The sequence below is a fragment of the Phyllostomus hastatus genome, unplaced genomic scaffold (genome assembly GCF_019186645.2).
Source record: "Phyllostomus hastatus isolate PE091 unplaced genomic scaffold, TTU_PhHast_1.1 phas_scaffold_12, whole genome shotgun sequence".
NCBI lineage: Eukaryota > Metazoa > Chordata > Mammalia > Chiroptera > Phyllostomidae > Phyllostomus > Phyllostomus hastatus.
This window is the reverse complement of record NW_025334007.1, coordinates 21330948-21401846: the sequence shown is the minus strand read 5'-3', so window position 1 is coordinate 21401846 and position 70899 is coordinate 21330948. Positions and strand designations below refer to the sequence as shown.

The window sequence follows — 70899 nt, the reverse complement described above, 5'->3', positions numbered from 1 at the left end:
AGCCCCCATGGTCACCGCAGCAGTATTCACAGTCGCCAAGGTATGGAAGCACCCCGAGTGTCCATCAGTGGACGAGTGGATGCAACAAGCATGGGACGTTGACACGGTGGAATACTACTCGGCCATAAACGGAAAAAACAAGTCACCCTTTGCAATACGGCATGGATAGACATGGAGATCATTATGCTAAGAGAAATGAACCAGTCAGAGAAAAACAAATACCCTGTGATTTCACTCACATGGGAAATCTAATGAACAAACTGAGCTAAGAAGCAAAACAGAGACAGACTCGTAGATGGAGACCAGGTGGCAGCTCGTGGGCCGGGCGGGGGGGGGGGGGCTGGGGGCGGAGGGATTGATCCAAAACCAAAAAGAACTCATGGGCCTGGGCAACACTGTGGTGACTGCTGGAGGGAGGGAGGTACAAGGGGGCGAAACGGTCACGGGAAAAAGACAATAAAGATTAAATTTTTAAACAACTGCCATGAGGGACATACGGGGAGGTTTGAAGGGTGAAGGATGGAGTGAGAACTCAGACACCCGAAGGCTGGCGTAGTTGGGTACGCTTAGTGCGTGTCGGCAATAGTGGCTGCGCTTTCTTTCAATTAACTCCAGAAGAAGAAGAAGAAAGAAGAAGAAAGAAGAAGAAAGAAGAAGAAGAAGAAGAAGAAGAAGAAGAAGAAGAAGAAGAAGAAGAAGAAGAAGAAGAAGAAGAAGAAGAAGAAGAAGAAGAAGAAGAAGAAGGAGAAAACAGGTCTATCCAGAAACAAGTCTCCTGGAAAAAGAGAAAATGGCTGTTTCTGAAAACACATCCATTGCAAAAGCACGGGAAGTATTTTCAAACCGGGACGGAGAGTGTAGACGTGCAAACCCCAGCAGAGGCCAGAGTAAAAGTTCTCAGAAGGCGGCAAAGGTTCAGAGCACGCCCTGCCATATCTCAGATTCACGACGCGGAAGACACACTCGGGGAAGAGGAAACTCGGAGGGAAACAGTTTGCTGCCATCAAAACGGTGGCGGTAAATGGTTCTTTCCTTTGAATATGGGGAAGAGTTCCTCCGGCGAACCCACACAGAAACTCCCCCAACCCCATTCACCCGAAAGAAATCACGGAAGACGTAGCAGAAGAAAAGAACTCTGAGCTGATAGAAGAGCCAAGCCCAGAGACGCAAGAAACCCACGGACCGTAAGGAAACAACAAGTAAAGAATGCAGTCATTCGGGCCCTCAATTCAAATGCCCAAAAGGCCGGTGATGGCAAGTCAACCGACAGAACACACCAAGAGACCATAGAATAGTACGCTGGGCTTCATACGCGGCGTCTGCCCTCCCAAATGTGGGCCGTGCATGGGCGTCACGGAGAGCCGGCACATTCCCTGCGGATGGTTCAAATGCCATCCGGGACACGGTGTGAGGCACCCACGACTACTCCCCTCACGGGGCACCCGCCTCACACCACCTTGCTGTCCCCTCCACCGGCCATGGTCGAGAGGGAGGATTCTGTCCCTGTTTCCAGGGCGCAGGGGACAAGGTCTGGAGGTGTTTGGGGTTGTCACAACCGGCGGTGCTGCCCCCATTCATGAGGGGTGTTGCTCAAGACCCTGAGGTGCACAGGGAGGTCTCCCACGAAACCCAATGATCCCCTCTGAGACGGTGGTGGTGGCGGCAAGGTGAAGGAACCCCGGCCGATGTGCAGTGTGCTGTCTCAACCTCCTACCTGGGCTCTGTTCTGTCTTTCTTCCTCATCCCCAGGGGTTGGCCTGCCCAAATTGTGGGGTCTCGTACATTTTTTTAAGATTTTATTTATTTATTTTTAGAGAGGGAAGGGAGGGAGAAAGAGCGAGAGAGAGAGAGACATCCATGTGCGGTTGCTGGGGGCAATGGCCTGCAACCCAGGAATGTGCCCTGACTGGGAATCGAACCTGCGACGCTTTGGTTCGCAGCCCGAGCTCCATCCACGGAGCTACACCAGCCGGGGCAAAGGGTCTGATACGTTTTTGTTGTTGAGGTCCTTCCCTGCACCTCGGCACCAAGAACGGAGTCGATGGTCCTTCAGCATCGGACTCACGCTCTCCGTCGACCGCGGCAAGGCCTTGCCTTGTGGGTCCTCTTTCCCTGGCAATCCACACCCCGCCCCCCCTCAATCTGTGTGACACGTGTCCTTGATAATGCCTGCGGGCTATAAACTATGCTGTGTTGCCTTGTGCCTCTGTGTTTCTCATCTGTAGAAACAGCGTCGCGCCATAAATCTCGTTCTATTTCTGAACGGGCTGCACTCAACAAGATGCTTGGGAGACCGAATCATGCTGCTCATAGCCAGCCCTCCTGCTTCAGGGCTGGACGCGGTGTGAACCCACCGCGGTGTGGGCGCTTTACGCGGTGCTGGTTACCGACACCGGCCTCGACTTCCCAACGCCGAGGGAAGTGTCCGAGATGTGTCACCTTGCACTCTTCTGTAAGACTTTGGGGTGGGGGTCACACCTACCATGGATATTGCCGTGACATCAGATTAGAAAAATTCTACATCTTACGGAGCAAGAATCTAAAGCGTGGCTTCCTTTGGTCGTGAAAGAGCATACCTGGAAGGTAACCAAAAGGAGAATTTATGCTGTTATTACTGCTTCAAGCTTCCCTCTGTTCATGGCAACTACGTCTGTGTGCCGGCACCGCGAAACCCAGAGGTCTCCATGGTACGGGAGGCGCGTCCGAGAGGAAAGGAAACCAGGTGACCGACTCCCCATTTCGCTGCCACGAGGGACCACGAAGTGACAGAACTTTGAGAAGAGCAGGAAGGGGCCCCTGGTCCCAGGGGAGTGATCCTGACGGCAGGAAGGGAAGTCATCTCAGCGGCCCACACCCTCCCTGCCGGCAAAGGCGTCAGGCACTTCCTGTCCTGCATCCCAGGAATCCTGGGTGTGCTTGGGGCGATCGCCATCGTTCCAGCAGATTCCTGGGCACCTCCCAGACGTCTTCCTCCCCTTTCCATTTTTGCTCTTTTATGAAGAACCGCAGAAATGAAGATAAAGTGCTTCCCAGAAAAGGTCAAGTTGAAGGAGTTCATCATCACCCAACCCTTATTTTATGAAATGTTAAAGGGACTTATCTAAGAAAAAGAAGATAAAAAACATGTACAGTAAAATGACAGCAAACTCACAGTTATTAACAACCACGCCTAAAACAAACACAAACTACAACGACAAACAACTAGAACAGGAACAGAACCACAGAAATGGAGATGACATGGAGGGTTAGCAACAGGGGAGTGGGAGGAGGAGAGAGAGGGAAAGGTACAGAGAATAAGTAGCATAGATGGTAGGTAGGAAATAGACAGGGGGAGGGCAAGAATAGTGTGGGGAATGTAGAAGCTAAAGAATTTATGACGCATGGACATGAGCGAAAGCGGGGAATGTGGGTGGGAGGGGGTGTGCAGGGTGGAGGGGAGTGAAGGGGGAGAAATGGGACCACTGTAATAGCATAATCAATAAACTATATTAAAAAACAAAAAAATAAAAAAAGATTCATTTTGTAGTCACAATATACATACACCATCATATTCATTTTATGGATACACATAGTGGTTAGACATTCACATACTTACAAGATTTCTAGCACCCACCTGGCCCCGTACATATTATTGACTATTCCTTCTGCTAGACTTTACATCCTGTGACTGTTTGTATAGCTGGCAATTTGTACTTCTTTTCTTTTTCTTTTTAAAAATGTTTTATTTATTTATTTGTAGAGAAAGGAAGGGAGGGTGAAAGAGAGGGAAGAGAAACATGAATGTGTGGTTGCCTCCCGTGCGCCCCCTACTGAGGACCTGACCCGCAACCCAGGCCTGTGCCCTGACTGGGAATCGAACCGGCGACCCTTTGGCTCTCAGGCCAGCACTCAATTCACTAAGCCACACCAGCCAAGGCTATTTTTATTTTATTTTTAAATTTTATTTTTAAATTTGCCAAGTACAGTCGCTATTCAGTATCATTTTATATGACTTTGAGGTATAGAGCATGGTGGTGAGACATTTATAGAATCTGTGGTCACGGAGACACAAAGCCCAGCGTGGGGGCTGCAGTCAATCACAGGGTAATAACTGCTCAGCATCAGGTCGGCATAAGCCTCGCTGAGGATCACTGTGTATTTCTCAATGCTTCCTGCTCTTCCAGCCCTCCCCCACCCCACACTCCTGCCATCTGGAGACCACCAGTTTGCTCTCTGTACCAGTGAGTTTCTTCCTGCTTCGTTTGTTCGTTTATTTTGTTAGAGACCACAAATAAGTAACTCCATTTAAGGAAAAAAAAAAAAAAAGAAGGAGGTCAGGTACCACTCCATAAAAAGACATAGCGGTAATCATCTCGTGTCTTTTCTAAAATCTCAATAAAACCCCACTTTTCTTCAAGTCCTCTGGATGCAAACTTTTTTGTTCATTGCAAGTGTTTTCCCTGAGAAGGTATTTCACGTCCACGGGCTGCACATGCTCCCGTGTTTCCAGCTGGTGTGCGGAGAAAACCACGTTTCTTCTCGGCTCCTCTGTCTTTCTGCTGCTGCGGGCCGGACTCGCATGGACCTCAGGCTTTGGCGTCCTGGGCCATTGTCCTACCAAAATAAAATCCCACGCCCTCCCCCCAAAGAAGAGGAAACCCATTAGATTTATTCATCCAAAATGCTTTCTTTTGACCGGAGAAATAAACCCCACCTGTGTAAATATTCGATGCTCAGGAAAAGACTTTCCCACTTGTTATTCTAGAGCCTACAAGACAGTAGGAAGCGGATCCGGTGTTTATTTTCCGACACGACATCCCATGTGAACCCGCGGCAACAGCAGGACGAGACGTGAGAGTCTGAAGGAGGAGAAACAGGATGGAGCTTTCCCTCACGGGACCGGAGCACCGGCCGGCAGGTACCGATTTCAGACGATGCTGGAATCCCTGGGGGCAGCTCAGGTGTGGCGTCGTAGGTGTGCTGAGAAAAGGCTCAGAGGATAGCCAGCCCCGAGCCAAATGCAAGCCCAAGGTATTTTTTTCCCTCTCCGACCTGACCAGAGTTGCTGATTTTGGGGTAAAACCCAGCCCCGACGAGAGTATTCCGTCGTCAGCAAAGAACCATCGGGACATCCTGCGTGAATGTCCTTCCGGCGCCATTTTTTTTCACACGGTTCCAAAGCACAATTTCTCTTGTCTGCCAATCCCCTCTGCCTTAGTGAATGACACCCTTGTTCTCTTCCCCGTTCAGATTTGTTTCCTTTCCCTCGATCCCGTTTACACGTCCCTTTGAGTGAAAGCACATGGAGGTGGCTAGAGACTGTTCACGGGTCAGACACAAGTTGCAGCAGCATCCTGTGTATCGCTGCGTGGGACGTACTGACACGCGCCAGCAGTCTCACCAACCGTGACCCCCATTTCCATGGGATACAATTATCCCTTTCAAAACCACTCGTGATTTACCCCGAATTCAACCCGAGCAGCCTGTGTCGTACCTGGCAACCGGCCCTTCGTGCGCTCAAACGACAGCTTAGCTGTGTTTGTTTTCTGGTGCACTGCCGTGGGTGCCACAACACATCCGGAATTGTCGTCCTCCGGGAGACACTCTTGTTGACGGTGAGACAATCTGGGGGTCTTACCTGTCTCTTCGCCCTGCGACGCGGATGACGTGCAGAGGGGCGCTCTGCCACCTTGAACCTCCGCACCGATGGTGTGCGAGCTAATCGCGCGGGCGAGGACTATCACTGAGAGATAAGTCCCTGTGGGGCTCAGAGCAAAGCGTACAGAGGGGAGCCGTGGGTCCCAAGCTCGCTGTTCGAAGTGGGGCCACTTGCTTCCCAGTCTCTGTGTCTGGAGGAAGGGAAGTGGCCTGGGTGCCAGCACCTTCCTGAGATTCAGCACGTTGACTGAGAATGTCTGAGAAGCAAGCAAGGCCTCACCAAGGAGATGCTCTGACCGCCGGGCTCCGAACAGGTGTGGAAGGCTCACACCTTTTAGGGAGCAGGGGCCGGTGGAGGGGGACGGTGCCGAGAAGCAAGCAAAGGCTAGCTGGGAGTCTGGGCCGTGGGAGGAATTCCGGTATCAAGCTAACTGGGTCGACCTGAGCTAGACACGGACACTGACGTGGAAACTGGGCCTGCTAGCAGCTCCTGCCTCAGCGGTCCCTGGGGGCAGGGGGGCAGGGGATGATGGGAGAGTCAAGAATTTAGAATCCAGCCCTGGCTGGCGTAGCTCTGTGGACTGAGCGCGGGCTGTGAACCAAAGCGTCGCAGGTTCGATTCCCAGTCAGGGCACGTGCCTGGGTTGCAGGCCATGACCCCCAGCAACCGCACATTGATGTCTCTCTCTCTCTCTCTCTCTCCTTCTCCCTCCCTTCCCTCTCTAAAAATAAATAAATAAAATTTAAAAATACATAAATAAATAAACAGGACTGATAAAGAATTTTGTGATCCTGTCTTTCCATTGCTGGTCGCAGTGGAAGCATTTACACCGCAGCAATGGGCAACAGCTCAACAGCCAGGGCTTTATGTCACTGGGGACAACTGGTTGACCCACACTGTCCAGACTGAGACCTCCTAAACGTATGTATTCCTTCTGCAGCGGTCTGTACTCTCCCAGACGCTCAAGGGGCTGGCAGGAATATGACGGGTGAGGGACGCTCTACACTCCGCAAGCCACAGGACGGTTTTCTCGGCGTGACCTCGACGCCGGTCGCAGACAGAAAAATAAATAACAGGGAGAAAACCTAGAACACCTCTAGGAAACGTTGTGAGCTACCCAGAGGTCGTGAACGGGAAGAGAGGACCCAGGAGGCTGCCTGTAAACTGAGGAGGGAAATGCCTTCTGCCCTCAGCCTTCACGCAAACACCAAGCACAATGGTGGAAACCCAGCTCGCGGCAGTGACCCCAGTGTTCGGAAGAATTGGCAAGAGGAACAATACCGGCCTTCTCTGCCTCTGCTGATTTACTTTCAAATGTCGCAGGAAGCGCTCCAATCCTGTGGCATACTGGTGGATATTCCTTCCAGCGCCCCGCACCAACTAGACCCTGGAAGACAAAGGCAACGCTTGTGACAAACGACATGAATCAATGTTGTATTTGGCCCCGATAAGCTGAACTAATAATGACACTCTGCACGATGCGGTCAGTGGCCAGGTTCGGAGGTTGAAGGGTTGGTGAAAGGGGGAGTTACAGCGATTTCTTTCAACCCTCATGTTGAAAAGCGGAGGTGAGCAGATACAAGGGCAAGCTCTATTGTAATATATTCTTTTTTAAAGATTTTATTTATTTATTTTTAGAGAGGGAAGGGAGGGAGAAAGAGAGAGAGAGAGAAACATCCATGTGCGGTTGCTGGGGGCTGTGGCCTGCAACCCAGGCATGTGCCCTGACTGGGAATTGAACTTACGATGCTTTGGTTTGCAGCCCGCGCTCCATCCACTGAGCGACGCCAGCCAGGGACATATTTTTATTGTTTTAAATATACCATTGACAATGTTAAAGAGCACAAGTGAAATGTTATAAGACTTAAAACTGGTTTAAGGAATTAAGTTATTTGAAATATTTAACGTTACCAGCTGAAGGGCTTCCTTATGCTTCTGCAAGGAAAAGGGCATTTTTCAGTGGATGATTCACATGAATTTTGCCTGGAAACAGGAATCTACCACTGTATAGGGAGCCTGGAGTGACAATTATCTGTCATTACTTAAAAAAATATATTTTCAGCTCTGGCTGGTGTGGCTCTGTGGCCTGAACGCCGGCCTGTGAGGCAAAGGGTCACCGGTTCGATTCCCAGTCAGGGCACATGCCTGGGTTGTGGGCCACGTCCCCAGTAGGAGGCGCTGGAGAGGCAACCAGACATGGATGTTTCTCTCCCTCTCTTGCTCCCTCCCTTCCCCTGTGTCTAAAAATAAATAATTTTTTTAAAAAAGAAAGAAATGTTTAAAAGTATATTTTTTTAATGTGCAGAAAACAAAGCAAATTCTCAGTGAAGACCCACGGACCCAAAATACCAGCCAACAGCCCAATTCAGTCCGTGAAGGGAAGGAAGAGACCCGGGTGGAGGGTTACAACGTGAGGGTCTTGCGGACCGACCAGGACGAGCAGAAGCCACAACAGCCACACCTCTGACCTGAAACAGTTAAACGCCCGAGAGGTGGGATTCCTCCTCCAGCCCCTGGTCCCCCTGTGGAAGGAGATCACTCAGCCAGCTACCCCCGGGGGGCTTGCGCGCGTCACCCGGAGCTGCCTGGGCGAGAACCGGGAAGGTTCTGAGCTACGGGGCCGCCTGTCTCTCGGCCACCCAGCGATCGCCCGCCCCTCTCAGCGCAGATCGGAAAAAACTCCAATAGCGACCGGCACTGGCAAACAGAATTTTGACCCAACACTTGCAAAAGAAAAAAAAAAAGATTTTTAAAAAATAGCTGGACTCACTCTTTTTTCCTTGCTCCAAGTACACATTTATAGAGACGCAGAAAAAAAGTGGAAAAAGGGCAAATGTGACCTCTGACACGTCATTTCATCAAGGCGCCCTAGCGCACCCTAGCGGCCGGAAGGCGCGCGCGCGCCAGGGCGAACTAACCATGAAAACGCGAATAAACAGACTCACCGTCGGCACTCGTGGGCGGGGAGACCTGCGGGTTTCCTCTGGACCCTCGCGGGCCTGAAATTTCGCGTTAGATCAGCAGCCACGTGGAAAGGGAGACATTCAGAGCAGGCACACTTTTCTTAGAAAAGCATTTTTTTTTTAGTTAAATAGTAAGCAAAACCCATGCATTCCATTTTGGGGGTCCTCACTACGATTCAAACAAAATTTGGAATAAAAAGCACTGGGGCCCTGGCTGGCGTAGCTCAGTGGATTGAGCGGGGGCTGCGAACCAAAGTGTCGCAGGTTCGATTCCCAGTCAGGGCACATGCCTGGGTTGCAGGCCATGACCCCCAGCAACCGCACATTGATGTTTCTCTCTCTCTCTCTCTTCCTCTCTCTCTCCCCCCTCCCTTCCCTCTCTAAAAATAAATAAATAATTTTTTTTAAAGCACTGGGCTCTTTTCTTTGTAATCCTCACTCCCGGAAGAATGTTTATTTATTTTTAGGGGCAGAGAGGGGGTGGGGGGAGGGGATGGAGAGAGAGAGAGAGAGATATTGGGAGAGATATCCCTGATTGGGGATGGAACCTGAAACCCACGTATGTGCTGTGACTGGGAATCAAACCCACAACCTTTTGGTACACAGGATGATGCTCCAACCAACCAAACCACGCAGCCAGAGCACCAGTGCTCAATGTCAGGTTAATAAAGGCGTATTTGAGAACACGATTTCTACGCTATTAATTTCGCCAAGTTAGGATTGGGGTTTTCACGTTTAGTTTTAGAGATGCGCGCTTGTGAGTTCCGGAGGCTGTCTCCCAAGTATGCCAAATATGTTTCTCGCTCTGGCCACAGGAAACCTTTGCAAAACAAAGCGTGGCTTACAGGGTCTTTGATTCAGCCCCAGTTAAGTTGAAGATTATGTACTAAAACAGGCATCAACATCCCATATTAGACCACCAGGGCTTTTTTTTTCCTCAGTAGAAAGGGTGGTCAAGGGTTGTGTTGGAAAGAGATAGGAAACGAAGAGACAGAAAAGATATTCAGGCCCTGGCTGGTGTAGCTCAGCGGATTGAGCACGGGCTGCGAACCAAAGGGTCGCCGGTTCGATTCCCAGTCAGGGCACATGCCTGGGTTGTGGCCAGGTCCCCAGTAGGGGGCGCATATGAGAGGCAACCACACATGGATACTTCTCTTTCTCCTTCACTTTCCCTCTCTCTAAAAATAGATAAATAAAACCTTTAAAAAATATATATATATAAGAAAAGATGTCTGAACATCTGTCCACAATAAAACGGACAGTTCTAGGGCCTTCGATGTATGTTTCACAATATGAATTCTGCCCCCGCTCCCCCCAGTCTTTGAGGCCTTGTGGGCATTACTCGTCAGTTCCAGAAAAAAAAAAAAAAAGAAGAAGCACGGTGGAAAATAATTGTAAAACCTCAGACCTCTGTTCACTCCCCACTGTGACATCACGTCTTAAACTTTGCCCTTTCTGGATCTACATCTCGTTGTTTTTTTTTCCCCCCTTTTTTTCCAAGGCGCCGGTTGGCAACAGCCGCACACACGTTCTGATTCATTACGTGTGTTTCGGCCAGCGGGCCTCGGAGACACGGCCCCCCGGGGGCCGGTAACGCGGAGTCTGAGGCAGGCTGCGTGCCAGGCGTCTAGAAGGAGACCAGAAACCTGGGGTCTGTTCTCCGTGACGTCCTCCAACTGCAAAGGTTTCCCGTGACATGCAAGACCCCTCACTTTTCCAATGTGGGACAAAACCGGGGGCGGGGGGCGGGGGGCCGGCAGGGAGGGAACTGAGGTGCCCCTCTTGCATGGGGGACGACGTTTTGATGACGCAGACGGAGTCACTTCGAGAGACCTGCTGGCCCATGTGGTGCTCACGGCAGACAATACTCTCTTGTGCACTCCCGTGTGGTCACGGTGCGTGGGTTTTATTTTATTTTATGTTTTAACCGGCATAAAAAAAAAAGAAAAGGGTCCGAGTGTGTAGCCTCACGGGTTTACGGAACGGTCGGCTGGACGTGGTTCTGGAGGGCCGTGCGCCCGTGAAAATAAAACCTGACTCTCGGAGAGGCGGCCTGACCAGGGTGAGCGTGTCCTCAGGGTCTGCCTCAGCGTGAGCCGTCTGATTCCAGCCCCCCTTTTCAGTGCGCGCACCGTCGCTCTGTGGCCTTGGCCCGTTTGGCCAGTGCGCTCATCGGGACCCCGGCCATCTGGTCCTTAGTGTCTCCGCCGAGTGTCTCCCTGGTTTTTAAATGGCACCGTCACGGGCTCGTTGGAAGGAGCGGGAGCAGCTGGAGTTTGCATCTCGGCCCCGAGATTTATGAAGTGTGAGGGCTTGCGTAAGGGAGTGAGTCTGTCTCGGCCCCCACGCTGCTCCCTTTCAAGGGGGCGGATATCCTATTTCACGGTATTTTTCAGTGTAAGCACTGCATGTGGTGCCACCAGTGCAATTGCTGGGTCATCGGGTAGTTCTATCTTTAATGTTTTCTTTTGTTTTGTTTTCCCCGAGAAGGTTCATCCTGCCTTCTACGGTGGCTTTAGGAACTGGAAATCCCACCCGTGGTGCACGAGGGGTCCCTTTCCTCTGCAGGCCCACCAACATTTGTTACTTCCTGTCGTCCTGATTGTGTCCATTCTCACAGGTGTCCGGTGGTGCCTCAGCGTGGTTTTGACTGAGTACGTCAGGGGCATACCACACCCCAACGTTGACAATCTATCAAAGAAACCCAAGTGCCCGTCGACAACTGAGTGGATAAAGAAACGGTGGCCCGTATAGACAATGGGATATTACTCAGCCGTGAAAAAGGGAGCTCTCGCCATTTGCAACAATGGGGATGCAACTGGGAGGGCCTTCTGCTTCGTGAAAGAAGTAAAAAAAAAAAAAGACAAGTACTGTGTGATCTAACATACATGTACCATCTAAAAAAAAAAAAAACCCTCATAAAAATAAAGAATAAAATGGCAATTGCCAGGATCTAGGATGTGAGGAGTAGAAGTACTGTTTTAAGGGTCCACAGTGACAACTGGGACACGAGTAGGTCCTGGAAATGGAATGGAGGGTGTGGCAAACATGGGCAGCCATACTCTGTTAGCACCATCAAACTGGCCGAGAGACGGGAACGCAGGAACTGCCACCCCCCACACACAAAATGACGAGTATGGGACCCGACGGAGGTGCTAGTGACTGCTACAGGGTGCATTGTATTGTGGCGTAGAAACGGCCCGAATCAACATGGGGTGTCCGTGACACCTACCCAAGGTCATATGGCAAATGCATAGTGTCCCCCTTAATCTCCAGTGCGGCTTTCTGTGGTCTCAACGACGCAACATCACTCATCCGGCCCTTTACAGAAATAAGGATACAAATAACACCGTACTCTACAGGGGGCTACTGGCAAGTTGCTAAGAGGGTAGGTGTTCAAAGTCCTACCCACGAAAAAATGGACAACTCTTTGTGGTGATGGGCGTGAACTGGACGGACCACAGCCATGATTTTGCAATATATACGCATGTCCAATCATTCTATCGTGCACCCGAAAGTAATGGAACGTTATATAGGTCAGTCATATCTCAATAAAAAAATTTTTGACTTGATTTACAAGGTGAAAACTAGTGGGACCCCTGGAGTAGGTCACAGCAGAGAAGCGCCAGCCTCTCTGGCAACGCCGAACGCAGAACCACGCTCCGCATTCGTAAAAGATACAAAGTCTTTATTAAACAAACTTGGAATCAACAGGACAAGTCCATAAATTAGACAGCAGTAGAATCTTCCAAAGGTAAATATATATATATACAGATCACAGTGATTTTCATTGTGCAAGGAACTGAACGGATTACAAACGGTTTGCTTTCCACCTCCCCCCCCACCCACGAGAGAAGCTGGGACACCGCGGCAGGGGTCCGGGGGGCGGGGTGCCGGGCCGTGCCGCGGGGAACAAAGGCACTGCGTCTCCGGCAGCCCCCCGGCCCCAGGAGAAAGAGGGCAACCTGGCCAAAGAGGGCACCCTGGCCAGGACGCCCACGGCACAGCGTGAGGAGAAGCCGCCAAGCCACAGAGAGCGCAAGCCAAGACCGCACCAGGGTCGGAGGGCTTCCCACCCCGTCCGACGGAATAGGCGTGGGACGGCTTTTGCTTCAATAACAGGAGTGCACAGCGTGGAAGAGCGAGGGAGAGAGAGAGCGAAATCAAACATCTTGAGAGGCCACCGTTTATGGGAAATTGTCACAGAGCATGTGGGGGGGGGGCCTGTTCCGTCGGACGCAAGCCCGCGGGTGTGCAAAACCAACGCGTTGTGACGAGGGTGTGCTGGGTCGAAACAGTGCCGCCCACGCCACTGCCGCCACCTCCACACAACACACACACACACACACACACACGCCAAACGCACCATCCAAATCCTTCCTTCACACCACTGTTGTTCGTGGGCTTTGCTCTTTGATTTTGGTTAGGCGGGCATCCCCCCTTTGCGTGGGAACTCGTTGGTCAGAGACGGCAAGGCAGAGAGGGCTGAGCGGCGGCTCGCCACTCGGAGCATCGGCTGCATCCTAACGGCGAACGTGGTCCGACACGGAGAGGCGACGTAGGTGGGTGGAGAAGCGGGAAACGCAGGTCACGTCACACGCGTGTTGAGCGTGAGGAGGAGTCTGCCACGGGGGACTCGTGGGTCTGCAAGGGTTAGACGTGTGGAATGAAACAAGACGTTCTAGACTCTTCATGAAGCGGATCCTTGGGTGTGGATGGTGTGAAGCGAGCACACAGAATCTTGTTGCTGGATTTTCTCTCTTTTCTTTCTTTCTTTTTTTTTGCATAATCGGTCCTATGGACAGCAGCAACCAACAGGGGGCCATCCCGGGCAAGAATATTTGTATGCGGAGCACGATTCTGACTTCTGTTGGGAAGGGGTCACACGTCAGCCAGTACACGTGTATGTGGTCGTGGGCGATCAATGGTGATTTGATTTCGTTTTCGGCTCTGTTGGTGTTAGTGAAAGGCAGGAGTGATAGCTCTAGCCAGAAAGCAAGACCCACCCAAATGTAACTCTTGTTGGCTTGGGTGCAAATCCCAGAGATGTGTAAAGGGACTTTTACACAGGCGAGTATCGCCACCACATGAACGGGCAGGAAACCAATCTGCCGCTTTTCCTGAGCCGGATTTTGTGATGATTGCCGTGAACTGGCTTCCACGTGTGACCCACGCACACTGATTGTATGTGCTCACAGACACATACAGCTCAGCATGAGCCCACTGCATGGTTTATCAAACGGACACGGCGTGTCTCACATGCTGGGAACTGGTTTTGGTTCCATCAGCTTTTTCATGGCCACGCAATGTCACTGACCCCTCGCTGCGGGCGCTTAACACACCAAGTGTGCGACCTGGAAAGTGGGAAGGGCCGTCCAAGGTGAGTGTTAACAGCATCAGGGATGGTTAGGATTTTTTTTCCTTGTTCATTTGTGTTGCATGGCGGGCGGCTGAGGGCCATGCTTTCCAAGGGCAACATTACCCACGCACTCAAACATCTGTTGTTCTTGCAAAATTCGTTCAAAATTTGTTCAAAATGAAGGCAATCCACGCCATGCTCCCCTGATGCTATTTCCATTCCATTTAGTCAATCCTGGACCGTGAGAACTAAAGCCTAAAAATATGCAGAATGGTAAATGCGTTGCTTGTATTCAAGAATAATCTTTCATTCATTTTTTTTTAAATTTTAAGCAGAAGATTCCAAAATGATTCTCATAACAATAATAATAATAATAATTTATGTTGTAGTAAGAAAATGTGACATGTGCTTTTCTTTGTAGGTGGATAACTCAGGGCAGAAAATCGCCTCGCCAATCTCATCTAACGTTTCACGATGGAAGTTCAGAAACCGCTGGACTTTTAGGCAAGGCTGGCCCTCCACGAAATCCACACGGGACGGTGACCCAGAACCTGTCCAGAGCGAAAGGACAGTCCTGTGATGGACACGTGCACAGAACCCATTTGGCAATCATGTCTCCTGGAGGTGCGTGTTGCAGAGAGTTTGTTTTACTCAATCCCGTAGTCAGGCTCACCTCCTGAGTTGCTTCTGTGTGGAGACGAGGTCCTGTCTCAGAGGTCTTGTGTGAGAAGGGGGAGCCTGTAGCATCTTCCCTTTGTCTCATGTTACCGTTTGAGAGGTGCAGGTTGTCTTGATGTCACCTCCAAATACACTCGGGGCCTTCTGATTCGTGGGCGGAACCTGCCCGAATCCGACAGGTCAACGCATTGCCTTTGACATGTTTGCGACGGAAAAAAAACGATGCACGGCTCTGTGAAAAGGTGGTTCGTCGTGTCGCTCGACACGCGTGTGTGGAAGGCAGAGGTAGCAAGAGGTGTGGGAAGTCACGCCTTTTGGGGGCCACAGGAGAGAAGACAGCATTGACAGCAAAGAACTGCCAGGTGCCTCAAGAACACACCCGAGGTGCACAAACCTAGGAAGGCACACGACACTCCATCTTCCTGCCCAGGTTTTCACGGTCCTAACCCCCGGGCACACTCTCCCTACGGCAGCGGTCCGAGGAGCTGAGCCCGTCTGGACAAGACCTGAGAGAAAAAGGAGGAGGGACAGAGGTGGTCTTAGAGCGTCACCAAAGGCTCCAGAAGCTACTCCTTACATACACAGATGCCACATCTCCACGGGGGAGGGCAGAGTGGAGCCCCCAGACCAGGTACGCAGCGATTGGGCTAACACTGTTTCCCCAGGTGCCTTGGTCGGCGCTGCATGGGCAGCTGGCAGCTTAGGTGTGCAGAGCGAAGTCTAGAAATCAGGAGGCAGAAGAGGAGGGGAAGACAATAAGTGATGGACAAGGCAGACACCGAGGACGTCCACGAGTCCCCCGGTTCGGGGGGAAGACGAGCAGTGAACTGCACGCACCGGGTGGCCGACCCACCTCTGGCTTTCAGGAGGTCACCCTTGCAGGTGCGGGGGGCAGGGGGAGAGTTGGCAGGGTTCTCCTCCGAGTACGTTCAGAATCAGCTCCAAAGAGAAGAAATCTCACCCGCTGCACCTCCCTGGTGCCTGCCCCGCCTCTGAGACCCCCGTGTGCAGGGCGCACTCAACGCGACCGTGGACGAGGAGAAAAGCCCACACAAGGGAAGTTCATGCATGGGACTACCTCCGACGCCGACATCTCGGAGGTCCCCTGTGCGTTACTTTCCCCAACGTGAAAATGGAAAGAAAATCTCTGACTGAAGGTGACGCACACCATGGAGCCAACATCAAGCCACCTTTGGGGGGGGGGGGGCGGTTTACGTTGTAGAATTTTTATAGGTAGCCTTCCCCCTAGGCCACGTGGAATTCGGGAAGACACAGAAGATTTCTTGATGGGGTTGCATTCCTTGAGCCACTGTCAGGGTCACTGAGTATTTCTGGATTAAAACCCAAACGCAAGTCTCTTTCCTTTGCCTTCGCCTCCAAGACCTCCCGCAAGCAGACACGAAGCGTTTCAGGTGCTAGCTAGGCAAGGCCACACGAATCTTTCCTTCACAGATGTGCAGAAGGTGGTGAAGCCAACGCACACCCCATCCTGCTTTTCAGGCGTTGTCCCCAAGGGAGAGCCGTTCCTTGATGGAGGAAAGGGGAGGACTGAAAGCCGTCGGCTGTGCAAAATCTGAATGTGGTCTCCACGGTTTTCGTCACGCGGCTGTTGCACACGCACGCAAACACACACGCACGCACGCACACAATCTGTGGTTATACCCAAGCACGCTCGATTCAAGCTTATAAAAAGCTGAGGCTCTGAGGAAACCAGGCACCGTCACAGTGAGAACCCGCGCGAAAGACAACATAAAACCTGCACCCAGACAAGGGTTCCGAACATTCCTCCTGTGCCGTCGACTTCCAGTCGCTTAAATAAGGTGAGGTCCATGAGTGTCCAGTGTGGCTTCCGGTCCCTTTGTGGAGACACGGGGGCGGGTGCGACGGGGTCCGATCCTAGTCACATCTGCAGGGTGTCCCCAAGGCGGAGTAGCGGGGACGCCTTTGTCCCACACAGGCTGACGTCATTCCGTGTCTGGGAGGAAACAGGATGGAGGATTTGGTTAGTTTCTAACGTGGGAGTTAAGGGGTGCGATCACACTCATCCGACCAAAGAGACCCAGCTGGCTTTGCCCTTCTTATTGCGAAGGCCCACAGACCTGACTTCTACGAAGGGGAGGTCGTGCCTCCCCAGAGGAACTGAGCAGGGTTTCCTTCTTTCCTTTTTTTTCTTTTTTCGAGCAGTGTTTTAGAGGCGGGCTTTCCATGTGTGTGCGCTGTCCTCCTCCACGCTAAGAAGAGAGTCGTGGCTCCTGCAAAACTGGCTCTTGGTGTCAACATGCTTTACGGCGAGTGCCGCTCAAACAGAAAATAAGGTGTCTCCTTCCCGGCCAGCTGCCCTACCTTTCTCCTTTCTGACATGCTGAAAATCATGCAGAGTAATTTAGACACGCACAGCAAGGTCAACTTTTCTTGATCATCTACGGAGGGGAGTGCTGATGGTGAAGCTGTCTTACCCATGGGGCAGGGTTTTGCTTCATGAAGAATGACGTTCTTATGTGGTATTTCCACACCTAAGCACTCTTCCTAAAAAAAACAGCCGGTCTCAGTTTTGACGCAGGTACAGATTATTGTCAGGAAAAGGACTGAGAAAGGTTAAAATATGAACGTGCTGGGTGTTTCAAAGAAAAACAGCAAAATCCAGATTTGTGGGGTAAAGAGAAAGCCACGTGATCAAGAAACAGTGTTTTGGTTTCCAACTATCATTCAAGCGTGTCTTCAAACCCTGTGCCCACCACTGCACAAAGGACATTAAAAAGGAGGCCGCTGGGGAAAATGCTGTTTACACATTTTCTCAAGAAGGTAGACGACATTAAGAAAGGTTCTTTCCATCGGCATAATCTCTTTTAGGGCAGCTACAGACAGAGGATAAAAAAGTAGTCACCCAATAGGAGACAAAAATTTATCAGATGGCAGCCTTCTGTGTCACTTAAGCCTACGTAAAGAGTCAATTTCACAATCTCTATACTAGAAAAAAAAACTCTCTGGATTTGGCTTATCCATAAAACAAAGCAAGCCTTTTCATCATTTAAAGAGTACTGAAAAAAAATCAGTCATAAAACATTACAGGAAAATCAGACAAAATGTGAGCATCTGAGTAGACCCAAAAGAAAAAAAAATTTCTTTTAAAGATTCAAGAAGATTTTGTGATTTTTAAAAAATCATGGGCTGGGCTGGGCGTAAAAGGCAGAAAACTGTACTGGAATAATAATTAAAAGAAAAAAGAAAAAAAAAGAAAATATATAAACAGGAAAATAAAATAAACTGTCCATACTAAAAAAAAAAAAAAGGAAGCCCAAAATTATTTTGAAAATAACCAGCCAGGATCGTCAGGAAGCTGCTTTGAATCTCATGCTTTTCATGGCCCAAGAACTAAGGGTTTGTGACCCCCCCGAAACAGCTATGCCTGCCAAAGGTCTGCACACACATGAATCTCCAAGGGGCCTGGTTCTCACACACGGGTCCTGCCCAGGCTGGACATGCTTGGGGATGGAGATCTTGCAGGAGAGGCTGAGGACGCCGGGGTCCCGCCACACACACCCAGGAATGCCACCGGGGTCTTCTTACAGGATGAACTTGGAAGGACCGTCTCTGTCTGCCGCATGGCATGACAGAAGGAAGCCCTACTCCATCAACACGATACCCCCTTGCCGTGGGATCCTGTGCACCCTGCTCCTTTTTACTTTTATTTTATTTTTTAAAAATATTACTGAATGGCCCTGGCTGGCGTAGCTCAGTGGATGGAGCACGGGCTGCGAACCAAAGCGTCGCAGGTTCGATTCCCAGTCAGGGCACATGCCTGGGTTGCAGGCCACGGCCCCCCAGCAACCGCACATGGATGTTTCTCTCTCTCTCTCTCTCTCTCTCTCTCTTTCTCCCTCCCTTCCCTCTCTAAAAATACATAAATAAATCTTTAAAAAATATTACTGAATGTATTGGGGTGACACAAGTTAATAAAATTAGATAGGTCTCAAGTATACAATTCTGTCGGATATCTTCTGTATTTTGCATTAACCTCACTGTTTTTTGTGTTTTTTTCTTTTGTTTTGTTTTGTTTTTCAGTTACGAAGCATGCAGACATACCTTCCCGGGGTGGGCTCGCGCCCTCAGAAGTTCTTGAACAGCTCCAGCTCTTTGGCAGACACCGCGGGAGCTGCGGTCCAGTCATTGTCAGGATAAGGTTCGAAGTTGGAGGTGTCGCCTTCGCCGCACACTTTGGGCTGGATGGGCGGCTGCGGGGCGGGCCGGGACACAAAGGCACGGTTGAGAAGCTGTGGCGGGCACTTGCGTCTCCGTCCCTCCGCCCCCCCCCCACCCGTCACGTCATGCAGCCTCAGCAGGCGGGTGGTGTGGGCTGACCCCCAGAGTGCGGGCTGGAGCCCGGGCACCCATGCATCGCAGCCTCTCCTCACACTCACGCTGAGGCACCGTGTCCAGGACACTCTACGAGCAAAGCTCTCCGCTCAGAGGAAGATGCCCCACGCAATACTTTCTACGTCATCTACAACCATCCCTGCAAAACACCCACAGGCCCCTCCCAGACAGCAGCTTCCTCGTCATGGCCACCGCGCCACGGAGAGATGGAACCGGGTGGCCGCCAGCCCGATGGCCAAACCTGGGGTCTTCAGTCCCCAACAAGGTGCCTGTTGAGGGGGAAGACACCCACTGGACAGGTGACGCGGCTCAGGGCCGCTTTCGAAGGGTCAGATCGCGCCAGTTAACGGGGGATCAGCCGTAGACAACTACGTCATAGACTCGGGATTCTGTGGCCTTGTGTCAGGGTGGCAGGCGCCCGTGGGTGAGCAGCACACCTTGAGTTTTCTTTGCGGGACGGCGTCCCAGTCCAGCGTCCGGAACCAGCGGTGGCGCTTCACGTCGTCAGCTCCGTTCTTGGGGAGAAAAACGTGCGTCAGCAGGGTAAATAGGATTTTCGTGGGACGGGAGATAAAATACTCCAAAGAGTCTGCGTTCTTTCAGGATAGACATCGACCCCCCCAACGAATGGATGGTTTTCAGTAACTGTTCCTGGAGTGGGAGCCGTTCGGAAAAACTCCCAACACACTTAGTTGTGTCTCATACTAGCCCCTTGCTAGGAGACATCAATGGTCCTTAGGCTCCCATGGGTGCTGCTCTGGAAGAAAGACTAAGACAGGAGCTCGGGCCAGCCTCTGTCTGGCACCAAGGGACAGAGCCAGTCACTTCTGTGTTTGTCAGCTCTGTCTATCTTTACCGTTTTCTCCGCTGCTCATCATCCTCCCCAGACACACAGGTGGAATCTTATGATTCGCTGAATCATTAAGATTGGCCCCCTGCTCTCCAGCAAGGGAGTCACACGACCAGGTCTGGCAGGATGGCCGGGGTCAGAGATCTCAGCCACGGTGCAACATGACCTTCCAACGAACAATTGGGGCCTATCCATGTCCCTCCCCGGGGGTGGGGGGGCGCCGCTGATGGCCAGCTGACGGACACCAAGCTCACCACGACCCCTGCCCAGTCCTCCTCCTTCGAGGACGCCCTTTTTTTAAGGACACTTTGGCCAACTTTTTCCATCAGTTTAACGTTGGAAGTGGTAAGAGAGACACGTAATCAGGGCCATTACACAGAAAACAGGGCATCTCAGCTCAACATGAAGTTCCGAAAACGTGTATCGGTTCCTCGTTGAAATTTCAAGTTTTAATGGTTTTCATCTCCTCAGCAGAAGAGAAAACCCTTCACTACCACAACCACGAAAGGAAAGAAATGGCAATGTGAACTCTTGCTCGCTTTCTCTAGTGCTACCCTTCTGACAGTTCTTCTTTTCCTACTGGGGAAAAAAAATATGTCACCGTCACACGGGAAGCCCGAGAACAGGCATCTGTGGCCTGCGCACCCCAAGTGGGGCGGGGAGGAGGCCAGGACGACCTGGGGCTGACGCCTTGCGAGGGGTTCCCACTCCAGTGCAGATACTGAGGTGTTACGGTATCCACGTAGAAGACAGGAAGACAGACGGACGGATGGGTAGACAGATGGATCGAAAGATAGACGGTACACAGAAAGCCATAATAGATTGATTGATTAGATAGATATGGAGAGAGAGAGAGGAAGATCATAGATACGTAGACACATACATAGATGACAGGTGAAGTAGGCGATAGGTGGATGACAGACAGATGGATACAGAGAGAGAGGAAGACGGACAGATGATAGACAGACACACACGTACATACACGATCAGTAACCAATGATAAAAAGGTAGACAACAGAGACGGTGGAAGATTGATACATCACAAATAGATGATGCACATAGAAAAACAGACGACAGGAGGGTAGACAGATAAAACATGGATAACTATGGAGACAGAGGAAGGAAGATAGGTCATTGATACATAGACAGGTGGATGGCTGGGTGAGACCGATGGCAGAAAGATGCGTGCATGGATGGGTACGCTGACACACCGCTAATCGCTCACAGATCCCTGGGGCGTCATTTCCTCGTCTGCCCCCGAGCTGGGGCGTGCACCCCGAAAACCCAGGCCTGAAATCGGGACGACGGGTCCCCACGAGCGCCGTGCCTTTTGGTTTTCCTCCAAAACTCCCGAGCGTGGCGCCCGTGACAGCGACGCGCCGTGGAAACCGCCCCCCGCCCCCACCGCCCCGCCCCGAGCGAGGACGCACACTGACCTTCATGTTTCCGAGGCGCTTGGTCCGGTCAACCACCAGAAGCTTCCTGATGAGGTCCCTGTGCGGAGAAAGGAGACGCAGAAGTAAGAGCCGTTCGGGTCGTGACGGAGACCCGCGTGGACCGAGCGCGTGGACGGCCGTAACGCCGACCCCCAGAGCAGGACTTTGGACAACGGTTCGCCGGCTCACGTTTCCTGCCACTTCCGTTTCAGCGCGGTCCATCCCCAAATCATTTGCGCGGCGCTGTGTCGCCTGCACGCGGGGAGGGAGCTCAGGGGAAAGGAGGCTGGTGACATCTTCGCGCAGAAAAAGGGACTTAAGACAATGAGACAAATCGCCCCTGGCTGGCGTAGCTCAGTGGATGGAGCGCGGGCTGCGAACCACAGTGTCGCAGGTTCGATTCCCAGCCAGGGCACATGCCTGGGTTGCAAGCCACGGCCCCCAGCAACCGCACATGGATGTTTCTCCCTCTCTCTCTCTTTCTCCCTCCCTTCCCTCTCTAAAAATAAATAAATAAATCTTAAAAAGAAAAAAAAGAGAATGAGACAAATCCATACACCTGCTCTGAGGAAAGTGTGGGCCTGGACGGAAAAGGCACCAGCCAGGCGGTCTCTCCCGAAAAGACACCTCCTCTCACCCGAACAGGACCGTCGTGCCGTGCCCTGTGGGTTTCCGAGTTTACGGGATCCCGGGTTGGCCAGACCTGACTTCCCATCGGGGCACAGAGCCCTGGGGCCTGTTTAGGTCCGATGTCACATTCGTTAGCTCTTCCCCCGAAATGGCAGACCGGGTCGGGACACGGCAAGCCGGCCCCGTTCGGATGGGAGACGAGCAAGCCCAAGGTTGGAGGGGGAAGGACCTGGGTCTGCATACATGATGAGGATCTTATTTCTTTTTCTTCTTCTTCTTTTTTGGGGGGAGTGGGGACGGAGGGAGAGGAGAGAGAGAGGGGAGAGAGAAACAGAAAACGGAGGAGGAACGGAAACCAAAATAAACGTAAGCTGCGAGATGGCAAGCAAGGAAAGGGAGCCGACTGGGAGGATGGTGGCTTCGACAGTGCCTTCTTCTCTCTCCACAACGCGCCGGAAACCCGGGGAATGCATTCGTCGGAGTGACCTCAGCCCTTCCCAGCAAAGACCTCATCGACAGCCTAAGATGTGGGGGTCGTCCTTCCCCGGGGAGACTTCTCTTGGAGGAGTGGAATCACTCCGTACAAAGGGAAACACACCTGGTGGTCTTCTGAGCTGCCTAAGACTTTGCAGGACCACGCCCTCCGTGGGCAGGACCCCCCCGCAGGTGCACCCGAGCCAGGGCCATTTTCACAGCCCCCAGGTTCGCCCAGGAGAATGCTAGGCGGCCACCCACGGCCAGACTTCTCTGGGGTTGCGAGTGGCTTCTAATCTTATCGTTGGCCAATGACTGCAAACACAGAACTCAGCGTTAACACTGCTCTGTTGCCCACTCAAAATGTGGGGAGTCCACTCAGCTGGACCCTGGGAGAAAAATCCCATACGAGAGTGAGAGTGTCCATTTCTTTCTAGACAACGAAACAGACTTTGGATGGCTCTCGCTGCTTTTGCAGCTCACTAGCTCACCATGCACGGGGCAGGGCTTCTTCCAGGGGATGAGCTTTAAATGCAGCCTCTTTTTTTGCTAAAAAAACCCAAAAACCTTAAAGGAGCAGAAAAGAGAGCAAGCTTGCGCCTGAACTAGACGCATGAGCGCCACCTGGGATTGGCAAGGGGTGAACGGACCCATCGACCCCTCTGGTGCGGCCGGAAATCAGGAGTCGTGATACAAAATGGCTAAAAGGGGAGCAGATCGGTTACGGTGTCTGGAAACCAAAAGCATTGTTACATTTCTTTTTTAAATTTTAGAGGGACAGAGGGAGACACACACACACACACACACGCGCACACACACACACACACACTGATTTGTTGTTCCACTTATGCATGCATCACTGCTTGCTTCTTGCATACGCCCTGCCTGACCCGGGATTGAACCTGCAACCCTGGCCAATGGAGATGACGCTCTAACGAACTGAACTACCCGGACCGAGGCCAGCATTCTTACATTGCTTAAAAACCCACGTTTTTTTTGTTGTTGTGGCTGCTGTTTCCCTGCTGCCACGAACTCAACGGCACGCACACTCACGGACACTCACGTCGCCGAGGCACGGCGAACGCCCCAGACGCAGCCGGCTGGTTTCTGAAACCCTCAGCGGGAAAAGGGCCTCGAAGAATGAGAGCAAGTCAGCCGGCAGGGAAGAGGTACAGCTCCGCTAAACTCGTTACCACGGATGCCCACGGCCACGTGAGCTGCAGAAAGGTGGGGGGGCCTTTTGTGCGAAACAGCCCGAAGTCTCTCTTGTGAACCGTACCAGCAAACGCAGCCCCGTGCCCTCGGTCAACGACACCTGTCCCAGAAGGTGCCGATGACGGCCGGGACTCACCAACAGGTGAAACGTCGTCAAAGCCGAGACGCGAGACCCTTTTTCCCCTCTCCACGGAAAACACGCCCGAAACAGTTTAAACGCAACGCGCAGGGAAATAACGCAACACGGTCTCCTGCCCCGCAGATGCCTGGCCCGCGATTTTTTTTTTCTTCTTCTTCTTCTTCTTTTCGACGCTTTACAGATACACACGCCCGAAGGCGGAGGAACTATCTCACTTACTTGACGTTGAAATCCAAGTGTCTGGGGAAGTCGATTCTGCCGGCGAGGATCTTCTGGTAGATGCCAAAGGGGTTGTCGTCGAAAAACGGGGGGAAGCTGTGGGAAACGTCAACAGGTTTACGCTCAGTGGGCGGGCGGCGGGGATGGGAAACGTCCCCGCTGGGGGCCGCGGCTGGGGCCGGCCCGTGGGGACAGGGCGTAAGTGGCCCCACACGTCCCCTTTGCTTGCGTGCGGGGAGCCCTGCCCGGGGACCCAGGGGGAGGGACTGTTGTAAGCCACAGGGCCCTGCCCGGCAGAGACCGGGCGGCCACACAGACGCCACGTGGCCGGCTCTGATGTGGCGGCTTGTGCAACCGACAAACATCCCCACGGTAGGTCGGTGTGAGGGGCCCTCTTTGGGGTCCTCCCTCATCTGCCCAGAGGTGGCGCGCAGTAGGACCTCAACAAACAAGTAGGGGACACATCACAGAGGATGGGGACATTGTGTCTTATTTTTTTTTTGGCTACCTCGGTCTATCACTTTTTTTAAATTTTTGTTTTTAGTCCTCACTGAAGATATGTTTAGTGATTTGAGAGACACACAGAGAGAGAGAGAGAGAAACATCCATTAGTTGCCTCACACTTGCGCCCCGACCGGGGATCGAACCGGCAACCTTTGGGAGTGCAGGATGACAACAGTCCGACCCACCGAGCCACCTGGCCGGGACAGTCCACGAACTGACAGAAGCCGATCTCTCCAGGGTGGATGGATTCCCCCGGGCTGGTTTTCAGCTTGCGGCTCGGGGCCCGGAGATCTGGCCTGGGGGGACCGGCAAGTCCTGCCCCACAGCCTCATGTTGCAAATAAACTGTTACCGAGACACGGCTTAGCTCTCGTCTGTGCTAGGGTTACAGAGCTGCGGAGGTGAAGACTGTAACCGGGCTACAGAAATCAACCCACCTGTGTTTCCTAGTATCTGGAAATTTTAAAAAAAAATCAGAGAGAGTCTAAAGAAGTAGACGTACATGTGTAAACAGCAAGAAAAATCTAAGGGAATCGAGGACTTCATAAATACATACGATATACCTACATGCACCTGGGTGGGATGTTGTCTCACATCCGCCAAAGGCGAACGCCCTCAGGTCAAAAGCGTGCCCTCGAATTAGCTGCTGCAGAACCAGGTCTTGTAAGTCAGCGAAACAAGCCATGGAAATGCTCGATAAAATGGGGTTTTCTGACGATACCCGTGTGAATGACAGCAAATTTCAAGGAGCAAAAAGAATTCTCTTGTTGTTTCCAAGGGAATTCTTTTAAGTTTTGCAAGAAAAAACTGAGAGTGGTGGGTTGATGGGTGGCCCCCCGAGAGAGATGGGCCAGGTTCTCACCCTGACAACGTGGGAACCTGACTTTGTCTGCACACAGGGGGGTTGCAGGTGGGACGAGTGGAGGATCTGAGAGGAGGGCGTCCTGGCTCAGGGTGGCCCTGCGTGCAATGACCGTGTCCTGAGAAGGGACAGAACAGGAGACGCAGACCAGCAGGAGAAGCCACATGGAGATGGAGGCAGAGACGGGAGGGACGTGGCCACCAGCCCAGGGACGCCTAGAGCCCCAGGAGCTGGGAGAGGGAGGAAGGACCCTCCCTGGAGCCTGTGGAGGGAGTGCGTCCCCCGGACACCTGGACCTCAGACACCTGGTCTCCAGGACGGGGGAGGGTGCATGTCTGTGGTTTAAAGCCCCCCAGGGACCGGTCATTTCTGGGGACAGCGCCAGGACACCCATACACACAGACGACACACCTTAACTCTCCACCTACCGATCAGAGAGGTAGAAAAACGGAAGGAATCAGAAAGTGCCGTATCCCCCACAGAAAGGAAAATCAGTGGGAAGCACAGGCAGGTGAGTTAGAAAAAGGAAGGACCCTCAACCAACACAAAAACACAGCGGTGCCGGATATGGTGTAAAATAGTCTTTAAAGCCCTGGCTGGCGTAGCTCAGTGGGTTGAGCGCGGGCTGCGAACCAAAGCGTCGCAGGTTTGATTCCCAGTCAGGGCACATGCCTGGGTTGCAGGCCACGGCCCCCAGCAACCGTACATGGATGTTTCTCTCTCTCTCTCTCTCTCCCCCCCCTTCCCTCTCTAAAAATAAATAAATAAATCTTAAAAAAAAAAAAAAGATCATTGCCCCAGGATACAATGATCAGCAGGCGGTACCGCCCTCTAGTGGCCGATGGCCTTGCAGCAGGAAAGCGAGTGGAGGATGCCCAAGGGGAAGCTGGTTCCCGTGGCTACAGTGTAGCAACCTCCGCATCTGCTTCCGTGTCCCCTGGCGCGCGGGTGACAGCGACCTTTGCCTCTGCTTGGGACCTTCCTGCGCGGGGGTGTCCGTGAAGTCATGTGGTCCTCGTGGCTTGCTACAGACCTCTGAGGAAGCGGGGATGGAATGTTCTACAGCATTTTAGGTGGATAAATGGGTAGATGATAGAGATGATTGACCGATAGGTAAGTTAGATACATAGATGGATGGATGGGTAGGTGGGTGGACAGATACCTCGGTAGATGGGTAGGTAGACACCTGATAGGTAGACAGAAATGACAGCTGAATAGACAATATGGAGAGGGATGATGGAGATAATAGATATTTAGAAAGAGGTAGATAGATAGATAGTGAGATTGGTAGCTGGTGTAGGAGGGTGGACACAGATGCGCGGATAGATAGGGAGACAGATGACACACAGGCAATAAGACGATGGGCAATGAGTGATCGATAGATGATACACGAATTACATAAACAGATGCACGGCAGACAGACAGACAGAAAAATAAATCCCGGTGTGCGCAGACTGCACTCCAGCTGGTCGCCCTGTCCACGCAGAAAAAAAAAATATCCCTCACTCCACCTTCCTCCCCCCCTGGAAGGGAAGGCTCCCAGGTGCCACCTGTGGATGGTTCCCGCATCGCTCAGGTGCACAGCAGGGGCTGGCTTTCGATACGGCCAGGAGCTGCCCTGAGTGTGGCCGTGAGACTCGCGGCCAGGAAACGGGGATGAGGGAGGAAGGGGCATTGAGGGAAGGGGAGACCAGGTGTGAGGGGCAGAGACGCAGCCCGTCCCACGGTCTGCAGAAATGGTCCCGGGCTGGCCGGCCGGCTGGCCACGGAAGCAGCCGAGGCGAGAAGCAGCCCTCAGCTCTCAGGACGGGGATGCGTCCCCGAGTCCGAGATTCCGAGGAGCAGAGCACTTGCTGTATCCACCTGACTGAGGGCCACCGGGCCACCCTCAGCCGAAAGCCAGGCGCCCTGGTGCCGCCCCAAGGAGCCCTTGACAAAGGGTTGACCTCTCGGGGAACTGGGCGAGCAGAAGGCGGGACCCTCCAAAACCCCTTCAATGCCAGTCCTGGGTTTCAGGAAAACAGACGCTTTTTTTCTCCTCCCTGGTTACTGTCATCGAGTCCTAAACCGCTTTGGATGGACGTACGGGTGTCCGCCAGGGAGCTCACCCGGCTCCGGAGAGACCGCACAGGAGAAGACAGAAGTACGGACAGGAGACAGGGGTGTGTACATGCAGGACAAAGAGTGTCCCCGGGCGTGCCTGGCCAGCGTAGCTCAGTGGATTGAGTGCGGGCTGCGAACCAAAGTGTCGCAGGTTTGATTCCCAGCCAGGGCACATGCCTGGGTTGCAGGCCAGGGCCCCCAGCAACCGCACATGGATGTTTCTCTCTCTCTCTCTTTTTCCCTCCTTTCCCTGTCTAAAAATAAATAAATAAAATCTTTAAAAAAAAATAACAGTGTCCCCGGGCGTGACAAACCGCTCCCTGTTTCTGGTCGTAGGAAGCCAGCGGCGCTGTCAGGGTGCCCAGCCAACAACCTCGCCGGGACATCCAGGTGGAAGTGGCACCCCAAGGATCTGCGACCCCCGTGCACCCTCCAGGGGCTGACAGAGCAGAGCGAAGTGAGCAGGCAACGGAAGTTGGGGGGAACGTGCCCCGACCCTCCCTGGCAGCCGGTACTCACCCCGAAAGCATCTCGAATATGAGGATGCCCAGGGCCCACCAGTCCACGGCTCGGCCGTGGCCCTTGCTCTGGATGACCTCGGGGGCCAGGTACTCGGGGGTCCCGCAGAGGGTCCATGTCCTGTGGAGACAAAGGGGTTCACGGGAGCTCAGCGGTGGCGGACGACGGGCCGGCCCCTGCACGAGGGATTCACGGTGGAACCGTCTGGCCACACCCGAAATGAGCATAAACAGGACAGTGCGTGCCCACTGTCCCTGAACGATAAAAGGGAATTCAGGGGACAAAAAACCCAGGACTTAGACACAGATATTTAAATTACATATACACACACACACATACATATGATGTTTTTCTACTCCAGTTTACATTGACACTTAAATTACATACACACACACACACACACATACATATGATTTTTCTCTAATCCAGTTTACATTCAATAGTATTCTGCATTACTTTCACAGGAATGGTACGGTGAGTACAGAATCATGTATTTTTGGAGACGCCCCCCCCCCTATATTTTAAGTTTATGTCCCTACCAATAAGCAGTTTGAATACAGATGGATTAAATGCTTCAACCAACAGAGGGTAGCTGAGCGGATAAGAAAACAATACCCAGGTATATGCTGCCTCCAAGAGACTCCCCTCAGGACAAACAAAACAGAAATACATTTGAATGTTTTTGCTAATTGGGCGACATGGTTGCCAAAGCTGATTTTTTTTTTGTTGTGGTGGTTTGAAAATCAAGTGAATAAATAACTGTGTCGCCCCTCCAAAACACCACATAAAACAAACTCAAATTCTTTGGGGCAGGAAAAAAAAAAAAAAGGAAAGTGGGCCAAGGCTGCCGTAGCTCCGTGGATTGAGCACGGGTCTGCGAACCAAAGGGTCGCAGGTTCGATTCCCAGTCAGGGCACATGCCTGGGTTGCAGGCTTGGGTCCCCGGTGGGTGTGCAAGAGGCAACCACACATGCATGTCTCTCTCCCTCTCTTTCTCCTTCCCTTCCCCTCTCTCTAAAACTAAATAAGTAAAATCTTTTTAAAAATTAAAAAAAAAGAAAAAAAAAGGAACGTGGAATGGTACGACAACGTCCCAGAGCACAAGGAATTCACTGTCCGCAACCCTGGGATGGAAACAGTGTCATTATCCCAGCTGCCTCGGTCTCTTGCAAACACCCAGCATTGGAGTGGTGCAGCCTTGCCTCGGTGCCGCGGCCCCAGTAGGGGGCGCTTGGTACTGTTGCGCACCGCGCTTGCGCAGTTAAAACGACATCACAACGAATGGGGGAAGTATCCCGTCCCCGGACTCCGTCTCAGGGACCCCTTACAGAGCCGCAGCCGGCTCTGTGGGCAGGAATAAGCCAGTTCTGTTCTCCTAAGGAGGCTCGAGGCTCCTCCGGCTGCCTCCGTGTTCCACGCGCTCGAGCCGAGGTGTGACGGCTCAGCAACGCTTGGGGGCGCTCGCCATCATTGCCATGGCGTGGGCGGCTTCTCACAATAAGGGATGCTGGGGTGTTAGGGGGTTACACGAGGCAGAGAATTTGTGAGAGGCTTTTCTCTGCAGAGGAGGCGTGGTTTGCAAAAAATTAAAAAAAAAAAATTAGCTTCTAGCCCCACCTAGAGGACGGCCGGAGGGAAGCAAGAGATTCTCAACAGACAAGCGCTTTTCTGTCTACTTAGTTGGTTACTCTGTTTCTTATTGGGATCATCCCCCGTTTGCCTGTTTTTTTTTTGTTTGTTTGTTTTTTTGTTTTTTCACAACAAACGGGTGAGCAGTTCCTTTATTCTCCTTATAAAAGAATTCTCTTTACACTCAAAAAGAACTGCAACCTTCAGTTGCAACCTATAGGTTTGGGACGTTTCTGAAGGCAGATCTGAGTTTTATGCTCTATTGTCTGATTGTTTTGGTTTGCCCCTAGTCTGCCCAATTCAACATGACCAATTCGCTAACACAAGCTCACCTGTAAACAGGTGACGGTACGCCCCGGCTGGTGTGGCTCAGTGGATTGAGCACCAGCCTGAGAACCAAAGGGTTGCAGGTTCGATTCCCAGTCAGGGCACATAGGGGAGTTGCAGGACAGGTCCCCAGTAGGGGGCACACGAGAGGCAACCACACATGGATGTTTCTCTCCCTCTCTTTCTCCCTCCCTTCCCCTCTCTCTAAAAATAAATATCTTTTTAAAAAGGTGACGGTACCAACTTCCACTTAAAAAGCATAACACTGGGGCTAGACTTATTCAATCATAACACTATGCTTTTTTTCTTGAAAGTTGCTAAGACAGTCGCTGTAACAACTTGGCAGCACAAGAACATGATTATCACGAATGAGGAGGTGCGTGGTAACTAGATTCTTTTGCAATATATATATACAGCTATCAAATCATGGTGCTTTAGACTGGGAAAGAACAGAATGTTGTGTGGGTCATATCTCAATGAAAAACAAAAACAAAAGGAAGAAAAATAACCACACAACAGCCCTAGCCAAGGAGCTCGGTTGGTTGGAGCATTACTCTGTTACACCCCAGAGACTGTGGGTTCGATTCCGATTCCGATCCCCAGCCGGGGCAGGTACCTAGGTGGCGAGTTCTGATCCTGGTCAGGGTGCGCACCGGCGGTGACCGACGGCAGCTTCTCACCCCACGGCTTCTCTTTGTCTCTCTTCTTGGGGCCGGGGGCCTGGTTCCTGCTGATAGTAAACACCACGTCGAGGCCGGCCGCAGGTACCGGGGCCCGCCTCCTCCGATATCAGCCTGTCGGCTTACACGCGGGGAGGTGCGGCAGCTGTGTGTTGGCTGCGTCCTGGGGTCCGGGGCAGAGCCTGGATACATCTCCAGTTTCTGGGTAGCGTCAGGGACGCGTCGTCAGGTGGAGGATTCCTGCCCCGAGCCTCCAGCCAGCTTCTGGGACGGACAGGCAGGCAGCCGCGGCTTTCAAGGGCGTGGGGACTGAGGTACGTGCGTGCCCCAGGCCCACGCCTGTGTCACCGGGAGGCTGCGGCTGGTGGGGGCTGAATAAATGCCTGGCCCTGCGCTCCCCTGCGGCTGCGCGTGTGACTCTTGGCGAGGAGGCTGTGGTCAGGGTGCTCACGGTGACGCCTCCCACCCACCACAGCACGGGTGGGAGACCGTGTGGGCCACGGAAAGACGGGGATCTCTGCCACATGGGACGGCCGAAGCCCTCACCGCTGTGGTCCCGCTGCCCTGGCCTCGTGGGCCGTCTGGACTGGGGTGACTTGTGTCCACCCCCCCCTCCAAAGCCCCATGCACCGCCGTGGCTGTGCGCGGGACCTGATTTGGGAGATGGGGTGACGTCACCGTGAGCTGATAGGGAACTCAGATGGGGCTAACTCCGTGACTGGCCTCGTTAGGAAGAGGACACAGAGAAAGAGAAAGACAGGGACAGACAGACAGACTTCTCTCTGCGCGCCGTGGGAGGGCCTGCTGGGAAGGGGGTGCCGTGAGCTCCAGGAAGGCGAGTCCGCCAGGAAGCGGCCGCGCCCTGACCTTGGACCGGAAGCCTCCGGAAGTGCGAGAAGCCAACGTGGACAGGGGTATTGATCCGAGGAGACTGCGATCTCACTCTGTGGACGTGGCTTAACCTTTACCACCTCCTCAAGGTATTACCTCCAAATCTGGTGGCATCGGGGGTTGCAGATTGGACACGGGGATGTCGGAGGGACAGAGCTGGGTGCGTTACGATGGTAACCATGGTGACAATCATGGTGGGGATGGTGATGGTGATGGTGATGATGATGATGATGGTAGGGATGATGGTGATCAGAGTGATGATGGTGATGGTGGTGGTGATGGTGGTGATGGTTGCAGTGATGATGGTGATGGTGGTGATGATGGTGATGGTGGAGGAGATGATGATGGAGTTGACAAACACAGACCACCTGATGCCTGCTCAGTGGTGGGCGGTGGGAGGCAGGTGAGACTGGGAACAAGGGGACCCACCCAGCAGCCATTCCCACTGGCTTATGGCAGAACAGGGAGGGGTGCCCACTTCTCGCTAGAATGGAAAAAAACCCACACTGCACCACCCGTTTCTTAAAAACAAAACAGGGAAAGGGAAGAAGGAAGAGACCCTGAATCTCACCCAGCCCATCGGTGATCTAACCACCAGTTCACGAGACTTCCTGGGGACAGGAAACAAGAACAGGCACACTGTGCGCTGGCAGGCCACCACACCCAGGCCACAGGGGCTCCTGGTGGGCCAATGGCCTCGTGCGTTTCACAAATAAACAGCCAGAGGGCGGGGGGAAAAAGTCGGAAGGTGAACTTGATGGATTGAATGCGGCTGAGAGAGAACTCAACCCAATGCCGTGTAGGAACCTGGGTTAGAGTCCGATTCCCACTGGCCGGGGGGGAAAAACGACATTTTTGAGACATTTGGGGGAAATGGGAATGTTGCCTGGCCCTTAGATGACATGAAGGGTTTTCCTTTTTAATTTTCTTAGATGTGATGAGAGCATCAGAGCGAGAGACGGGATGGTGGGCGCTCGCTTGAAAATAATCGCAGAAAGGAAAATAGTAGAGGGGCAGAGAAACCCCAGTGGCGGTGTTTTGCTGTCTATGGATGCTGGCTGGTGGGTAGCGAGGGAGTTCACGTACGCTCTTCTCCATACTTTTGTGTGTGTCGGAAAATAGTAGGGGGGTACTGAAAATATCACATTGTGTGTCACGCCTACCAGGAGGCCAGAAATAAAAAATCAAAGGACAGTATTTAACTGAAAACGTCCGAATTAACGAAACTACAATAGAATCACTAGTAAAGAGCTGGCGCAGAGGAAGAAAACCGTCGCTGAAAAAGGAATGCTATGGATGTCACTTCTAAAACCAAATGAGAAATTCTCAGTAGCTTCCTCTGACCATTTTCGAAACTCAGCAATAATTCTAGTTTGCCCCTGCGTCTTCCAGGAGGGCCGGCTGTGTGCTGAAGAGGGTCAGCTGCTTCCTGAGCAGAAAGTTTGCCCGGAGACATCGGAAAGAAATGTTCAAAGGGATGAAAAGGAAGAAGCGACAACCCAGATGGCTCTGTCCAGCCAAGCTATCATGGAGAAATGGTCCCCGACAAGCTAAAGCTAAAGGACTGCACCATCACCAAGCCCTTTATTGTAGGATGCGCTGAAGCAACTTCTCTGAGAAAAAGAAGATCAAAAAAAAAACAAAAAAAACAATGAACATGAAAACAGCCACAAGCACGTACACATCGAAAACGGAATCTGAGTGAGCAGACTAAACACAAGACTCACGGGTGCAAACAACATCTGGAGACTGTGGCCACACGGGAGAGGGGTGGGCGGCGGCGGGAAGAAAAAGGTGAAGGGGTTGAGAAGCACAGGTGGGCAGTTACGGAATCGTCCCCAGGATGGAAAGTCCAGCCCAGGGAGCGTGGTTAGTAACAATGCAACAACTGTGGACGCAGCCAGACAGGCGGGGAGAGATTTATTGCGATGACCATCTTGTTAGTTACTTAATGTCTCATCACCGGGGTGTAGGCCGGAAAGGAACACCGTATAATCTATGTCAACTGTGCTGAACAATAAGTATGATTTTAAACATGCCAAAACCCCCCCCCACACACACACATTTGTATGCAAAACCGTTTCAAACAAGAATAAGAAATGTCCCCGTGAGGACACAAGAGTTTTGCAAAATCAAGGGGCAAGAGGGAAAAAAAAAAAACATCTAGGAAAAACATCATCAATCAACTCACCGTGAGCGAATAAACATAAATTCGTAGAACAAGGAGGGCATTGAATTCCAGGGTGCTAAAATATGTTGTCCTTCACGGCATTCAGAAAAAAAAAAAAAAAAAAAAGGCCCTGGCTGGCGTAGCTCAGTGGATTGAGCGCGAGCTGTGAACCAAAGTGTCACAGGTTCGATTCCCAGTCAGGGCACATGCCTGGGTTGCAGGCCATGGCCCCCAGCTACTGCACATGGATGTTTCTCTCTCTCTCTCCCTTCCCTCTCTAAAAATAAATAAATAAAATCTTTTCAAAAAATACGAGAAACATGGTTCTCTAAGTCGTATTTTCAAAAATATTTTTCAGGAGGAAGTGTCTGTGTTTTGTTCCTTCTATGTTGTCGGGGTTCCTGGGGAGTTGGGGGGAATGTCTTGCTGTTTTTATGCAGAAGAGGGGCCTGATTTGGGAAGAGCTGACTCAGACCCGGCTGCTTCAGCAAACCAGGAGAAACACAGGAAAAGGGTGAAAAAAAGACTAAAAGTAAAAACCTTTGCAAACCACAGTATGCACGTCGGGGAAGATAAAAGTTAGTTTCTAAAACCCATCTATCAAGCTGATAGATAATAAGGCCGTCTTCCCAAAGCGCCAACCTATTCATTAAGCTCATTAATCACGTGTTGATCTATACTGAACTGATTTCGTTTGTTGACTCTTAAGCAGATGAACTGGATGGGGACATAGTTTGCCACCCTTGCAACCAAGTGATTCACAGGAATCAGACTTCCCAACAAAACGAATTCAAAACAAATGAAAGGTCCATCCTACACCACGTGCTGCCCATAGGGGGCAGCACTCATGTACTGAAACCAACATCCATGACTTAAAAAAAAAAAAAGTTTTTCTTTCTACATTGTAAAAACACCTCTTTTTTTTTTTTTTTCTGCTTGATTCTCAGAAATGTGACCAGTGGAATTCCATAAGGGAAAATGAAAGTGAATTGAACTAAGAAGCTCATGGGATGGCCCCTAACACACCATCAGGGAGAGAAATACCTTGCTGTAAAACTGCCCCAAATTCAGTTTTCCCTTAAATACAGATGGGTCTACAACGTGAGGAATACAGTTCTCTCCTTCCCTGAGCCTCCTTGCCTGAGAGACACCTACTGAGCTTTTGAAATGCACCGAGAAACCCACATCTTAATCTAACTACAGTCATTGAAAACTTGGCAAACCCATAGACGAAGCAGTCACTACAACGGCTTAAGGATTTTTGGAGAGTTTGTGCGGGGGGCATCAGCCTCTGCAGCTGTAAATATTAGGCGTCGAGTGTTTCTGATACAGATTGAGGGCACCGATTCGGGCGCCTCTGTGAGAGGAAAAGGCACCTGGGGTTCCAAAAACTTGGCAGCAAAAAATGCACGGAAAGTCTCCACTTTTATTAGGGCCGTGTGTTGAAATGACTGTACTGGTCCTATGTTGCACTGGAGAGGCATGTGAGTAAAAGTATCTGTTACTTAGTTAAAAAAAAGATCACTTGACAATTTTAAACAACCCAGAAGACTGTTTGTATTAGGCAGCGGTGCTCTAGAACAGCAGGACTTTCAGAACATAAATGAGTCAAGTTGCCCAGAGCGCCCCCTTCAGGCATCCACGTTGCTGTCAGCAGGTGTGGGGACATCAGCAATGAGACGGTCCCCGAGACAGCTGTGCCTGGGTGTGTCTGTGTCTCACACCTAATGGTTCTCGGTGATTTGGTGCGCCCTTCTGGGACACGAGAAAGGGGAGCTCACATTTTATTACGGGACAAAAATGACAAGAAAAGTGACCAAAGCCCTGGCTGGCATAGCTTAGTGGATGGAGCGCGGGCTGCGAACCAAAGTGTCGCAGGTTCGATTCCCAGGCAGGGCACATGCCTGGGTTGTAGGCCACGGCCCCCAGCAACCGCACATGGATGTTTCCCTCTCTCTCTCTCTCTTTCTCCCTCCCTTCTCTCTCTAATAATAAATAAATAAATAAATAAATAAAATCTTAAAAAAAAAAGAGGCAACCATGCAAACCAAGGCACCATCCTCCCCAGGCAACAAACCTAATAGAAAACTATCATGTGGCATGAAACGGAGAAAATGCCAACGCACACAAAAAAAAATAAGAACGTTTCTTTCCTCCACTTTTCTTCCCTCGCCCTGTCTCTCTCATCTCTCTGCGCTAAAACTCGAGAATCAAGTTTGAAAACAAATGTTTGGACCCCAAGAGACGTGTCCCCCCCCTTTGCTTCATGGAAGAGGTCCTCCTGGCTGAAAGGCACGGGACAGAAAACATGAAGAGCGTTTTGTGACACTATGAAGAGTGAATGAAACCCTTCGTTTTATGAACGTGGTCCATCACGCGGACTCACTGTGCAATATTGAACCCCAACTGTGTGTGCCAGGGAGAGAGACCCCGCTTATTACGGCATAGGGGCTTTGGGCTGTCCTGCTAAACTCTGTTTGGTCACGTGTCACTGAGGACTCCTGTTGTACGCCCACGGCTAATATAATACCCAGTGTCCACCCTAATTCTCATTATATAGGACGGACTTCGACACAGTCGGCATAACCTTTTTGTTCCCCCCCAGTTGAATAAAGCGGTACATGAAGCCAAAAGATATTTCATCCCGGACGATGTAAAATTTTATTGGTGTTGTTCTTCTGAATAATATCGATTCTCGGGTACGGGACAATGGAGAAAACGGTTGTCCTAGTAATTTAGTTTTTTAGAAGTCTACATTAAATGACGGTATGGATTATACAGTTCTGTCTACATGACAGTTTTAGAATTCCTCTGAAACACCAGTAAATATTTATGCACAGGGTATGTACTATATACTTCTACTTCTATAAGAAAACACAGAAACTAATTAATAAACTACATATCCATCAACAGGACCTTTTTTTGTATTTTGTTGTTATAAGAAATAAAACCCAAAAATATGGCTTTTTAAAAAAGTACATAAACATGCCCTTATTAGTTTCATGTTCATATTCTGCTTCTGTTAAACACGGGGAAATGAAACAAGGGTCAGCTCTGCCCGTTTCCAGCATGTAGTAAAAATGATTTGTTGGTGCAAAGAAAATAATTTCAAGTGTAACTCACAGCACTTAAGGGACAAGGGGAAAATACAGTAGTCTTGGGAGTTGCCCAAAAGATGGGCCAGAGGTTGGAAGGTGGCTCTCTGTTGAAAATGAAAAAAAAAAAAAAAAAAGAGGTGGGGGATGGGTGATTGTGGCGACACAGCTGCTTGACTTCCTGATGTTGATGAAAGAAAACCACGCTAACTCGAGATACATCACCTCACACCACTGAGACCGGCTACCGCCAATAAACCCACACACAACAAGGCCCGGCGAGGTCGTGGAGGAAAAGGGAACCCTCCAGTTCTGCAGGTGGGATTGCAGACTGGGGCGGCCACGGTGCGGAGAAAAAAAAAATACCAGTATGAAATGTCCTCAAAAAATTTAAAAATGGAACTGCAATTGCACTGCTGGGTATATATCTGGGGGAAAAAAAAAAGCAAAACCTGAAAGAGTAATCGGAAAGAATTTGTGCACCCCTGTGTTCATGGCAGTGTGGCCAGAATTGGAAGCAGCCCAGGTGCCCGTGAATAGGTGAGTGGATAAACCACCTTGGGCACATTTGCACGATGCAATGCTGCTCAGCTATTAAAAAAATAAAAGGCCATAAAAACGGGGTCTCCAAGAGACACCTGCGCCCCACCGCATCGCGGTGTTCCTGACAGCTGCCCAGACACAGGAACCACCTGCCTGTCCGCGGACAAATGTACGAGTGGAAAAACAGCGCGAGACCGAGGCCATGGTTAGTATCCAGCAATTCGCGACAGCCCGCGGGGGCGTAGCAGGCGCCCAGCTAAGTGAGGCAAGCCAGGCAGAGGAAGCCAAATACGACCTGATCTCCATTATCCGTGGGAGCGCAGAGAAAAGGAAGAACGCGCAGAGGAAGGCAAGGAGAGCAGGTGGGCGGCCGCGTGCAGCAGGGACAGGGTGCGTGCGGTCAGAGGGCGGAGGCGCGCGGGAGAAGCATCGGCGGCCACTTACTTGTCCACCAGCTTCTTGGCGAAGCCGAAGTCGGTCAGCTTGACGTGCCCGTCCTTGTCCAGCAGAATGTTCTCGGGCTTCAGGTCCCGGTACACGATCTCCTTGGCGTGCAGGTACTCGAGCGCGCACACGATCTCCGCCGCGTAGAAGAGGCCCGCGCTGTTGGAGAAGCGGCCGCGGTGGCGCAGGTAGCTGAACAGCTCGCCGCCCGGCACGAACTCCATCAGCATGTAGAGGAAGCGCTCGTCGTGGTACGTCCAGAACCTGCGGGGGAGGTCGGGCCTGAGCGCGGGGCCGCGGGGGCACGCGGGTGGGGGCGCGTGCGCAGAGGCGCGCGCACCAAGGTGCGGGGGCGCACCCGCCTGAGGACCGATGCTCCTTCAGAAGGGCACAGGCTAACCAACAGCTGCTGTTTCCGGAGGCTGGGGTTGGTTGCATAGGTGCTAGGCGTTTAGATACAAACTGAAAACACAGCGCACACAGCAGGGGTCGCCCGTGCCTAGAGATATGTAAAGGAACGGGGTATCCTTGTGAAATGTACACACAAGTGTGCCAATGGCCCTGGCTGGTGTGGCTCCGTGGATGGAACGCTGGTCTGTGAACCAAAGGGTCACCGGTTCGATTCCCAGTCAGGGCACAGGCCTGGGCTGCCATCCAGGTGTCCCGCTGGGGGCATGTGAGAGGCAACCACACGTTGATGTTTCTGTCCCTCTCTTTCTCCCTACTTTCCCCTCTCTGTAAACATAATAAATAAAATATTTTTTTTTAAAGTGTGAGAATGGACAAGAGGAAATACCGTCTGTTGCTAATCAAGTGGCCAACAGCTTTTGACAGGCTGAATTCTCCCCTGCCCAATTCATACTTAACTGTGTGAACTCCAGGACTTCAAAAAGGTGCTGCATTTGGAGATGGGTCTTTACAGAGGTGACTTGGGTGAAATGGGGTCCCTAGGGTGGCCCTGATCCCACAGGACTGGGGGCCTTATAAGCAGAGGAGCTGGGGACACAGACACACCCAGAGGGACACCCATGGGAGGACACGGGGGGAAGACGGCCGTCACACGCCCAGGACAGAGAGAGAGGCCTCAGGGGGAGCCAGCCCTGCCCACCCCTGGGTCTCCGGCCTCCAGCCTCCAGCACCGGGAGGAAGAACTGTCTGAGGCCCTGGACAGACCTCTAAGGGCTGGACAACCTTGAGCGCCATTTAGCAGACTGGGAGAATGAAATCTCTGTGTTTCAAGCTGCCCCGGTTGAGGTCGTTTGCTTTGGCTTCTCTCGCTCACACGCACCCCCGGAGGGGGGGGGCACAGTGGCAGAGGGCTCACACCCAGCTCGGCGAGCCAGCACCGTCAGGGCCTGGAAACTTCCAGCTCGTTAACGGACCGCCGCGCCCCCAGCAGCAGGAGGCATTACGGGCTGCAGAGGGAGAGGCTCCTAAAGCCATTACGGGCTTAGGAGAGGGCCCGGGAGACCCAGGGAGCGGCAGCCTCCTCGCAAGGGCGTCGGTGGGCTCTGTGCCCGACAGAGAAGGCTCCTGTCGGGAACCGAGACGCGGAAAAAAAAGGGTGGATGAGACACGGAGACACGGGTCAGGGGGGAAGCTGAGGGTGCTGGGTGTATTTCGGAAATCTTGGAGATGAGGAAGAAGAAGGTTTTCCCATGGAGGCGACGAGGCAAGAAGAGACAGGAGCTTACACCATGCATTCTCATGACCCCCCCGACACCCAGTGGATTGGCTGCAGAGGCTCCCAGAAGTCAGAGACGCATTCCTCACTGGGCCCCCGGTTTGGTTTGGTTTCGTTTCTTTCGTGAAAGGAGCCAACTCAGAAGCAGGAAGATGGGAGAGACGCGGAGGGCCAGGGGTCGGGAAGGAGTAGGGGCGATGCTTTGCCTTGCCCAATGGACACCTGCAGCTGTTCGTCGACCCACGGACTCCCCACGGTCATCCTTGTGGGTCGACGGCAGCTTCACGGGGTTCACGGTTTCCGCTCCAGCCCCTCTCCCCTGCCAGGAGGGCAGCGGGGGGGGGGGCCTGAAAGCCCCCACCCACAGGTGGGGACCAAAAGTCACCTCCTTCACACGGCACAGCTCGGTCGCGCTCTTCCCGGGAAATTCCGACGGGTTTCGGAAAGCCGTGTCGGACACCGAGAGCAAGAACAGAACCGGCGGTTCTTGCTGGAGACCGCAGGACGGCCGCCCCCCACGGTGGGGGGAGAAGGGCACCGTGATCTCGGGCTGTGGGAAGGTAAGTCTGTTCCACGGACCTCGCCACAAAGTCACTCGAAGCACGCACACGCCGCGATGCCCAGGAGCGGCACTGATTATTGTGTGACTGAAGGCATTTCCGCCTCCCCACTCCCCCCACCCCCCCACGGGCCCTGAGCTATCAGCAGCCTTGAGCACTAACACATGCCCTATACAGATTCTCCGTCATCAGAAAAGAAAAAAAAAAAGCCCACAATGGCTATGGAAAGAGAAATTTCCCGAGAGCCCCAACTCCGACTCCTTTGCCTTTCTCCAAATCACTGATGTCCAAGAAATACCGTGAGGGGGTGGGGGGGGGGACAAAAACTCCTCGGCCACATCCTCCCTTCCAATCTCCAAAAATAAGACTTGTCTCTCATGCGCAGCATTTACGGAGAGTCAGGCATTACTAATGACAAGAGCCAAAGTACCCGAAGCGAGAGGAATTATCACCACCCGCAGCACGTCCACAGAGATGAAGGCGTCACTGGGGGCTTATGTGCGGATGGAATACAGTCCGTGCGGCCACAGGTGAATTCAAGTCCAAGTTCGGAACACTACAGGGCTGACTGCGAGCAGGCAGTCCGTGGGTCGGACCCTCCCCCTTACGTGCGGGGAGCTGGCCCTTGCACTCAGTTTACAAACAAATAAAAGTGCATTTCACTCAGCATCCTGCTCTCCAGGCCCACCCACGCGAAGGGTACGATTTCCTTCTTCTTTGCAGCCGTGCAACTACTGCTTATGCTTTTTCTTTTTTCTGTCCACTCATCTGCTGATGGACAACGCTTGGGCCGCTTCCAAATCTTAAAGATCAGCCCGAGAGAGAAAGGCAAGGCCCTAGCCTGTCACTCCGACGTGAAATCTAATGAACACAGTATACAGTGACAAGCAAAACAGACACAGACTCACCGATACAGAGAACACACTGACGGCTGTCCGAGGGAAGGGGTTGGGGAGCTAGAGGAAAAAGGTGCAGGGATGAAGCAAACAAAACAAAACAAAAAACGCTCATAGACACAGACCACAGCGTGGGGATGAGCAGGAGGAAGGGCAGAGGGGAGGCAGAGGAGGGTGGAGGGACACAAACGGTGACGGACGGAGGCGTCACTCGGGGTGGCGAGCACGCAGTCCATGCAACATACAGGCGACGTTTCATGCAACCGTGTGCCTGAAACACGTACACAATCGCATTAACCAATGTCACCGCCATAAATTCAGTAAAAAAATTAACCGCACGGGCAAAGAGAAGGAGAAGGCCGGTCGCACGGATCATAGAAAAGAAAGGATGTGTTTCAGAATCTAACACGCACCGAGAAACGTGTGTTTTGGGGCTAACACTCCCTGTACGGGTTCTTGAATGTTCTCGGCCGGGACACCTGGCACAGGAGGTGCCACTGGACGCAGGGGGAGAGGCCAGGCAGGCTGCCCAGCAAGGCAGAGGGTGCCCCATGCACCGCCGACGGTCACCTAAGCTTCCTATGTCCATGGTGCTGCGTCTGAGACACCTGGTTTAGGAGCACGAGAGACTCCCTTGGTCTCCCTCTGCGCCTCTGTGTCTGTCTCTCTCTGTCGACACATGTATCATCCATCTATGTGTCATCTATCAGCTATGAGTGTATTAATTATCTATCCATCCATCCATCCATCCATCCATCCATCCATGAATCCATGAATCCATCCATCTGTCCATCCATCCATCCATGAATCCATCCATCCATCCATCCATCCATCCATCCACCCATCCATCCATGCATCCATGAATCCATCCATCCACCCACCCACCCACCCACCCACGGCCGTGGCCTCTAATCAAGGACAATCTCCCTGCTGGGAGTATTTCTGACCACACCAGAGACACTCTCCCTTGTGGCTGCTGCGGAGGGTGCACTGCTGGCATCGAGTGGGGAGAGACCAGGGAGGCCTGCTGCTCCACACCCCCCAGCAAACAGAACAGCCCCTCCCCCCCAGAGAAGGACCTGTCCCCAGCTGTCAACAGGGCCCAGGTCCAGACACCTCGGAGACGCTGGCCCTCCCTAAAAGCAGCAAGGGCGAGGAGGGCTCTGGCTTTGCCAGCAGCCTGCAGGCCTTGGCGCCTGCACACGCTGGCTTTGCCACGCCCCCTCCGCACCCCAGACGGGGAGTTCCTGGGCTCTTCTAAAATTATCTCGGCCGCGGCTGAGCTGGCCGGCCTTGGGGAGCGGCCTGCTCCCAGAGCAGCGCGTGTTCCTTCATGCGCCTTGAACCGGTGCCCGGGCAACTTTTCAAAAACAGAACCAGTAGCAAGCTCGCACGCTGGGCTTTGATAGATGCCTCCGGTGACTGCCGGACAGTTCAAGGGGGAACTAACGGCACACTCCGGCCAGCGTACTCGCTCCTGTGCGCGCGCGCGCTCGCTCCTGTGCGCCTGGCCCGCTGGCAGCCTCCGCCTGGCGTGCGGTTGGACAACACGCAGAGCAGCGTGCTCCGTGTTTCCGGAAACAGTATGGAGAGCAGATGTCGCGGGGAGGCGACCCAGCGTTTGCAAGAGAAGATGCGCGGCTGCGGGGACTGGAAGGCACTCTTCGCTCGCGGTGTTTTTCCACCAACACACGTCCCTTGTTCCGAGGCCCTGGACTCCTTCCAGGTCCCAGCTCCCGGGCCCGGGCCGGCCAGATCCAACATGCTCTGGCGTGCGAGGCACGTACAGGCAGGCAGCCCTGGTCACGCCGGGTCAACTTGCACGCCAGTTTGAAACACACCTGGCCTGCCAATGGCACGGCACAGGAAAACACACACACACACACACACAGACACACACACACACCACAAGCTGAAGTGCATTCTAAGAAGACCCCTGGGCCCTGACAAACACACCTCTAGCAAACTCTCTGAGTACATGTCGCAGGTGGAACTACGCTCCCCCAGGTTCACAGGTTCAACCCCTGAGCCCCGGGAGCTCAGAAAGGGGCTGCATTTGCAGGTGGATCTTTAGAGAGGGGATGAAGGTAAACATGGGGTCACCAGGGTGGTCCGGCTCCCACAGGACTGGGGTCCTTCGAAGAAGAGGAGCTGGGGACACAGACAAATGGATGGACGCCCGTGGGAGGACACAGGGGGAGCCAGCCCCGCCCAGCCTGGCCTCCAGGATGGGGAGGACTCAATATGTGGGGTCCCAGACGCACCTTTTGGGGGAGGACGGCATTTAACTGGCGACCAAATAGAATCCCCAGATTTGGAGGCCTTCCCCGCAGCATTCCATGGATAGCCCACAGCACCCCCGAACCAGACCCGCGGAGTGAGCCTGTTGTACACTCTGGCACAGATGAGCCACGTGAACGAGATGTAGTCCGTGGGTCCCCACCGCCCACTGCAGATCCCGGAGGGACCTCCTGCCACCGGCTCCCTGTGTCTTCTCAACTCTTGTTGCTTCTCGACAGGCACGTCTGAGCCTTCTTGCTTTCCCACGAATCCCTCTTGCTCCTCACGCCCCCCCAGGGGCACCGCCAACACGCTACACCTCTTGCCTCGCGGTTTCCGGAGACCAACCGGAGCCCGGGCGTCCCGCACGGCGTTCCTTGGAAGAGGCAGCTAGAAATCGCCTTGTGGGACTCACGCTGTCTGGGGTGTGCGATGTCCCGTGCTGGGGACCAGCCTGAGACGGCTGCCCCAACACGCAGGATGACAGTTAGGCGATAGTATAACCCAGACCATGTCTCCGCAGACAATATTTACTGGAAACCCTGGTCCGCGGGAGTCTTCCCCAGAATCCCCATTTCAGCTCCTAGAAGACCCACCCCTAGGAGCCGTTCTCCCTCGCCCAGGAGGGAGACCCACGACAGCGGTTTCTTCTGGCTGCGCTGCCCCCTGGCTGGGCGCAGACTCGGACACTTAACAGACAGCAGTGGAGTGCCCGGGGCACCGGCTGCTTTCGGATGCAGGAGAGAAAAATACAACAAAAACGTCCTCCGCCTCTCCTCGCCCGTCCTTCCACGTGCCACCCGAGACAACTCTCTGCAAGACCCTGTGTCAGGCTTGGAGGAGGACGCTCGGGCGTGTTGGGGTCCCGAGGGGTACCTCCCTGTGCTGGGGCATGTGCCGCATGCGTGCAGATCAGGAGGCACAACACCTGTCTCCGTGCACACAGGTGCACGGGACACGTCCCCACATCCTCCTGCGGTTCAGTGGGCGCAGCGGCGTGGGAAGAGAAACAGAGAAGAAACACAAGACCCCACGAACTCTTTGCAGCACCCTAAGCCCCTGGGGCCTCATCCTGGGCACCTTGGACACGCGCCACAGGTTTCTCTGCAGGTCGTTGGAGAGGCAGGTGGGAAGAACACCATGGCTCTGAAGTGAACAACGCTTTGGCGGAAAGCAGGGTTTGGGGCGGGGGTCAGCAAGGGGTGATGCCACCAGGACAGAAAATCAGGGCAGAGAGGGGGGCGCCCGAGCCACACCGCTGGGCCTGAGAAGGGGTGAGAGGAAGAAGGCGAGAGAGGGAGGAGAGCTGGGGAGTGGACGGAAGCTGCCCAGGGAGAGGGTCAGACAGCCAGCCCTGGGGGTGCGGGTCTCTGACAGCTGGGCGGGGAGGGGTCTTCCCCTGTAGCAGCAAGCGGCGCAGGGAAAGATGTCTGTCCGTTCAGCTCTGGGCTCCTCCCACTGGGGAGCGGGGTCCTCGGGACCTCGCCACGCACCCGAGGAAAGACGTGAGGAGACGAATGAATGGGAGAAGGTGGCCGAGGCCCCCGGAACACCCACTGTCCCACTGTCCGGGGAGCTGGGGCAGCAGGCCCCGACGGGACCGTGCATTTCGGGAACCGGCGCCTCCGTCCGCGGCCCTGGCCGCCCTGGGGCCAGCATCCGCGGCAGGACCACGTCGGCAAGATCCGAAGCCGACGTACGCTCAGAAATGGGACACACGGACGCATCCCCCAGCCACGACCTCACTCCCCCCGCTGCCCGGGGGGATCCCAGGGAGGATGCAGAGGAAGGAGCAGACCCCGGAGGGACCCTCACGGGGAGGGCCCGGGGGCCAGGGCATGGTGGACTCACAGCTTCACCAGGAAGGGGTGGTTGACCTCCTTGAGCACCGACTTCTCGTTGTGCACATGCTGCTCCTGCTTCAGCCGGATCACCTCGGGGATGCTCATGACCTTCAGGGCGAAGAAGCGCTTGGCCGTCTTCAGCTGCACCAGCTGCACCCGCCCGAACGTCCCCGTGCCTGCGGGAGGGGGGACAAGAGACCAGGCCGTGTTGGCACCCGCGTGGGATGGTGGGGGAGCCACTCCACGCACTGTCTAAGGCGTCGGCGACATGGCGTGCTGGGGCACTCTCGTCTAGGATTTCCCACGGGGGGCGGGCACACACGGCGTCAACACAGAGGGTCCCCCGCCTCTGAAAGGTCCCTTAATTGGAAGGACGCTGGACATCAGTCCTGCAAATGGGTCATCTCAGGAAACACGCTCGCGTGCAGGTGCACACAGGTACCTCGAGAGGTGGGCGTGGAAAAGCACGGTACATGCGTGTCTTCCACGTGTCGCTTTTAAAATGCCGTTTGGATTGCGTTTATCGGGGGAGACATTGGTTAGTAACTCTCTCTCTCTCTATATATAGGTTGTGGGAGGGACTCCGGCCGGCAGGCAGAACCCTCCCGTCCGCCGCGGATGGTACATAAGTCGTCCCGGACACCATCTTGCTGTTCCGGTGGGAAAGGGGGTGGACAGAGTGGCCCCCAACGATAGGCCTCAGGCAGACATTTCTCTGATACAATATCCGGATAGTGGATTGTGTGTGCGCCTCCCCAGGTCCAGGCCCCGTCCACATGTGTGTCCTGTTTCAGGCTGTCTGCATACACACAGGACACGCGGCCGTCCGCAATGATGAAGCCTCGTTAACTAACGCACGACAGCCTGCTCATGAGCATGCTTGGGTCTTTGCCTTCAACTCCGCCAGGCACCGCAAGAAGTGGATACAGATGCCCGAAGAAAGGCAGCAAAAATTGCCACCACTGCAAATATGGAAGGTCACCAAACCGTCTTGGATAGTCACACGCCACATGCTGAACCCCAATTCTTTCTCGTCCCCGTACTCCTGGCCTGCCCTGTCTCCTCCCAAATCTTTCTTGTCCTCTGAGCCTCAATGTGGCCCATCGCACGCACCTCGTACCCTCCCACTGCCCGCCAATCAGGTGTGCAATGATGCCATTAACGATGCAGACGGGTGTCACCCAAGGCCAGGTGAGACACAAAGCTGGGGAAGAAAAAGGAGCATCTGTCTGTGTGCTTTGGCACTCAGGATGCGTATCAACGGTGGCAGTCTTTTGCATCCAAATCCACCGAAAGGATAATGCAAACAAATGCATCTTTTTCCAAAGCACAGAGATGGAGCTCTGCTGGCTAACGGAGCTCCCTGGCTGGGAAAACGGCCATTGAGCAGATGAGAAAGGGGGAGGGAGGAACCCAATGGTGGCTTGGAAAGAGACAAGCCCTCCAAAGCAACCACACAAACCACACAACAACTAAACAATGCGTCTCCTTTCTTTCTTGTGTAGAGCTCGGAGGTGCACAGGGTAGCACCCGAAGAAGAACCAAGTTTCCCTCAAGCAATGTGATTTTTTCAGCATTTTCTATAAATTGACGTCCCCACGAGACCCAATAAATCTACTGGGTAATGGAGTGAGGGCGGGGCGGGGCGGGGCAGCGGGGTGTGGGGGGAGCTTACGGAACCTTGGCTTTCAAGCGAAATTTCCGTCATGAATATTTTATTCCAGCAGAAGCAGAAAGCCATCTACCAAAGGCCAGAAATGTTTGTGTAAGGAACGGTAAAGGATGAGTAACTCCCTTTTCAAAGGGTATTCTCCTGAAAAAGACGACTTGGGAGCCAACCCAGGACTGTGTGAGAGGGAGGTGGCATCGTGCTGATACACTAATGTGGAGGGTCATCCAGATAGAGGGGCAGCAGGCAAAGCTCTCTGGAAAGGGCGAACGGAGGCAGTTCAGGTGTTTTTGTGCAGAGGAGGGTGTTTCTATCAAGTCAAGTGCATTCAGCTGCAAACAGGCCGTGTCGTCCATGATTTCCCTCCGTTTCCTCTATGACCTTGGGTGGTTCGTGTCTCCAAAAGCGCAGGGACAGCTCTACGAACGATAGAATAGTCTTGCCACATTCTAAGACGCTAGTGACAAAAAGGAGGGTGTGTGTCTTGGTCTTTCATTTCTGTCCCTGCCCCTTTTTTCTTTATCATCTTGTTTATTGCCCCTGGGACAGGATTCACTCCCTTTTTTGCCGGTATTGACTAGACAGTCTATCCTGCCTTCTGAGCACTGGCATTTGATTGGCTCCCTGCTGAGAGGTGTCTATGCCCACGGGAAGCATAACCCACTATGACTCAACAGAGTGTTTTAGTGTTTCTTTCTGCCGCGTCTTTTGAGCTTTCTCTGAGCCGTGAGTTATCATCACATGGGACTCAAATCCCTCAGCCCCGAACCTCAGGCCTCAGTCACCCCAGGGGGGATGCGGGGAGACCCCTGAGGCACAAGCAGATGATCGGGAGCACACGGGGACACCACCTGGGTCCAGGTGGACAAACCCAGCATGCTTTCATGTTGAAGGTGATGTGTGTGAACGTGGCCAAGCCAAAGAGAGCCGAAGGTATTGGGATCGAGTCGTGATCGCCGTGGAAACAAGGAAAGTGGAGAGATCACTTCCTGCTGGTGTCGGGAGTCTGCCCCACCCTGCCTCTCAGCATCTCCCACGAGAGAGCGGAAACGGCCAGTGTTCTGTCGCTTCGCACCAGGCAAGAACCACCATAGGGTTACACGGCGGGATACAACTCGGCCACAAAAAAGGAGGAAACCCCGGCAGGACCAATGACACGGATGGACTGAGAGGCTATTCCGGTGAATGGAATAGTAAGTCAGACAGAGGAAGACAAATGTCACACAATGTCCCTTTTATGTGCGACCTGAAAATAATGAACTCGGGGATACACACCAGAGAGGGCCGGCGGCCGGAGGCGGGGGTGGGGAATGGGTAAAGGAGGTCCGGGGAAACCAACCTCCACCCGTAAGAGGACTTAAGGTTTTTTTTTTAAGATTTTATTTATTTATTTTTAGAGAGGGAAGGGAGGGAGAAAGAGAGAGGGAGAGAAACATCCATGAGCGGTTGCTGGGGGCTGTGGCCTGCAACCCAGGCATGTGCCCTGACTGGGAATCGAACCTGCAATGGTTTGGTTCGCAGCCCACCCTCAATCCACTGAGCTACGCCAGCCAGGGCTTAAGATGGCTTCAGTTTTGAGGATAGACTGTACAAGGCGATGACTAGAGCCACTAACTGTATCACGTGTTTGACGGCTGCTGACAGAGCACATGTTAAAAGTTCTCATCCCGGGTGGATGGGCAGGGGTGGGGGGGGCAAGTGGTGAGGGGGAAATGGAGACAACCGTACTTGAACAACAATAAAAAAAAAATAAGAAAATAAGGAAGTTCTCATCCCGGGGAAAAAATGTGTTACTAGGACAGGTGATGAAAGTTAACTGGACGTATTCTTTTTTTTTTTTTGAGATTTTATTTATTTATTTTTAGAGAGGGAAGGAACGGAGAAAGAGAGAGAGAGAGAGAAACACCAATGTGCGGTTGCTGGGGGCCGTGGCCTGCCACCCAGGCATGGGCCCTGACTGGGAATCGAACCTGCGACAAATTTGGTTCACAGCCCTAGCTCAACCCACTGAGCTACACCAGCCAGAGCTTACCTGGATGTATTCTGCGATGGAGATGAGATGGAGGACAACAAGAGACACGTTCCACAACACAACATTCTTAATTTTCTTAGTCCATACACTGTGCAAGTGTTTACTCTACATAGTAGTAGAAAGGAAGATACACTGATACTGTCAATGAGATGAATAGACTACAGAATTATCGCAGACTAAGGAGTGTGTTGTCATGTACGGAGTTATCGCGGTAACACCCCCTCTTTCCTTTCGAGTTTCCTCCCTCACAGGAATATCCCCAAAGGTTATATATAAAACCACAGTGCAGCCCTGGCTGGCGTAGCTCAGTGGATGAAGCGCGGGCTGCGGACCAAAGTGTCGCAGGTTTGATTCCCAGTCAGGGCACATGCCTGGGTTGTGGGCCACGGCCCCCAGCAACCGCACATGGATGTTTCTCTCTCTCTCTCTCTGTCTCCCTCCCTTCCCTCTCTAAAAATAAATAAATAAAATCTTAAAAAAAAAAAAACAACCAAAAACCACAGTGCACAGCATCACAAAGGTTCAAACCCTTCCGGTCTCCTTTAAGAAACTGGTGTTTGAAATCGTTGCTACACGTACCAAGGCTAGTCCAGCCTCTGTTTTATGGGGTGGCCGGGCGGTGGGGGGAAGCCTTTAAACTTTATTTTCAAATGTGGGCTCACTCTCTGATTAGACTGAAAACCACAGAACGGGAGGCACAAGGAAAGACTCCACCTTACGGGACGTGTGTGACATGTCAGCAATCCAAGTGCTCCCACAAAAAAAGCAGGTGTGCTTCGGGCCGTGCGGTGACAGTTCTCTCAAAAACTTGGCCTGTGCAGGCAAAGATCAGCTGAATAAACTGCACCCACTCAGCTCAGCACAGGGGGGCGGGGGGGGGGCGCTCTCTGAGCTCACTCGTCTAGACGGCTTAAGAAAACACTCGCGCGCGCTAGCAACTCCCTGGAAATTGTGTCGAAGCCAGCAAACATTCAATTGGGGAAAAGATAAAACACACAGCAGGTATTGTAGAAGCTCCGTTTCTCTCTCTCTCTCTCTCTGTTTTTTTTTTTTGTTTTTTTTTTTGGCACATTATTTACAAAGCTTTCCTCCCCGCCAGGATGCCCGGACAGATGTAAAATAAATACTCGCTGCAGGACCGAGACGCGCAGGAAGCCCCGCCCCCCGCCCCGCCCCCCCCCGACACCCAGCACCCAGCGAGGCCGTGGACGGGAAATGCCTGGCCTTCCTGGCGCACGCCTGCACGTCTGTGGCTCGGGATGGCACGTCGGGGTGCTCCCACCCAGAAGAGCAAGGATGGGTCTCCCCGTGTCCAGAGTGCGCGCCAGCCCGGATAACCCCACGGCCTTCAGCGCCGTGCAGGATGGGACGCAACGACGTCGTGGTTCCCCGCCCCCCAAAAGAATTCCCTTTCCATCAGGGTTTTTTCAAGCTAGGCACTGGAGGTGTGTCTGGGGCGGGGGGTGCTGATGCATCTTTGGTCTCTACCAACAGCGAGGGAGGAGCACCCTCCATGAGATTAACAAGACGTGTTTGCAGAGGTTGCCAAGAGTTCCCAGGGGGCAGAATCACTCTTTTTTGCAAAGCACAGTGGCAGATGGACGGATGGATGGTGTGTGGATAGATGGGTGGATGGATGGATGGATGGATGGATGGATGGGTGGATGGGTGGATGGATGGATGGATGGATGGATAGATGGATGGATGGGTGGATGGATGGATGGATAGGTGGATGGATGGATAGATCGATAAATAGATGGATGGGTGGGTGGATGGATGGATGGATAGATCGATAAATAGATGGATGGATGGGTGGATAGATGGATGGATGGGTGGATGGATGGATGGATAGGTGGATGGATGGATAGATCGATAAATAGATGGATGGGTGGGTGGATGGATGAATGGATGGGTGGATGGATGGATAGATCAATAAATAGATGGATGGGTGGGTGGATGGATGGATGGATGGGTGGATAGATAGATCAATAAATGGATGGGTGGGAGGGTGGATGGATAGATGGATGGATGGATAGATGGATAAATAGATGGATGGATGGGTGGATAGATGAATAGATGAATGGATGGATGGATAGATCGATAAATGGATGAGTTGGTGGATGGATGGATGATGGATGCATGGGTGGATGGAGAGATGGATGGATGGTGGATGATGGATGGATAGGTAGATAAATGGATGGATGGATAGATAGATAATATAGAGTACTGATAGACAGTTTATATAAACATATGAATGGATAGAAGACAGATAACAGGTGAACAGCTATGGTAAAGACAGAGGTGCATGCATGTGAGAGAGAGAAACACAGAGAGAGAGGGAAGGAATATCTCTGCTGGCTCAGGGTCCCTCAGCCTCACACACGGACAATCTGGGGCGTCCCGGGCACGGCAGGGTGCTGAGCAGCCTCCCTCCTCACCACCCAGCACACACCAGCAGCATCACCCACCCCCAGACCCCCCGTTTCGACAGCCCCAGAACCTGCAGACCTGGCCCAGGGTCCGGTGGAAGCAGCGTCCCTGCCCACAGTTGAGGGCCGCCAGCCCAGAGCAAGCCTGTCCACTGGAGCTTTCTGAGACGACCCACACACACACGGCCCCCCGCGCCGTCCAACCCCAGAGCCACACGCTCCCCCAGTGGCCCCCGAGGATGGGAACCGTGGCCACCACCTTTTCGTGGTCGTCCCTGTGGCTCGTGGGTTCTGATCTGCACTGTCTACCCCTCAGCTCACACTCAATTCTTACGCCCACCCACCACCAACGGAGGAACACTTTGCAAACTCCGTCTGAGACAACCAACGCTTATGCATCTGTGTCACGAATACCCTCCAGCTCTCTCCCTCTCTCTAAAAAATAAGGGGGACCCATGTAAGGAAGTGTGGTATTTGTTCCCCCACCACGGAGCTTTAGCTGTGTGTGGGGTGCTCCAGACGGTGCTGAAACAGCCGCGGCGCACAGCGGGCTGGCCCCCAACTCCACTGCCCTTAGGGACTGACCCCAGACATTCGAGATCACGGCAAGGAGGTCCCCTGGTGGGCTCCGCGGGGGTGTTCAGTGAGCTTGTTTGGGTCTCGACGTTGGAGAGCCTGTTTCAGAGGGCAGGTGGGCTGAGGCCCGTGAGCGCCCCCTGAGCTCAGGGCGGGGGGACAGGCTGGCGTGGGAGGAAGCAAAGTTCCACGCAGACATCGGAGGAGGGTGGTCTGGGGTGAGGGCCAAGCCCTTGTGTGTAGGGTGCCGGAGGGGAGGCTAGGCAAGGCAGCCGCAGCAGCCAGAGAGAGAGAGAGCTGAGATTCGGGAGCTTGGGGGCGGGGGGACATGCGGACAGAAGGAAGGGACTCTGAAGCCCTGTGAGTGACCTCTCTCTGCCGAGGGCAGCAGGAAGTCACGCGCCCCAGAGCAGGGAAGTGCCTGGGTGGACGGCGGGTGTGCGTGCTTTTGTTCGGTTTTGCTTTGCTTTGCTTTGTTTTGTTGTGGAGGTTTCCCTCAGGTCAGGGAGGCCCGGCTGAAGGATGAAAACAAGAGAGAGAAGAGGGGACCCCGGCACCCACCAGACGGATGCCAGGCACCAGCGGGGTGCGCTGTGGTTGGTGGGACAGGCACCGCCAAGAGGTGGCTGCAGCAGTGCACTGAGAACCTGCCCGGGGCAGTGGGTATCCTGGCCTGGGGCGGGAGAGGGAGGGAGGGGGGGAGGAACGCGTCCAGGTGTGCCGCTCAGGTGTCTGCGCCGAGGGCGGGAACAGCCACGCGGATGGGTCACCCAGGTTGGTGTGCAAAGGCCTCCTGAGTTACCTGCACCTGGGGACGAAGGCGGCCAGTTCCCTGGTGGACCTGTGGGGATGCTGAGGGCAAGGAATGCAGCAGGTGACATTGTGTCTCCCGCAAAAGGTACGCTCAAGTCCTAACCTGGGCTCCCTGGGCTACCTGGGAACGGGATCTTATCTGGAAGTAGGGTCTTTGCAGGTGGGATGAGTGCAGGGTCTCAGAGGAGGTGGTCCTGGGTCAGGGTGGCCCTGCGTCCAGTGACAGTGTCCTGAGAAGGGACAGAAGAGGAGACGCAGACCCGGAGGAGAAGCCACGTGGAGGTGGAGGCAGAGACGGGAGGGACGCGGCCACCAGCCAAGGGACGCCTGGAGCCCCTGGAGCTGGAAGAGGCAGTTAGGACCCTCCCTGCAGCCTGTGGAGGGAGCTCGGCCCTGAGACCCCTGGACCTCACATGCCTGGTCTCCAGGATGGGGGAGGGTGCATGTCTGTTGGAGGCCACCAGGCTGCTGCAGCCACAGGAGGCTCACGGGAAGGACACACGGGGTGTCCAGGGAGACGTGGACCCCCCAGGGGCGTGGAGGGCCCGTGCCTTGGAGAGTCACCCCGGGCACCCAGGACAAACATGGAGATTAGAGCTGTGCATTTGAGGGCAAACACGTCTTTTTACAATGTTCTTCTTTAAATGTTTTTAAAGACTTTATTCATTTATTTTTAGACAGAGGGGAAGGGAGGGAGAAATAGAGGGACAGACACATCCATGTGTGGTTGCCTCTCACACGCCCCCTACTGGGGACCTGGCCTGCAACCCAGGCATGTACCCTGACTGGGAATCGAACTGGCGACCCTTTGGTTTGCAGGCCGCGCTCAATCCACTGAGCCACACCAGCCAGGGCTCTTCTTTAATTAAAAAAAAAAAAAAAATTAAGCAATGCTATCGAAAGTTCTTTCTGTTTCTCTATTATTGCAACATCCCCTTTTTGTTGATGAACATAGAATATTCTCAGGCTTTTCTAAATATATGACTCAAAAGGACAGTTTTAAAAAAAATGATCACATGTTTCCCTTTTTCGTTGAACCTTCTCTTGGGCTCCCAGAATTATCTCCTCTCTCCGGTCGCCATGTCTTTATTTATGTGGATGTGTCTCAGAGTCTAAGGTGTTGATCAGCCCCAGGTATGAGATTTTTTTCTTTTTTCTAATCAAGAATGAAGCACCAACCCCTGGCTGGCGTAGCTCAGTGGATGGAGCGCGGGCTGCGAACCAAAGCATCGCAGGTTCGATTCCCAGTCAGGGCACATGCCTGGGTTGCAGGCCACAGCCCCCAGCAACCTCACATGGATGTTTCTCTCTCTCTCTTTCTCCCTCCCTTCCCTCCCTAAAAATAAATAAATAAAATCTTAAAAAAAAAAAACCCAAAACCTCTTTCTCTCTACAATCAAAGGTGCCATTTGAGAATGGGACTGAAGACAGTGCTTTTCCCCAACAATCTTCCTTCCACCGTTTTTCCCCTGTCCTGGGGGGTGGGTATGTAACTCACATCGCCCATCCCTTGTTACCTACCCAAGGGACTTCTGCGTCACCTGCAGGGGGGTCTGGAAGGGTTTGAGGGTGTCGGGCAGTGATCTTTCAAACGTCCCTGCGGACGGGGCCCGGTGGCTCAGCTGGCTGGAGTGTCACCCCACACCTGAGAAGGTTGCAGGTTCGGTCCCCGGGCGGGTGTGTATGGGAGGCAATGGGTCAATGTTTCTCTCTCTCTCTCTCTCTCTCCTCCCTTCCTACCCGCCTCAAATCAACAAACACACCTTTGGGCCCTGGCTGGTACGGCTCACGGGACAGAGCACGGGACTGGGAAGGGAAAGGTCGCTGGTTTGATTCTGAGTCAGGACAGATGCCTGCGCCGCAGGCCAGGTCCCCCCAGTAGGGGGCGCTCAAGAGGCAACTACCCATGGATGTTTCCCTCTCTTTCTCCCTCCCTCCCCTCTCTCTCCGTAAAAATAAATAAATGAAATCCTTTAAAAATAATAAAAAATAAACACATCTTTGGGTGAGGATTGAAAAATAATTAAAATAAAATAAAATAAAATAAATGAAAATAATAAAATAAAATAAATATAAAAATACAATGAAAATAAATAAATACAATAAAAGAAATAAAATAATAAATAAATAAAGTAAAATAAAATAAATGAAATAAAATAAATAAAATAAAATAATACAATAAAATAATGAAATAAATAAAATAAAATAATAAAATAAAATAAAACAATGAAATAAAATAAATAAAATGAAATAAAATGAATAAAATAAATAAAGTAAAATAAATATAAAATAAAATAATAAAATAGAATGAAATAAAATAAATAAATAAAATAATAAAATGAATAAAATGAATAAAATATATAAATAAAATAAAAAATAATAAAATAAAATAAATATAAAATAAAATAACAAAATATAATAAATAAAATAAAATAAAATAAAATAAAATAAAATAAAATGAATATAAAATAAAATAAAATAAGTCCCCGTGCTCTGGACTGAGGCGCAATCCCACCCCTCACCCCCGCGTGCCTGAGACGACCCTCCCCCTGCGCCAGCCCACGGGCTGCAGGCATCTCCTGAGAAAGCATCGCATGCGCCCCTGTCCCGCCTGCCGCGTCTGACTCCGGGTCCGGCGGGAGCGAAGCCACGGGCGACTTTCACCAAAGCCCCATTCTCACCGCGGCCCCGCCGCGGAGGCCCCGCGCAGAGCCGCAGCCACGCCAAGGGGCTCTCTCGCAAGGAAAGCACACGCCCTGCCACAAAGAAAGCGAACAGGAGACAGAGTCCACGACGGGGGGGGTCGAAACTCCCCGGGCGTCCTGGTAGAAGCCCCTCTGAGCGGGGGAGGGGGGGTCTCCTCCCTGAGCCCTCCTGCGTCTCAGCAGCACGTGCGCGCCCACTCCTGCCCTGCACGCTTGCTAGAACCCCTGGACGAATTCCTCCTCGCATCGTCCCCCTGCTTTCCCCCTTCCTCCCGTCTCGCGGCGTGCGCTCTGATTCCCGGCCGCGGTTTTGTGCGCTACCAAGGAACCCCCCTGCAACTGCAACCGGCACGCGCGGGGTCCTTTCCAGCACACAGACGCCCCGAAGGGACCGTCGACGCACCCCCTTCTGGGGCAGGGCACGGGCTTACTCACGCCAGCTCCGTGTTCTGCCCTGCGCCCCAAGAACGCCACGGGGCAGAGCCGGCTTCCCTGGACCACGGGGCAGCCCCTCGGAGCGTGCACCAGTGCCTTCGCCCACGTGCAGACACACAGTGTTTTCATCCGCCAAAAGCCCTCCCACGCGCAGGGACGTCGGCACCCTCGTGGGTGTGTTGCGGTCACAACTGCGTGTGCACACTTCTCGCCCTCGGTAACCGACCAGGTCAAGAAGTGCAGCGCGTTTCGTTATCACAGACTAAGGGGTCTCCGCTCCCTCCCACGGGGGAGGGGGTAAAGGAACTGGGAGGCACAACCAGCCACACCCACCCCATGGCCCCCGCCACGGCTGCGCCAGGGGCTTCGCGGATCTCACATGGGGTTTCTGAGCCGGACGCCGACAACCACCTTCCACGGGGCAGGCTTTGATTGCGGCGTCACCGAACCGCTTCTGAGTTTAAAGGCCGGCCGGTGGCCGGGACGCCACTCAGAGGGAGGGAGCGGCTTCTGGGGCCGGTGGCTGCTGCGTGGATTTCTTCAGGGCCTGGTAATTCCTGAGGCTTGTGTGCTGGGGAGGGAGCTGGCGTGTTGATTAGGAGCAGTGGGAGAGGGAGTCAGAGCCACGGCACCCCTTTGCGGGAGAGAGAAACTGAAACCCACTGAGAAACACGAGTTTGGAAAGGAGGCCAACCAGACACGCAGACGGCAGAACACAGCAGAGTCTCGAAGACCGAGGTCCGCCGCTGGGCTGCCCTGAACGCAGACTGAATACAGAAAAACGTGCTGTTTTCCTGGGCAGTTCCCTGGGCTGTGATCTCATTTCTTCCGTGGCCCTCTGGCACCGTCCAGGCAGTGGCCCGGGGGTGTCCATCCACATAAAGTACTTGATAAACCTACATGCACAGGACTGGCCCAACCCTGTACACGATAAGATAAATGGGGCCACTTTGTAGCAGAGCAACATGACCTTTGAACTCAGGGACAGCCACCCTGTGTCCCACAGAGCTGCCTGCAAAGGGGACGGGGAGGCAGGCGGGGTGACACCTGGACGGAGGAGCCCAGGACGGAGCATGAAACACGCCGTGGAGAGTCAGCGTCACGATGCCGTGTCCTCTGCGTCCACCGCCACGCGCCCCCCCGCTGGGGGTGTCCCTGTCCCCTCCCCTTTCTCCTATGTGAGTGCCACCCCTTTGTCTGCTCACCGTGGGGACCCCGTGTGGGCTCCTGCCCGAGTCAGTGCTTCCCCAAGAGCTGTTCTTACAGATCTCACATGAATCACCTCTCCCATCAAAATGCCCTTTATTTTCGGATGAACAAACCTACACAGCAGGCAGGACAAGAAACCTAAGAAAAATGAGCAGAAATCGGTGAAACCGACAACAGGAAAGCAACAGAGAAAAGAAGTAATTGAAGAAACAGAGACGCCGGATCTTCGAAGAGACCCATGAAGCGGACCCCACGGAATCTGTTATCAAAATGAAACGCTAACCTGACACGAAGGAAACTTTTCACAAGCGAAATCCCCTCCCACGACGACGACCGACATGCAAGGATTTGGTTTTCTTGTCTTTTTTGTTCATCGGTTTTACAGAGAAGGAGGAAAGGAGATGGGGTGGGGGGGGACGGAATGAAACATGGATTTGTTGTCCCACGTATGCACGCATCGTTGGTTAATTCTCGTCACGTGCTCTGACCGGGGATTGAACCTATAACCTTGGCGTACCGGGAAGACGCTCGACCCAAAGGAGCCACACGGCCGAAGCAGGTCAAGTCTCTTGAAAGGATCCTCGGGAGGCCTGGCCAGTATGGCTCAGTTGCTTAGAGTGTCATCCATCCCATAGCAAAAGGGTTGTGGGTTCGATCCCCAGTCAGGGCACAAACTGCGGTTATGGGTTCGACGCCCAGTCTGGGTGCCTACGATCTGGCCCACGTGCAAATGGGAGGCAACCCATCGATGCTTCTTTCTCACATCAGTGTCTCCCTGTGTCCCTCCCCCTCTCTCTCTAAAAGCAATTTAAAAAAGGACTTCAGGAGGTGATGAAAAACAAAATAGAACAGAGGTTGCCCTGCAGGCGTGTTTGGTGAGTCATCAAAATATCATCCAAAAAAAATACGTCCAGACTAGCTACCCCCAGAGGATCCATAGGATGCTGGCGCTGCAGACCTGGTCAATATGCTGTAGGAACTGGCTGCAGTTACCCGCGAGAACTGGACACTCTCACTTCCTTTTTTCTGGCCGCTGGCGGGAAAACCAGCATCCCTCCCGAGTGGGTTAAACAGGGTCGCCAACCCCAGCTGGACACCCCACGGCCTGAGAGGAGGATCAGGTTTTGGAATGTGGGATGAACCGGTGGGTGGGGCCCCCAGGCAAACAGGGTTTGGCCTGGGCAGTCCTTTAGGTGTCAGGGGGTGGGGACCCCCCCGGGCAGGTCTGGGAGAGGCCATGGGAGGCCCCGATGGGAGATCAAAGCGTGGAAAACCCGTCTGGAGGTGCCCTGCGGGGGAAAAGCTCCTCCGCTGGGGTGGCACCAGGCTGACTCACCGGAGTGGGCGTGGCCTCCCACGGGGAGAGTCCCCGCCCGCCCGCCCGCCTGCCCGCCGTGTCCTGACCCCACCGGCGCGTGGGGCGCCAGAAGCTGAGCTCTGGAACGCACACCTGCGCGGCCAGCCGCTCCCACCCCTGATGCGGCCTCACTGGATGGCCACGCAGCGCTTTGGTGGAAGAGTGGCCAGACGGCTTCACGTTCGTGGCCATTTATCACACGGTCTCCTGTCCCCACGTAAGCCGGACACCCGCTGGACGCCCACCCGAGTGCCTTAATGGGGAAGCAAAGCCGCGGCACCCCCTTGGTGCACCCCAGCACGGCCTCGGGGGTCCCCCCACCCCGTATAATGGAGGAGAGAACACTCCTCAACCAGCAGCTGGCGACAAGCACTCGTCGTGTGGGTTGCATTATCCTCCCACAAAGGAGCTCCGAGAGCAAAAAGAGTTTGCCAAGTTTATTGATATATTATTTTTTTAAAACTCCCCACGTTATCAGTGAATGCACCCACGTACTCCACCGCTGTAGGAGACAAACCCACCGCCCGGCTTTGCCCTGTGGCTGCAGGTGGGAACCAGCTTTGTCTGGAGGACTCCCGGGCAGGGACTGCCTCCCGGAAGGGCAGGCCATCTCATCCTCGAATCATGCCGTGCCCCGGCTCCCCCGCCACGCTAGAACCGGTTCTGCTGGCTGCGCCCGAGGGAGGGCCCCAGGGAGGCACCCCCGCTGCCAGCCAGGTGGGAGGAGGCGTGCCACGCAGGTGGGAGGGCCTGAATGAACTCCTTTCATTCCTTCCCCGGGCACACGCGAGAACACACACAGCCACAGCCACCGTTGGTCGGCGTTAGCCTCCCTGCTCTCGGGGACACGTGTGGGAGGGCTTCCCGGAGTCCCCGTGGTGTCGGCACGCGCGGGGGGTCCCTGCAGGGGGCCACGGACCAGCCCGGGCAAGCGTGTGCTAGCAGCAGGGCCGCACCCCACTGCAGGAGGTCCCGCCGGAGTCCCCACAGCCTGTGAGTTTGTGAGGGAAGGAGGCAAGGGGGAAAGGGAGCCTCAAGACACTAGTTACGGATGGTCATCCATTGTCCTCAAACCGGGAGATGACCCTGGGTTATCTGCGTGAGCCCCGTGGAATCCCCAGGGTCCTTATTAGTGGCAGGGAGGTAGGAGAGGGAAGGGGATTTGACCCCACCTGGCTTGCCTAGAAGGTGGAAGAAGGTCTCACAAGCCAAAGCACGTGGAAGCTTCTAGAAGCGGGGAAACGCTAGGAGACAGACATGCTCCTAGGGACTCCGAGAGGAACCAGCTCTGCTGATGCCTTGATGTTAGCCTTCTAAGACTCACTTTCACACTCATAGTCTGCAAAACTGTGAGACAGTACATGCGTGTAGTTTTTTATTAGTATTTATTTTTTAAAGATTTTTATTTATTTATTTTTAGAGAGAGAAGGGAGGGAGATAGAGAGAGAGAGAGAGAGCAACATCCATGTGCGGTTGCTGGGGGCCGTGGCCTGCAACCCAGGCTTGTGCCCTGGCTGGGAATCGAACCTGCGACGCTTTGGTTCGCAGCCCGAGCTCCATCCACTGAGCTACGCCAGCCCGGGCTTGCATGCAGTTTTGAGCCATTCAGTTTTGGGTAATTTGTTAGGGCAGGAGGCGAAGCCAGGGTGAAAACCCATGAGAGAGACCAGGGGAGGGGACCAAGGAAAGATGACCGTGCGGCGGACAGCCTGTGGGTCCCACCCTGCCCTAACCCAGGAGTTGGAACAGGGAGGCGGCCCGTGCAGGGGACGGGCGGAAATCCTGGCCCACTCACGGCCGGTGGGCTGAACAGAGTAGGATCCAAATGCACGCGAATAACGCCCCGTCCCTCCCTGAAAATGAGGTGAGCCTGAGAGGTGTTGACAAAGTAATGGTGAGGGTGGTGATGGTGACAATGGTGGTCATGATGGTGATGATAATGATGGTGGTGATGGTGGTGATGGTGATGGTGGTGATGGTGATGGTGGTGATGGTGGTGATCATAATGGTGATAGTGATGATGGTGATGGTGATGGTGATGATGGTGGTGGTGATGGTCGTGATGATGATGGTGGTGATGGTGATGATGGTGGTGGTGATGGTCGTGATGATGATGGTGGTGATGGTGATGATGGTGGTGACAATGGTGGTGATGGTGATGGTGGTGATGGTGGTGATCATAATGGTGATAGTGATGATGGTGATGGTGATGGTGATGAAGGTAGTGATGATAACGGTAATGGTAATAGTGATGATGATGATGGTGATGGTTATGGTGGTGATAATGATGGCAATAGTGATGGTGATGGTGATGATGATGGTGATGATGATGGTGGTGATGATAATGGTAATGGTGATGGTGATGATGGTGGTGGTGGTGATGATGGCAATAGTGATGGTGATGAAGGGGATGATAATGGTGATGGTGATGAGAACGGTGGTGATGATGATGATGATGGTGATGATGATGATGATGACAACGTTTGCCTTCAATGAGGTGTGCTCACTTCCTGGCTCATGTAGAAAGGACCACCGTCATTGGCCCTCATGGCCACGCTGTGGAGTAGTCCCACGGAGAACACCACAGTGCCCACACCACACACACACACACACACACACACACACGCACATACACGCACACACACACCCCTGCCAAGCCCACAGGAAGCAGCACCCCCCTGGGCCGCAGTTGAGCAGACCACGTCTGACGGCTCAGTGGCCCCAGTGAGGGACCTCCCCCACCATGTGGAGACCCTCTGTCCGTCCTGGAGACCTCCCCGAGGGTTGTGTGAAAAACAAGAGTAACCTGGAATCCAGCACACACACACACACGCATCGTGAAGCAACGCCAAATTTGGTGACCAGGGGTGGGGAACGAGTGCCTTCTGCCCCACTCACACGTCCAGGGAGCTGCAGCCTGGACCCTGTGCCGGTTCCCAGAGGCACTGGCCACTGTCCCCGAGCTGTGAGGAGAAGACATTCAGGGGATGGCAGAGACCGGCCTCCCCGAGAGAAGGAAGGAGGAAGGCAAGTCACGGAACGTGGGTATCGCCTTGAAGACATCGCGCTGATGGGAAGAAGCCAGACGCAGACGGATTAATACTGGGAGACTCCTTGGATAGGAAAGCTCCAGAACAGGCAAACTCTCAGAGACGGACAAGAGATAAGAGGCTCCCGGGACTGGGGGAGGGGTTGTGGAGTGACTACTTGATGGGCATTGGGTTTCTAATGGAAATGATGGGAAAATGTTGGAAGCAGGTAGCGACGAGGGTGGTGCAACACTGTGAACTCATGGATGGTACCGATTTCTACACTTAAAAATGGTGAAAATGGCTCTGGCTGGGTAGCTCACTGAGTTAGAGCATCGCCCCATACGCCAGGGTTGTGGGTTCGATCCCTGGTCAGGGAACATACAAGAATCAACTAATGAGCCCGGCTGGCGTAGCTCAGTGGATTGAGCGCGGGCTGCGTGAACCAAAGCATCGCAGGTTCGATTCCCAGTCAGGGTACATGCCTGGGTTGCAAGCCAGGTCCCCAGTGGGGGCCATGTGAGAGGCAACCACACACTGATTCTCTCTCTTTCTCCCTCCCTTCCCCTCTCTAAAAATAAATAAATAAAATCTTTTAAAAAGAAAAAGGAAAAATAAAAGAATCAACCAATGATACCTCAACAAGTAGAACGACACATGGATGTTTCTCTCTGTCTTCCTCTGCCTCTGCTCCTTTCTCTCTAGTCAATAAGTTAAAATGCTTTACATGGATAAAATGGTGAATGTGATGTTATAGATACATTTGACAATAATTTTTTTTAAAGAAAAAAGTTGATGGGGCTTCCTGACCCCCCAAAGGGCTCACTAAATGGTGACTCTGCAGGCCACGGAGGGACCCTGGGGCACACAGTAGGTCACACGGACACAGCCCTGGGTGTGTCGGAAGGTCACCCATCTCAGGAGAGTGCAAAGGAGAACTACCAAATGCCACCCAAAACCCGACGGAACACCCGTCATTTCAGAACCAGGGCCCGCATGCGGCATCCCCGGGAGGAAGGGGCAACAAGGCTGACGGACAGGGCCTTCCACTGTTCCCAGAAGAAGCCATGCCCAACCCCCCGTGCACGGTGCTACAGCTGTCGCCTGGGTGAACAAAGAGCCTTCAGGGTGGGCGACCGCCATCGACCTGTAAGCCACGACACCTTTACGGGACAGTCACCAGTGACCAGAGGAAAGAAGGAAAGGAGTGTGGTGGACGGTCACACAGGGAAGGGCAGGCATGGAGCTGACGCCCGGACCAAGCAGAGGGGGGTCTGCAAACCAGGGGCACCGCCTTCCCTCTGTTGCCTTAACAGCCTCCTGCCTCCCGCCCTCAGAGCTGATGAGTCAGACCTACCCGGTGAGATGCAAAACTACACAGCGTTATGGGGACTCTGAGGCAGGGGCAGTGCTGGCTGCACGGGCTGACTCATGGACACGTGTCTTTTTTGCAGGTGATTAATGTGAAATGAGGTCCCTACGGTGGCCCTGGTCCCACAGGACTGGGGTCCTTGTAAGAAGAGGAGCTGCGGACACAGACACACCCAGAGGGACACCCGTGGGAGGACACAGGGGGGAAAGACGGCCGGCCACACACCCAGGAGAGAGAGAGGCGCCAGGGGAGCCAGCCCTGCCCGCCCCTGCGTCTCAGCCCCCAGCCTCCAAAACAGGGAGGTATAAATGTCTGTTGTTCAAGCCCTGGTGGGCGTAGCTCAGTGGATTGAGCGCGGGCTGCGAACCAAAGCACCACAGGTTCGATTCCCAGTCAGGGCACAGGCCTAGGTTGCAGGCCACAGCCCCCAGCAACCGCACACTGATGTTTCTCTCTCTCTCAATCTTTCTCCCTCCTTTCCCTCTCTAAAAATAAATACATAAAATCTTTAAAATAAAAATTACAGGCTTTAAAAAAAAACTGTGTCTGTTGTTCCAGGCGCCCTGTCTTCCAACTTGGTTCCTCTAAAGACACGAATGGCACCTGCACATAGACCAAACCATGGTCCATCCCGCACGTGACGTATTACTGAGCCAGGGGGAAGGAATGAAGATGCAGGTGCCTTCCGTGTTACCTGGGAAGGTGCCGTACACACACACACAGACAGGGAGACCCCAGCCCCCTGCGCGAGAGTGAGTAAAGGAAGGCGCGCCAGCCAGTGTTTTGGGGCGCGGTCCCTCAGGATGCCCGCACCACTCGGAACACCACGGTGGATGCATTAGCCGCTGCGTCCGCAGCACCTCAGCAGCTGGGAGCATCAGCCCCGCTTTCTTGACGGGGAAGAGCAGGAAGCCCCCTGCCCACACAGAGTCGGTCCTCAGCACAGTGCAACTGGCCTCTCCTTCCAGCCACGGCGGGCAGGGGTGACCCATGCCAGGACCTGACTGCCACCCTGCTGTGCACCGTCCACGCCCCCTCACGAATCCGTGTGGAAATCAGGGCACGCGGGTTCTCTCTGCCTGCCCCCCCCCCCCACGCTGTGGGCAATCTCCAAAAAAAAAAAAAAAAAAAGGGGGACCGATATCCTACTATTCTTCTCGGCAGGAAACAGGCCGGGGAGGGTTCCGAGGAAATCAGGGAGAGAGGAACGGTGTGGACAGGGCAGTGCTGTGGGGGCGCTGTGGCTGTGGAAAAAGGAAAAACGGGGGGGAAATACAGAGAAACTCCCCACGAGACTGACAGCAGCCAACGGAGAACTCTGAGTGCGTCTCTCCCAGAAAGGACCCTGCGTCTAGAAGCTTCCTGCGGCCTCAGGGAGGGGGAGGTGGCAGCGAAGCGTTGCTCCGTGTCATGAGGTCCCTCTGCCCTTCTCTCCTGGTGACAACGGTGGTCTCTCTCTGGTGGTCCTTGGCTGTGGAGGGACTCGCCCAGGAGCCGGGTCTGAGGCCACCTAGTGTGGTGCCACGGCCCTGCGCACATGGGGGACCCACGCTGCGTCACAGAGGGCTGTCCCCAGACGCAGGGAGGAGGGGTCCTCCCCGGGCATTCCGGGATGGGACAGAGTCAGACTGCGGCCAGGGCGGCAGGCACCTTCACCCCAAACGGACAATTTCAGGAGAAGAAAAAAAGGCACTGCAGCACATGATGGACAAAGCTAGTGTTAGGGCCCGAGCGTTAGTGTCTCCGGAAATCGGTGCAGGGAGGCCCTGACGCCCAATGGGGTGGCATTCGCACGCAGGTGGGTCTCTGGAGGGGAATTAGGATCCGATGAGTTCACGAGGGTGGCATCCCCCTGACGGGACGACTGTCTTTCCAAGAGTCACAAGGAGTCACAGGCGTCACGGTTCCCTTGTCTGCTCCTGGCCATGCCAGGACACAGCAAGAAGCAAGCCATCGGCGGCCCAGAAGAGAGATCTCGCCAGGTCTGAACCCTGTGGGCACCAAGACATCAGACTTCCAGCCCCCAGAACTGTGACATGTAACCCCCTGGGGTTTCTAAGCCCCCCCGCCCCCGTTTGGGGTATTTAGTTTGAGAAGTCCAAGTGGACGAAAATGACACAATTGCGGCTGATTCAAGACGGCAGCCTTTGGCCGGACCAGGTGGGATGCGGGCTGTCCCCTATGCTCACGGGTGGGATCGGGGGGAGCCGCACACTGTGTGTAGGGACCGTTCTCTGCCGGGGTCCAGGGGGCGGGAACACCAAGTTCTTGGTGGTCTCCGTCTCACCCTGAACACCTGCCTCATGCAGGGAGTCACGGACGCCTCCTCAGAAGAACCCCAAGGTTTCCTGCTTTCGCTGCGCCCCTTTCCTGGAGACCAGGCGTGTGAGGTCCAGGTGACCCCAGGGCTGCGCTCCCTCCACAGGCTCCAGGGCGGGGCCTTCCCGCCTCTTCCAGCTCCTGGGGGCGGGGGTTGGGCTCCAGGCGTCCCTGGGCCGGTGGCTGCCTACCTCCAGCCAGGGCACAGGCCTGGGTCGCAGGCCGGGTGCCCAGGAGGGGGCGCATGAGAGCCAACCACGCAATTTGACCCTCTCTTGCTCCCCTCTCCTCTCTCTAAAAATAATATATATATATATATATTTTAAAAGGAGGAACAACTACCTGCCAGACTTCTGGACTTGTTAGTGTCCTTTCCTCATCTTTTAGCTAATTTCTAACTTTCCCGGGGCGGTGCGATGTCGGCGCCATCGTCCACGTCTGCTGCACGGCGTGCTCTAGAGCGCCCTCCCAAGGCGAAGAGCCTTAAAGGGTGAAAGCAATACTCTTACGTGTGGCCGAGCAATAAACACTTCGGATTGCGATGGCAACTCCACCCTGGTGGCTGCCCCTTCCCTGGCACAGCACCATCTCACTGGACCCGATGGCTCTTGGTCTGGAGGGGTGCTGAGGGGTGCTGAGGGGTGCTGGGGGGCGACAGTGCAGGGGTACAGGACAGCCCGGGCCGAAAGCAGAGACAGTGGGGCCAATTCCAGGAAACCAAGGTCAGAGGAGAAAGCGCTGTGAGTCCGCTGGAAAACGCCTGTCCGTGCTTGGGAGAGAACTTTGTCATGGCTGACGCATGAGGGAATGTCTCCCAGGCTGTAACGAAACACAGGCTTGTCGTCTCGTGATGGGATACAGTAAAGGAATGAAAGCAGGGCCCTGGCTGGCGTAGCTCCGTGGATGGAGCACGGGCTGCGAACCAAAGCGTCGCAGGTTCGATTCCCAGTCAGGGCACATGCCTGGGTTGCAGGCCACGGCCCCCAGCAACTGCACATGGATGTTTCTCTCTCTCTCTTTCTCCCTCCCTCCTTTCCCTCTCTAAAAATAAATAAATAAAATCTTTAAAAAAGAGAAAGAATAATATTTAAAAAAGAAAAGAAATGAAAGCAGGAAGCATTCAGGGGTGGTTGGTGAGGAAGCAATGACTTGTGTGCCTTGACCTTGGGGGCGGGGGTGTCTGAATGGACGCCCTGTCTAGCAACACACAGGCGCCCAGCCTTGGAAACACGAAGGAGACCCCCTAGGAGCTGGGAGCAGCGGGCAGGGTCTCTCGTCTCTGAGAGGATGTGACCCACGCTGCCATCTAGGTTCCCATATTGTGCTACAGCCACAAGCGATGTCGCCGTGTCCGCATGGGGGGAGGGCTGGGGCTCTGCATAGAGCTTTTGGAATCCTCTTGGAGGTTATAATGATGCCACTATAAATATATATATATACACACACGTGTGTGTTTGACCAGCACCTACGGCCATGCACAAGGAGGAAGGGGGAACCATTTCCTCTCTAGTGAGCCGTGTGGCTGCCTGGAGTCCGCACGCGTCCGTCTGTGAAATCCCGGTTTAGCTGAGATAGACCGCCGAGTCCTCCCGGGGCTTTCAGAAAACATCGCACCATGAGATTGCGCACCAACACACACTGTGTTCTCCCAGGAGATGCTGAATGCGCGGACCAGGGGTCCGTCTGGAATGCCGACAGCGGCCCACACGCCTAACCTAACGCACGTGGAGGAGGACACGGGGCAGCCCGTGATGTCATACGTGTCCTCATTCCGCCCCCGGGCGTGGGGGCCCCTGGTGCCAACACCGCTGTCAACTCCCAGCTGGATCTCGGGCTGGTGGTACCTCCCGGAGGGTCCCGCCGTCCTCACAGCTACGTGCCCTGAGACATCAATGTCCTCTCAGCCCTGCCGCATGGATTGGGAGTCAGCGATTCCGGCCCCAGGGTGGGGGACCCCTCCCCACCCCCATGCCAAGCTCACGGGCAAAAACAAAGGGGTCAAAAACACACGAGTATGAGGGGGACGAAAGGAACCCGTCGCCCACACGGGGAGAGACCAGACCAAAGGGGCAGGGACGCGAGTGGGGGGCACAGACTCCGAACAGCCCGCAGACAGCAGCCTGAGCTGAGCTGTGCCTTCCCACTGTGCCTGGTCCTAGGAGCGGGCGGGGGGCGGGGGGGACGGCATCAGGCACATGACAGACAGTCACCTCGGTCAGCAGGAGAAGTGCGGACAGACACCCTGAGGAGAAAACTCAGAGCCCCTGTGGGCGCCTGTGTGGGGCGGGCAGGCGCTCAGGGACGGGACCCAGGGGCAGGTGGGAACCCGGTCACTCTCCCGAGAGTGCAAACGCTGGCGGCAGAGCGTGCGCGCCCGTCGTGACTGCTTTCACACTACAGATACAGGGCCGTCCGCACCGTCTGCAGCGAGCTGAGGGTGCCCCACAGGGTGACTCGGGGACACCCAATTCCGACGCGTTGGGGACGGCTTGTGATTTTTTTTCTTTTTACGCTTACTCTTAATCTCTTGCATGCGTCGTGTTCAGATGAATCTGTGACCAATATTCAAGAGAGGAGTTCAGGTCACAGGTCGCCGAGAGTGTCAGGAGCTTGGAAGAGGGCCGTGCACACACAGGTCTGGGTTCCTGTCCCCTGCGTGTCCACTGCCGGAAACAGTGACAACCGGCCTCGGCCTCCAGGCCCGCGCGGGCCACAAGGAGTCGCCCTGGACGCGCAACCACCGTCTCCACTGAGACAAGCCAAGGGGAAAGAATGAAACAGCGCCCTTCCCGGCCCCGGCTGGCCAGCCGGTGGGTCCCCACAGGCGGTGGTGACATTTTGTGTTTAAGGACATGACTCACTGGGCACCTATGCCCACTTGGCAGCGCCCACGGGGCACCAGACGAGGTCACGTCTGCAGCCCACCCGCCTGCCGGGCCCCGGCTCGGCGCCCTGGCCTCCAGCCCCCGCGGCTGCCCCCACAGACCCAAGTGCGTGCCCGAAAGGAGCACAAGGGCGGGACCAGGTGCCCAGGGGTGGCGGGGCGTGGCCAGCAAGTTTCCATTGTTCACCTGCTCTCCACCTCCTGCGGGACTCCCCGGAGCCTGGGTCCCCGGTCCCGTCGTGGACAAGTGCTGAACACATGGGCGCAGAAACGACCAGAGTTTGAGGGAGGAGAGAGCGAGAGGGAGAGGGAGGGAGAAGAATGGGAAGAAGAGGAAGAGGAGGAGGAAGAAGGGAAAAGGAGAGGCACACATAGGAAAAGAGAGAAAAGGCAGGAAGGCGGAGAAAGAAGGACGGGTGGATACACGGCAGGTATCGTTAGATGGGTGATAAATGGATGATGGATGGAGGGATGGATGGGTGGGTGGGCAGGGGCACGGATTCACAGGCAGGTACCCAGGTACACAGGTAAGTAGATGCACAGATGGAGGCGAGGAGGAAAGAGGCCGAAAGAGAAAGATGAGAGTGTCTCTGGCTGAAGTCGGAGCCTCTCGCGCTCAGCCTGGCAGCCTGACTCGGGGGGCTGCCGGCCGCTCACACGTGGGGTGTCCTGGGCCCCGTGTGGGAGGGTGTGGAGCAGCCCCCCACCCCGTCTCCACCCACCAGGTGGCAGCAGGAGCACCGCCTCCCCAGCTGTGACGACCAGAAATGTCCCCATACGGCACTACATGTCCCTGAAAGCACGGGCACCTCTGTGACATGCCTTCCCCGCAGGTAGATAAATAGATACGGGGGGGTGGGGAGAGAGGGGGCCCCCTCCCACGCCCTCCGCCCCACATCAGGGTGCCTGCTGATGCCGTCCTCACAGCCGGCTGCACTTGGAGAGGAGAAGTCCCCTCGCCCCTGGGGCTCTCACTGTCATTCTGGCTCTGGACCTCATGACCTTGACCTCACCCTAGTCCGCTCCCCTTTTCCAAATTTGGGGGAGCGGGAAGAAACTTCTTAAGCACCCCTGCACCTCACGGGTGACTCTCAGCATGGCCCCCCTCACCCGTCCATAAACGACAGGCCGGCGCAACTCCTCGGCACCCCCTTGGCCAAGTGGCCACCCGCGAGCTCGTGCGCGCACAGTTCAACTGACTACCTCGCAAGGCTGGGCATCTTTCGACCCAGTCCGGCCGGACCCATATGCCAGGCGCGTCTTCGGGATCCAGGCGCCACCGAGGAAACAGGAAAGTGACATTCCCAGTGGCCCAGGTGGGGTGGGGTGGGTGGGGGATCCCATGGGAAGAGACAGAGGTGAGAGAAGGAAAGCAGCGTCTGGTGGAAGGACGGCCAGTTGCGGAGGCAGGGGATGAAAAGCCACAGCGGGGTCAGGAAACGTGTAATCCACCCCCCACGTCCCAACCCCACAGCGCGGCGGCGGGACACCTGTGCCCAAAGCGATTCGTTCCAAGGCCCACCTTAGGTGCTGCCTCCCACCACCGGGCGGAGGCGCGCTGGTCCACCTCCCCAGTGGCCTCCTCTTCCCCTGGGGGTCCCCGCCGGGGAGGGCGCCTGAGGTCCCCAATGGGAGGTCAGCTCCAGGAACTTTCGTGACGTCAGGGAGCGCCGGCACCCGAGCGGTTTAGTGGCGGCAGGTATAAAAATACGGCGCCTTTGCAGGCGCCAGGTGGGGCGCTGGCAGCTTAGGGAGGTACTCGGGGGGGACCGGGGGGACTCACTCCAACTCTCCGGGCGTCTGTGGGACCGAGGGCGCCGGAGCAGGCGGGACCAGGCGGCGAGCTCCACGGGAGACAGCCGGGGGTCGACGCTCCGGGAGCTTTGTGTGACGCCCGCATCCCGGGCGGCGCCGAGCGCCCCAGCGGGCCAGGTCCCCACGTCTCGCACTCACCCACGGTGGCCAGCGTGTCGAAGTCTTGCAGGCGGTAGGCGGGCGACTCGGAGGCGGGGGTGTCAGAGCCGGGCCCCTGAGCGGGCGCCTTATCGGGAGCCTCTCCCGGACTCTGGGGAGGGTCGGGGTCTACCGCGGCCGCTTTGGCCGGCTCGGGCGCCTCCATGGGGTCGCGCTGCAGGGCGGGGAGCCTCGCCGGACTGGGGGGAGAGGAGAGCCGGACTTCCTGGGACGCAGCCTCGGAGTGCGGCGCAGCGGCACTGGCATCAGCTGCGCCCACCCATGCGCGCCCCTAGCCTCCCCGATCGGCGCGGCTTCGCGGGCAGGGCGGTGGGGACAATGGCGCGGCACGGGGCGGCGTTCACTGCAGCAGCAGCAGCAGCAGCAGCAGCAGCAGCAGCAGCTGGCGGGAGTAGTCGGCGGCTTCGGCCGGCGGGCACCGCGGGCCGGGCGCCGGCGGCGGCGGCGGGCCGGGCGGCGCGGCTTGGGAGTGGGACGCGGCGGGGCTGCGCGGAGTCGGAGCAGGGTCCCGGCTGCCGGAGCCGAGGTCCGCGTTCATTCCTCGTGTCCCGACGCTGCCACTACTGGTGCCAGGGGCGCGGAGTGCGTGATAAAAAAGGTAGTCGGGCGGAAGCGGGCAGGGCGGGGCCGCGCGCTCTCCCCGCCCTCCGAGGGGGGACCCCCGCCTGCGGGGCGGGGTCTCTCGAGGTGGCCGGCTCGCTCCGCCCCCGCCCAGTCCCCGCCCAGGAACCGTGAGGCGGGGCGTGGGGCGGGGGTGGGGGGGGGTGGCTGGTCGCCCCACAGCGGGGCTGGCCGCTTTGGGGAGGTACCCACACCCCTCTGCACCCTGGGCCACCCCAGGGTGGGGTGCCTGCCGAGCTCCCCCGGGAGGGAGATGCGAGAGGTTGGCCACAGAGATCGCTAGGCCGCATCCCGGAAAGTTGGAGGTGGGCCCCGCTGGGGACGCGGGGACCGTGGTGCAGACCGAAGTACAAAGTTAAAAAAATAAAACTGAACGAGCGGTTACAGGCGGATGGGAGGGTTGGCGGGCTGCGCCGGGTCCCCAAGTCCCCACGGAGGTGCCGCCGCCCGCTGGGGCCACTTCCTGGCGG

At 54.4% G+C, this 70899-nt stretch overlaps 1 protein-coding gene across 4 annotated transcripts; it reads right to left on the bottom strand.

Moving 5' to 3' along the window:
• Positions 1–12307: 12307 nt before the first annotated feature.
• PRKX (protein kinase X-linked) lies at positions 12308–70398 on the bottom strand. Of its 4 annotated transcripts, none has more exons than XM_045856100.1 (10): positions 69788–70398; positions 45013–45181; positions 37742–38005; positions 30535–30648; positions 27963–28082; positions 23976–24071; positions 21299–21356; positions 19450–19527; positions 18722–18870; positions 12308–16613 (listed from the first exon to the last, which is right to left on the bottom strand). In XM_045856100.1, exons 1-9 carry the CDS (start codon positions 69951–69953, stop codon positions 18745–18747), a joined length of 1191 nt encoding a protein of 396 aa, XP_045712056.1. In that variant the 5' UTR covers positions 69954–70398; the 3' UTR covers positions 12308–16613; positions 18722–18744. The 4 variants fall into 4 exon arrangements, with proteins under 4 accessions (XP_045712056.1, XP_045712058.1, XP_045712059.1 ...); XM_045856102.1 differs by having other exon boundaries at positions 30535–30645; XM_045856101.1 differs by lacking the exon at positions 12308–16613 and adding an exon at positions 17035–17164.
• Positions 70399–70899: the final 501 nt, after the last annotated feature.

Coding starts and splice junctions, on each gene's coding strand:
- PRKX (XM_045856100.1), bottom strand. CDS start 69,953: ATGGAGGCGCCCGAGCCGGCCAAAGCGGCCGCGGTAGACCCCGACCCT. Junction 24,072..27,962: donor ATATTCGAGATGCTTTCGGG/GTGAGTACCGGC, acceptor CGTTTCCCACAG/CTTCCCCCCGTTTTTCGACG. Junction 21,357..23,975: donor CACTTGGATTTCAACGTCAA/GTAAGTGAGATA, acceptor TTCTCCGCACAG/GGACCTCATCAGGAAGCTTC.